Genomic DNA, 71,432 nt, shown 5'->3' on the forward strand with positions numbered 1-71,432 from the left:
AGTAAGAAGTCAAGCCACAGATTAGAAAAAGATATTTATGACACATTTATCTCTGAAAGGACTCATGTTGAAAATATACAAAGAATCCTTATGAATTACTAAGAAAAAGACAACCCAATTTAAAAAAGGAAAAAGATGGGCATAATTTCACAAAAGAGTATATCCAAATAGCCAAGACATGTATGAAAACATTGCTACATATTAATGGATAAGAAGGGGGGAAAAAACCAATAAGACACCATGACACACCCACCAGGATGGCCACCGGCAACAAGAGATGGTGAGGACGTGGAGCTCCCAGAACTCTAGGTTGTTGCTGGAGATACAGTAAAATTGTACGACCACTTCAGAAAACAATATGGCAGCATCCACTCAAGCCAAACTGGCCTTTATGCTATGACCCAGAAACCCCCCTCCTAGGCCTAGACCCTTCAAAAAATATACAAGAAAATACATAGTAGCTTTGTTCATTGTAACCAAAACCGGAAACTCAAATGCCCACCAAAAGGAGAATGGATTTTAAAATCAGTGTATTCATGCTGTGAACACCGAGAGAGCAAAACAGAGAGAGAGACTGAGAGAGGACTGCTGCCCCACACAACGTCATGACTGAATCCTGAAGACGTAATGACCAAAAGCCAGACCAAGAGCATACATATTGTTTGAGCCCATGTATACAAACTCGAACAGAACAAATCTACAGTGATAGAAATCAGAATGCCAGTTGGGGGGCGCCTGGGTGGCATAGCAGTTAAGCGTCTGCCTTCGGTTCAGGGCGTGATCCCAGCGTTATGGGATCGAGCCCCACATCAGGCTCCTCTGCTATGAGCCTGCTGCTTCCTCTCCCACTCCCCCCTGCTTGTGTTCCCTCTCTTGCTGGCTGTCTCTATCTCTGTCAAATAAATAAATAAAAATCTTTAAAAAAAAAAAAAAGAATGCCAGTTGGCTTTAGGGACAGGGCCTGTATGAGGAGGGTACACAAGAGCTTTCTGGAGAACTGGAAGCATTCTGTATCTTGGTATCAGTATCATCAGGGGTAGAAATTCATCTGTAACACTCTACTGTGTTAAATTTAATATCTATGTCAAGTCTAATCTAATCTCTGTTGAATGCATGTATATTAAATCTAAAAAAAAGAAATCAATCATTTAACTAAGAGACAGCGCATGAATCTGAGAACACACACAGGGTAAGCGCCAGAGTGAGGCCCTGGCATCCCCAGGTCACAGAGAGAAGACAAGGGGCTATGGCGGGGAAGCCAGCCCCAGAGCAGAGAACGGGACAGGAGGGGTTAGAAGCCTCAGAAGGGTCATGGGAAGACCCTGAGAGTCAGGGATCAGGGGTCACTACTAAGTCCCTGGCCCCAGCTCCAAGTCCTGACTTCCTTTCAGGGAGACTTCAGCATTCCAACCATAAACCCCACCATTACTTTAGGTGACTGGCGTGGAACCAAAGCTTGTGATTTGCTCTCTGGTCAGTTGTTTTCGAATGTAAAACCCACAGATGGGGAGAGTCTGGGCGAGTAGATGACAGGAGTACAAACTGGTGTATTTTCTGGAAGACAGTTTTGTAATATAAGCAAAACCCTTAACGGCGAATGCACCCTAGCGATCTTAGGGCAATATTTAGTTATTCCCAGAGATTTGTCTAAAAAGCAAAAAAGGGGGGCGCCTGGGGGGCGCAGTTGTAAGAGGATGTGAATCTTGGTATCAGGGTTGTGAGTTCGAGCCCCACGCTGGGAGTAGAGATTACGTAAATAAATATTTTTTAAGAAAGCAAGAAAGGAAAATTTTTTAAGAAAGCAAGAAAGGAAAACAACCAAAATGTTTAACAATAGCATTAAATTATTCATCCATCCTATGATTTCTTTTTATTTTTTTACGATGTACTTTTAAATAATCTCGACACCTGACATCAGGCTTGAACTCACAACCCCAAGATCAAGGGCTGTGTGCACCACCAACTGAGCCAGCCAGGTGCCTCCTACACTTTGTTTTGTTTTGTTTTTAAATACATTATAGGCTATCATTAGAGCATTATTTATAACAGAAAAAAACTTAAGACACCTTAATATCTATGAAAGGGATAATGATTAAATTGCATAGCCACACTATGAACAATCATGCAATTAAAAAAGGGGGGGCACCTGGGTGGCTCGGTCAGTTAAGCTGCCGACTCTTGGATTTCGGCTCAGGTCATGATCTCAGGGTCCTGGGATCAGCCTGCATCAGGCTCCCTGCTCAGTGGGGAGTCTGCTTGAAGATTGTCTATCTCCCTCTCCATCTGCCCCTCCCCCCACTTGCTCGCTCACATGCTCTAAGATAAATAGACCTTTAAAAAAAAGGAAAAATGAGACAAATCCATATGTCCTGCCATGCTGACTGATAAAATGTTGATACAAAAAGTAAACTGCAGGGGCGCCTGGGTGGCACTGTGGTTAAGCTTCTGCCTTCAGCTCAGGGCGTGATCCCGGCGTTATGGGATCGAGCCCCACATCAGGCTCTTCTGCTATGAGCCTGCTTCTTCCTCTCCCACTCCCCCTGCTTGTGTTCCCTCTCTAGCTGGCTGTCTCCATCGCTGTCAAATAAATAAATAAAACCTTAAAAAAAAAAAAAAGTAAACTGCAAATAAAACGTATACTATGAACAGATGTTGTTGAAATTGACAAATATGAAGCTTATATATTTACATTTGCATTTAAAATGTCATTAAAGTGTAATTATTTTTTAATTTTCATACTCGTGAATTTTTTGGGTTTTTATAATGAGCATACTATTGATGTAGTTTTTTGAACTAATGAAATTTTTTAAATAATAATGTTGATAGAAAAAATATACTGAAACCAAGATTTACGCTGTATTTCTAAATTTAAACGAAGCAATTTACAAAAGAGAATGTAGAATATGATGCTATTTTCTGTAAAATTTAGAACCACACAAATATTAAAAGTGGATATTTTTAGATGTTGGTATTAAGGAAAAGACAAAATGGTAACAAGATAAATTGGTAAAAGTGGGCAAAATGTTTATTTTTTTAAAGATTTTTTATTTATTTGAGAGAGAGAGGGAGAATGAGCACGAGACAGAGAGAGAGAGAGCGTGTGTGCACACCAGCGGGAAGAGAGGGAGAGGGAGCTGGATGCAGGACTTGATCCCAGGACTCCAAGATCATGACCTGAGCTGAAGGCAGATGTTTGACCAACTGAGCCACTCAGGCGACCCTAGGCAAAATTTTCAAACAAAAAATAAGCTACACTCGTGACAATGTGGTGAGACAGCCACTTTCACATACACTGGGAAAGCATACACTGGGACATTTCTGGAAAACAATTTGAAATTATGTACTTAACAGAGTCTTAAAACTATTTATAATCTTAGTCCAAAAATATGACCTAGAATTCTATCCTCAGGAAATAATCTCAGAGATGCAATCCAAAGATTGTACACAGATGTTCATAACACTATTATCTGTAACAATGGAAAACTGGAAACTGTGGAGTTCCAATATGACTCTTTAAAAGATACAGAAGAAAATCAGAAGACTATGAACTAAAAAAGGTTTTTGTAAAAGATTTTATTTATTTGACAGAGAGAGATACAGCCAGAGAGGGAACACAAGCAGGCGGACAGGGGGAGGGAGAAGCAGGCTTCCCACTGAGCAGGGAGCCCGATGCGGGGCTCGATCCCAGGACCCTGGGATCATGACCTGAGCCGAAGGCAGACACTTAACGACTGAGCCACCCAGGCGCCCCTATAAACTAAAATTTTAACAATGGTTTCTTCATTGGTTGAAATAAGATTTTCATTTTATTTATTACAGGTTCTCATATTTTTTAACTTACTAGTGACCCTCTACTGTTTTTTAACTTTGGGCAGAGAAAGGCTTTTTCTAAAAGCGATAGATAAGCCAATAATCACTGTCTGTTGTATGATTTCACTCACATGAGGGACCTAGAATAGTCAACTTCATAGAAACATAAGGTAGAATGGTGGGTGCCAGAAGCTGGGGAGAGGGGGTACGGGGGAGTTAATGGGTACAGGGTTTCAGCTGGGAAGATGGCGAAGTTCTGGAAATGGATGATGTTTATGGTTGTACAACAATGTAAACGTATTTAATCCCACAGAACTGAACATTTAAAAATGGTTAAAATGGTAAATTTTGTTATATACCTTTTAACCACAATTTTTTAAAAAAAGTGCAGTCCATAAGATTTTGAATAGCTTCTACAGACTGTTCCATATCTTTCCAATAAATTCTTTTTTTAATGGTTTATAATTCTTGCAAGTAAAGGTTTCTAACTAATCATAAGGAGTGATCAGATGTACAACCTGCAGGATATACCCAGGAAGAAAGCCACCCCAATGTGCCAAAAGATAGCAATAATCTGCATTACAGAATTTATGTGGATCTTTCCTATCGGTTCCCCAATTAATGGGAACAAAGACAGCTCCAAGCTGTCCAATATATATAAAAAGTCCGACATGTATACATATATATGTAAATATATATGTATGTAAATACACATAAATATATAAAAGCAGAGATCTGAACACTGATCCTCACCCCAATTCTTGTCTCCAAGGCTCTCCCCAGTATGTACATCTTTCCCAATGTCTCTAGTGTGGGGCCGTGGTTGACCCCGATCTAGATACTGGAATGGCCACAACCCCTGATCTGAATCTGCCACCCCTGTTTCCTGAGGGTACTGGATCCTTCAGCCCTTCCTAGGGTCTCCTCTGCAGCCCTTCCTACCCACTTCCCTCCGGAGGCAACAGCCCACTCTAACTGCAGCATGATACGCGAGGCTCAGAGAAGAGAGGCAAGATGCCAGACCGCTGTGATACTCTGTTCTTTGTGCGTACAGAGAGGCCTACAGAAGGGTTCTGGACATCCGAGGGGTTAGCATTCTGTTTTATCTTTTCTCCAAAGGCTAAAAAAAGTCCCCAAACAGTAACACTTTTTCCCTTTGCTGAGATAAAATTTGAATTACGTGCTTCACCTATTCCATTCGATCTCACAATACCTGTTGAGCCTTGTTACGTGCCAGGCGCTAGCACAAGAGCTCGGCATTCAATGCCGAGCAAGACGGCAAGCCTGCCCCTGAAGAACTCAGATCTAGCGGAGAAGGCTGACAAGAACACGGGCGAGTACAACACAATCTAACTCAGTGCATTACAAGCTATGATGCAGCGAACGGTCAGGCACCACGGTGCTGGGGGAGGGGCCTGGAAAAGAGCATCACGTGCTTAGCTGGTGTCCAAACCCACCACTGAGCCCCACAACTCCCCGTGGCCTTCCTGTGTTGCATTTGCCAATATGCAAGAATCTTTATTACACATCTGAAATCACTTAGTATTTTCATTTATTCTTTACTGTATCTCAACAGTAAAATCATTTGCTTTAGCTCATTAGTTTCTCAACCCTGGTGCTGCTGACATTTAGGACTTGAGAATTCTTTGCTGTGGGCTGTCCTGTGCGTGACGGGATGGTTAGCCGTCGTGACGGGATGGTTAGCAGTATCCCTGGCTTCTATCCACTAGATGCCAGTAGTCCTTTCCCCACGTTGTGTTGATTAAACAAAAAAAAAATTTTTTTTAATGTCTCCAGACATTGCAGAAGTCCCCTAAGGGACAAAACTGCCCCCAGTTGAAAGTCACTGCTCTTCTGTTCCTCACACACGCTGAGGAACCCTAAAGGCCTCCGAATGTTGCCCCGTTGAGTTGTCAAGGTACGCTTCTCTCCTGAGCGGTCAGCAGAGCCTTTGTGGATTCCAACCCACTGTGGCCGTGCTCCCGGAAGCAGTGGGTAGTGTTCTGGGATGTGCAGGAAGGAGTGGGCAAACAGGCAGGGAGCACCACTGTCTAAACCCTCGGATGCCAGCCTAAGGAGTGTCCCCTCAATCCACCGGAACACAGGCAGCCATTGTTTCAGAGCAGGCAAGTGATCCGACTTGAAGACTCAGACTTCACAATGTTGAGGGTACTGGGTAGATTTGAGGAATAACAGTTTGGAAGACAGGAGACTAATGGGCCCTTGGAACAGGACTGGGAATAAGTGATGGGCTTCTGATCTAGGAACGTGGTGTAGAAAAAATGCTCAAGAGGCATGGAGGAAATGAACTCTACTCAGAAGCAGGTGGAGAGACAAGGGAGAAGAGCCAAAGTTGGGTGCCATGTGCTGGGCCTCAGTGGCCCGGAGACAGAACGTATGAGAAGAGCTTGGGGCCAGTCAGGCTTGAGCTGGATGGGAACCACAGACAGGGTGGAGGACAGCAAGTAGGGCCCCCCTGTGCTCCAAACTGCAGTTTCTTCCTAAGTGGAGACAAACAGCCAACACACATGCTGCTGGGCAGATTAAATGGAATATTTCATGTGAGCCCCCCACACAGCACCCGGCATTTGGTGCCCCCCCTCCCCACAGCGCCACCGACAGAAACCACACGCAGCAATTGGCGAAGATAAATGGCAAGATCAGTTCTGGGTTTTTATTAAGATATAATTTGCATACTACAAAACTCATCCCTTTAACGAGTACAGTTCACTGCTATTTAGTCTATTCACAAGGTTGTACAACCATCACCACTGCTTCCAGAACGTGTTCATCTCGCCAGAGAGGAACTCCACATCCATTAGCAGTCACTTCCCGCTCTCCCTCCCCGTCCCATGGCAACCGCTAATCTTTCTGTCACCACAGACCTCGCTAGTCTGGACTTTCATGTAAATGGAATCATATGGCATGTGGTCTTTTGTGACTGGCCTCTGTCACCTAGCATGTTTTCGTGGTTCATCCATGCTGTGGCACGTATCTGTACTTCATTCCTTATTGCCTAATAACCTCCGTTGTGGGGAAATACCTCATTTTGTTACCCATTCACTAGTTGATGGACAGTGAGATGGTTTCCACTCTTAGGCCATTATGAATAACGCTGCTATGAATATTCATGTGCAAGTCTCTGTATAGACTCATACGGAGACTTTTCAGCTCTCAAGGATATATCTAGTCATGGAAACACTCGGTCTTATGGTACCTCTAGGTTTAATTTTTTGAGGAACTGCCAGGTTGTTTTCCAAAGCAGCACCAAGTGGTGATCAGAATTCAAGGCTAGAGCACAAGCACATCAGCTTGAGTGCAAGATGGCGGCCCAGAGAAGACAGGCTAAGGAAGAAAGAAGGGAAGCCCCTGAGAACACTTCCTCCTCCATCTGTCCAGGCCTCCTGAGTTGTCACACAGAACAGGTCAGCTTCGCAAGTCAGAGGCTGTGATGAAATGTAAATGTAAAAACACTCTGACAAGGCAGAAGGTGACAAAAATTATTTTTGAACTTCACAGGAAATGGTAAGACCCAATTACAAAATTATAAAATCCAATTATAGCATGTTAGTTTTGATGCCAGCCACGTAAAAGGTGCTGCTGAAGGGAAGCAGAAGCTGGACCATGGAACCTGAGCATCTCCACGGACCCTCGGGTACAGCCATCTGTCCCTCTGTGAAAGGAGCTTAGGACAATGAACAGACATTCACACAGCCATGAGCTAAACGACAGTACTTCTGATCAACGGTTAACAGCAGAATCCACAAATACCTCCAAAGTTTTGAAAGTCAATAGTATATTCAGGATAGACCACAATGCAAAAAATACATAGGAACCTTTAAGAGATTTTGTCATTTCCGAACTTACTACAATGTTTACTTAAATCTTTTGTAATCCCAAAAGTAACACAAGTCTACAGAGAAAACTGTATAAAATGGGTCATCAAGCAATGGCATGCACGTTTACATGTTCCCCAAAGTGTCCCCACAACCCCTGTCATACCTTTGACTGAACACTAGGTGGTATCACTTATTCCTTCCTTCCAATGTGCATAAAATAGACAAGGATCAAAGTCAAAGTTCTTCTGCAGTCAGCTCCTGTTTCCTCTTGTTTTCCTCAGTGAGGGTATTTTGGAAATATTCAGATTTCCAGGCTGTTTTCAGTTTGAGGAAAGGCTAGAGCTGTTTGATGACACAAGGCAGAACACAGCCCAACAACCCAGGCGCCCATTTGGCCAGTTTCGTTAGATAAGATGAAGTCATGGGGTGCCTGGGTGGTTCACTCAGTAAAGCGTCTGACTCTTGATTTCTGCTCACGATCTCAGAGTTGTGAGATTGAACCCCACACAGGGCTCTGCACTGGGCATGGAGCCTGCTTAAGATTCTCTGTCTCCCTCACCCTCTGCCTCTCCTCTTCTTGCCTCTCTAAAAAAAACAAAAACAAGATGAAGTTCTGTCCTTGTCCTGTGACAGGTGGGATGGTAGGTGGGGCATGGAAAGCCTCACTAAGCCACCCAACCCTGTTGGACTCATGTTGTTCCCTACTAATGCCCACCCCCAAGACTAGTCCCCAAAAGACGGACGGCCAAGTTCTGCTAGCCACAGCTGAAGAAGAGAACCTAGGGCCATCCCTCTGATCCTTTGTTCCTCCTCTTGGGGATTTAAAAATTAACTTCTTGATGCAAAGAAAAGAAGCCTTCAAGTTTACTGATGTCGGTCTTTTTAAAAACTGATTATGGGTCTTTATCTTAGTTGTGTCAGTTCTGGGTCTAATGAACTGGCATCTTATCAAAGTAGAAGGGCCAATCCATGGACTCTGCTCCCCAAACAACCCCTTAATGATTAAAACAATCTTGCAGTCTTCCCCCAGAAAGCAAAAACAACACCCAGCCCTTTGTATCTCCTGAGAAAAATGCTCTGGCTTCACTTCAATTGCCAGGGTGAGCAAAAAGTTCATCAGTGGAAGGCAAAGGAAGCTGAAGTCCCCTCCTGACTTCTGAACTGGTCTTGCTGGCAAGTCCAGCTGGCACATCCGGATAGCAAGGCCAGCATCCTGTCACTGAAACACACAGCTGAAATGGATGAACACAGAACTCCAGCCAGAGCAGATGGCTGTGGGTAAATGTTAATTAATATTAAATGACACCAGATGATCATGAGTAACTAATTTAAGAAACAGGGTAAATAAGGAAAAAAAAAATCACAAAGTAACTAACAAGACCAACTTTCTTCTCTGGGGGTTCTACATATTTTTATAGATTTATTTTCCTTCGGTCAAAAGCCTTTAAGTCTTTATGGTAAGTAAAGGATTTCTATGGCAATGGGAGAGGTCCTGGCTCCTGCTTGGAACAGACCTGACCTAGAGAGAATGACAAGAGCCTCCGGCTTACTCCTCTCCCGTCTTCCCCTCATTGTCTTCAACCCCCTCCAGGGGCTCTCTGGCCTGATTATCGTCCAGACTTCTCCCTGCCTCCAGAAGCTCCTCCCCAACCAAAGCCACAGATCCACTCTACCCAATCTCAAGGACTCCCTCAGCTCCACTGAGGGCCCTAAATTCTACTCCAAAAAGTACAGCCGCTGGTGAAACACCTGCCCATCACAGTAAACTCAACACCTGCCAAACTGACCTCATCTTCCCCCAGAAACTAGCTCCCGCTTTCCTACGTGTGTAGGAATTCAGTATTCAGCTCAGCCATCTCTGATTCTCCTCAATTGCTCTTCCCTTGTCTTAGTCCGTTCAGGCGGCTATAACAAAACCACCACCGACTGGATGGCTTAAACAACAGATCCGTGACCAAGTCCATCAGGGGGTCAGCTGATTCGGTGACTGCTGAGGGCCCACTTCCTGGCTCACAGACCACGTCTCCTGGTTCTGTCCTCCTGTGGTGGAGGCATGAGGAAGCTCTGAGTCCCTTTCCAGGCACTGATCCCATTCATGAGCACTCCACCCTCGTGACCCAATCACCTCCCACAGGCCCCACGTCCAACATCATCCAACTGGGGATTAGGCTTCATTGTATGAATGTGAAGCGACACACACAGTTCAGTCCACAGCATTCCCCCGCCCCCACCCCCGACTCCAAGTTGACTCCTTCTTCCTCTACGTACTGTACCTGCATCCGGTCAGGCCCACCACCAGCCACCCAAGCTGACCTTTACAACCTCAGAGACAGCAAGCGCCTCCTCACAGGTCTCCCTGCCTTTGGTCTTTTTTATTGGTTAACATGACAGCCAGCATTCTAAACTGCGGCTGTCCGACTCCAAAGTTGCTCCCTCCCCACTTCAAAAAAAAAAAAAAAGGAAAAACCCATACAGCCCCCCAATGCCTATCATTCAAAGTCCAAACTCCTTAACCTCTCAATTCAGGCTTTTCTAAACCTAACAGTCCAACATCAGCAGACTGTCTCCTGCAATTAAGTGTGGGACATCCTGTCCCTGTTCAGTTAACACAGGCGTACCTCGTCTCACTGCACTGTGCGGATACTGCATTTCTTAGACTGAAGGTTTGTGGCAACCCCATGTCGAGCAAATCTGTCGGCCCCATTTTCCCAGTGGCATTTGCTCACTTCCTGTCTGTCACGTTTTGGTAATTCTCACAGTATTTCAAACGTTTTCATATTTGTTATGGTGATCTGTGATAATAATCAGAACTCACTGAAAGCTCAGATGATAGCATTTTTAGCAATAAAGTATTTTTTAATTAAGGTATGTACTTTGTAGACATAATACTATTGCAGACAATAGACTACAGTACAGCATAAACGTAATTTTTATAGGCACTGGGAAAAAATCCGTTTGACTTGCTTTATTGCAATACCCGCTTTATTGCAGTGGTCTGGAACTGAATCCACGATATTTCCAAGGTACACCTCTACCATTTCTGCTCTGGTTTCAATTCTGTCCCCCCAGAAATGCTCTCCTCTTAGTTCCACACATCTAAATCCTACCTCTTTCATGAACCGGTTCAGACTATACCTAAATTCCTATAGCGACTGTTCACAAATTATTTAGCAGTGACGGTGCATAACATCTTGTCGAGTACTGACGTGAATTTTAACTCGTAGTAAGGAACTCACAGATTGCTGAAGGGAAAACAGGTTGACGGTCTCTTCAAAAGCTAAACATAAAATCACCACTTTTACCAGACTCCTAGGTATCTATGCAAAAGAAAAACCCACTCATACCACAGACTTGCCCAAGGACGCTCAAAGCAACATTATGAAACTCAAGCCTTCTTCATCTGATGAGTGGTTCTAAGTGGAATACCCATACAAAGGAATACCACTCAGGGATAAGGAACAAACTACCAACACATGCTATGGCATGGATAAACCTTCAAAACATTATGCTAAAGGTGAGACATAGAAGACCACATATTACATCATTTCATTATATGAAATACCCTGAAAAGGTAAATTTATGAAAACAAAGTAGATTAGTGGTAGCCTGGGGCTGGGATCTTTCTGGATGATAAAAAATATTCTAAAATTGATAGATGATGATTGTTGCACTACTTTATAAATTAAATCATTTGATTTGAGTCAATTTTATTTGTAAAATGTACTTCAATGAAGCTGTTAAAAATTCCAAGAAATTATAGTAGGCACTCAAATACTAGGTGACTATTTAATCTCTTACCTGTTTGTATCTTTCTCACCACCTTCTCGCTTGCAACTAGACCCTAAACATCTTGAGGGCACAGACCTAGTTTCCCACTCGTTTTTTATGCTAATTTTTAACACAAACTGCCCCTGACCCAAAGCTACACATACACGGTGTTCGTCACTACTGGTGGACTTGGGTTCTGCCAAGTCAGGCTACAGAGCGAGGCCACCAAAAGCATCACTGGAGAGACGGTGTATGTGGATGCAGAGGCGGAGTGTGTTCGAATCACAGCTCCTCCGCTTCATAACTGTGAACTCAGGGCAAGTGGACTGCCCTCTCTCTAAGCCTGCATCCGGTCTAAAATGGGAAAACAGCGACAGCTACCTCACAGTTACACGGGGATGCAATCAGATGGTCTGGATAAAAGGTTTAGCCCAGTCCTTAGAACATGCAAGAGCTCACTGAATGTTGGCTTAAAACACTCATACACGAACCGATGCAAATGCACATGCCAGAGGAATCTCTTTCAAACAGGAAACAACGTTCCACAGCAGAGGGGACAACTACAGATGGCTCCACCCTCTTGTCATCCAACAGGTTAAGAGAGGCCCTGGGACAGCAACTCTCCCTCCCAAGCCCAGTGAAATTTATATGTGACCAGAAATACTACTACTCACTTAACCGAAAGAACTACACATTGCCCACAACTTTCAACATTTAGTTTGTCTGACCCTCCATCTGCCGACTCCCATCCCTCAAGGTGGGATTTCACTCCTAGCCCCCTTGGTGTTTAGCAGGGCAAAGTACCCAGTTCTAATCAATGAACTCTGAGAGGAAGTGACAGGTCACTTGGACACCAGAACATGTGTTTGTGTACGACCCTCCACAACTGATTCCCTCTCCCACAGCAACTAGCAACGGTCCAGCGGCTGGCTCCTCTGTCAGCTACATGAGGACAACGTGGAACAGATCCCCCGGCTAACCTACAAGAGATACGGTATAAGAAATTACCTCTGTACTATGCCCAGGAGTTTTGGGGGTTGCTAGCAAAGCATAACCTAGCCTCGCCTGACGAAGTCACAAGGCTCTCAAACTGCAAAAGTATGCGTTTTAAATCCCTTACCCCTAAAAAGCCTTCTAAGCCCCTCTTTATTCCTCTGGCTTCTGTGACAAGCTACTCTCATTGCTCTCCGTCAGTCTCTATAACCCCTTCTCCATTTCCTCATGGTCTCTTCCTCTGCCTAACTCACTAGACCCTGCTGTGAATCAGGGTTTTGTCCTCACCTCGTTACTGTTCTCATTCTACGTGCTCTCCAGGGCGATCTTACCCGCTCTCCTGACCCATCTCCCACATACACACTATCACTACCTAAAGCTATCCCAAGCTGGCTAGGCTCCCCTCACACCCAGCGTCCTGGGGCCACCTCCACCTCGTGCTCTACAAGCATCATGAGCCCAACACATCCAAGAGTCCTCCCACACACCCTACTTGAGCTGACAGCATCTGACTCGACTTAGTCTTCCAGACCAGAAACCTGACATTTACGCTACACTCCCTTTTCTCCTCTCCCTCACCCCCTGCTCATTCAAACCACCAGTTCAGTCAATTTCGCCCCCCTTTTAAATGTTTGTTGCTTTTGTTTGGAGGAAAGGGGCGTTTTTATTTGTTTAATGTTCAGTACGGTGAATACTAAAAAAACAAATTGTTTCAGGTTTGGTGTCAGGCACACAATGACCTGAGGGGTACAGCCGAGTCCAGACCAAGAACCAAGAAAGCCATGATTTCGCAGCACATGTTATGAACTATGCCAGCGGCATCCTGCAGATCACCTCATCTCTTCAGCCACTTCTTTAAGTAAAGGACTCGAAACACTGCCAAAGAAGCTTTTGTTCTTTATTAAATTCTCTTAAGCATTACCAATATTATAATTCAAGTTTAAGACAGGGCAAATCTTCTGAAGTTTTTATGGGTTCTCTTCTTATAAATAAATTTATAAAGAAAACATCCACTAATTCATCTCTACTTTCTCTAAACTCCTCAATTCTCTAAAATTGAAAAGAACAATTCTGGTGTACTAAAACCAGAGCCGAGGCTTTCAATACGTTCAATTACAATACTTTTAATTTAACTCTGAATGGTTGGTGTCTCTTGATAATTTTAACTGTTACACAGCAGTATGTGCTTATCACCCCTGGTCTTCTTCAGCCTCAAAACACCTTTAGAATTTATTCTCCACAGAGAAGAAAACTATTACAAACTAACCTCAAATGTCTGATCATGTAGTTAGAAGCCTTTTACGCTCAACCCAGGCAGTGCTATCACTGCACATTTTAGATGACCGCCCTAGGCACTTCAAACACCAGAACACCTTTCTTCTTTCTACAAACTATCCTGCAGAAAGAGCGGTCAAGAAACTTGTTCTAAAATCCAAAAATGCACAGCAATTTATGCTTTGTTTCTACTTCTTTCCTCAGGATGGAAAATTTGGTCAGTCCTTAACTTGGCCTGATCACGGCTCTGACAGCAATGCCCAACCTTCTCCTGCTCAAACAGAAAGCCTGGTATCAGACATGAGGATGATACTTCTAAATACTTCCTATTATTCTGGAAACACTAGCACCTTCCTTTCAGTGAGCTCCAAAACACTGTGGGTTAAGTCACCATTTTAAATCATTTCAACTCAACCACCAAAAATTACATGGCAAGTATTCTTAGCCGACCTGAAAACAAGGAGGGGGAGGTGGGTGCCAACATGGTTTATGTAACTTGCCCAAAACTGTAAGTCTAAAACCTGACTGTTGGAATAGCTGCCAACAACCTAAAATTGCTTACTCTCAAAAACAGTACCAAATCAGCGGACCTTCTTTTTTATACCAAGGTTTTCTCTTTTTTCCAGACAAAGCACAGCACTTTTTCTCTCCAAACATACCAGTCAGGGTATTACTAATTAACCTGACTGGGTGGTTTTAGTCTCAGACCAGACGGTCTAGCTGGCTGCTAGGAAAAAGGTTTCATAGCTTAAAAATATATTATATGAAGTGTTAGTTCAAGATGTGTGTGAAAACGATTTTTAAGTTGCTGCAAGAGCAGAATGTTAAGGCAACATCAGAAAACAGAGGTGTTGTAAAACACGAAGCCCTACTCTCCACCTGGTAAATAGAGCTAAATGATAAGATGTTACTCAATCCCCAATACAAAACGTCCCAAAATAATCTATTGAACTTGACTTCGCAATTTCATCTTTTATATTTTGATGGCAGTGAGAGAGACCCTGGGGCTGTAGCTCCCTTGCAAAAAATTTCAATATCTGATTTACTCATGAGGCTTAAAATAAGGAAGGGAAATATAAAATAAGTTGTCCTTTGCTTGGCAACCATCCTTTTTAATTACCTATTTTATACGGTATCCAGGCTACACCTGGGTATGGATGGCTAACTGGGACATAGAAAACACCAAGGATCACTTTTGGAAGACACACAAGACAATAAACTCCTCAATCAGTACATCAACAGCATCGGGGTAAGCGAGAAAAGGACTTTACCAAGAAACTGACATTTACACTTTTTGACAGAACTGAAATACACAGAATTACAGAGCGAATTCACTGAAACAACAAAGAAAATCTGTCCTTGTAAAGGCTATCTTGTTTACCCCCAAAAAAGTGTTTCAATTTTGACACTTACACCACACACTGGTTAAGAAAATAAAGCGCGGTGTTTAGCAACGGGGCAATCCTAACTACCTTGAGAGGCACCGGGCTCACCCTCACCGGCAACCACTGAGGTCAGCAGGGCCAGGCACGAGGAGAGCCTCCTATTTCTCTGCACAAGCCGCCGCCGTCTCCTTATTGAAGCCCCGGATGGAGAGATCATAGACCACCTCCTCCACTTTCTTCACATCATACTTCAAGCCGTCATAGCGCTTCCTCAGGGAGTCGTTTTTCAGGTTGAGAAGGCGGAAGCCGGAATCCAACTCATTGATGAAGGTGGAGATGTGGAGGGGCCGGGAGTAGTCTCCAGCAGTCACACTGTTGACAGACAGCCTCGACTACAGGAGGGAAGACAAACGCAGATATGTCACAACAGGACTCTTTAGCACACCTTCCTCCCAGTCACAACTAAAAGCCCTCAAAGCCACACAACTTTTTCACACTGTCTTTCGTACACTTTAACAATTGTTTAATACTACAAAGTTACTTCATGTCTTAAGAAATCATTCCCTCTCTGTTGGGAGTTCTCTGTCTACATGTTTTCATCAACATGAACAAAGGCTACAGTAAACACCTTCATAGCAGTCTTTTGTTCTTTAGAATTCTCTTCATAGGACAATTTCTCCAGAGAGACATTAAGAGAATATAGGTAAAAATAATATATAGTTATACAGTTAAATTGTTCTCCAAAGCAAGTATATGTATTAACACAGTTACTAGGAATATATACATCTTGCCAATAGTTCGAAAGGAAGAGGTATTACTATCTTTTAAAAATCACACATTGGTAAGTATGCACAGCTAGCCTTTCTCTGACGACTAGCAAAACCTAACACACACAGTGCACGATGATGAACTGGCGGTCGAAAGGGGGCTTAGAAAAGACTTCCTCAAGTTTTGTACCCATTTTAAAAACTGACAGTGAAGTGGGAAGATCAAAAAAGCAAACAGCAGAGGCGCCTGGCTGGCTCAGTCGGTGGAGCATGTGACTCTTGGTCTTAGGGTCGTGAGCTCAAGCCCCATGGCAGGCATGGAGCCTACTTAAAAATAATTAAAAAAAAAAAAAAGCAAATGGTAAATCACTAAGCTTCTTACCAATTCACTGGCAAGAATTAGAACTCCTGAGAGATAATCTTCTACATCCAGATGAAATCCTTTCTCCCGATCGGGCTCAACTAAAAATATACCAAAGTAAAAATAAGGTCATGATGTGAACAGAACCTGAACATAAAAACATAAGATACTACATATACAAATATATATGCACACATATAATTTCTCTCAACAAAAGGAAAAGAAAGAAAATCTTTTACAATTGTGTTTTTAACGGGTTCATACTTTTGGCAACTAGGCCTCATTGCGGATTTCTGAGCTCTTTAGCCTGCAATTTTTCCTTTCATTCTTCTCTCAAAAAGTAACACCAACAAGAATGTTACCTAGCTTTATGAGAGAATATTTTTGTTTTCAGACAATGCATGCCACAGCATCTAAAGGAGAAGCCGTGCTACTACAAGCGGCTTTCACATGGTCCACACATGCACACAAATACACACACATGCACACAAAGTGAAAAGACCGAAAGATCTAGCAAAATAATAACAAGCAGGCGTGTAAACAGGTGTTCACTGTACTTTTCTTTTAACTTTCTGTGGCCCGGATTTTTTAAAAACCAAATTTTACAAACTAAAAGAAACACTCGAGAACAAAAAGCAAGCCACCACATATTTTTACTTTTATGTTTCCAAGTCATTAGTTTCCCATTTAGTTCTCATTTAACAAATAGAAAGTAAAAGCAACAGCTCCCCCCAACAAAAATTAAGCTACCATGCCTGACTCTGCAGACCAACGCTAATGAAGACACTTACTGCCAAGAATTTCTGTAACCGCTTCTCGAGTCACTAGTGTTTCTGATTCCAAGTACACAACAAATGCTGCCAAGAAGACCAAACGCTGCAACACAAACCTCCAGTGCTCGTGAAATCTGCGTGGACAGAAGCTCATTTAGGTTGCGGGATTAGGGGCCTTGAAAAAGATAAGTTTAGTACAATCGCAAACATTTTAGAAACAGAACGCTTTTTCAAACCAAATCTATGTGAAACCCCAAAATATAAAACGTGTAAGAACAGTATGACACTTAAATGTATCAGACGGAGTCAGTATAAGCTTCACAAGTTCAAATTTATAACAATTACTTATGATAAGTTTAATAAACGAGAAACATGAGCCAACTTTAATGAATGTAAAAATATTTACAGTTTAAGATTAGGGATGACAAGAACAACTGTATTTTAGAAGTTTAATCAGTAAGAACAATGATGCTGCTCTGAGAAAAATTAAAACTGGCCAGTACGGATTGATGAGAACTGTAACTGCACGTGAGCCTCAACACCTAAGTTACTCTCACATTCCGATTTGAGTGTAGCGTATCAAGAAAAGCCTGATTCACACATATAAGAAATGACTACCAATTGCAATCACTAAACCAACACACTTAAACTTTCAAGATAATGCAGTTAAACTGAGCTAGAAGCCCAAAAAAAGGAACAGGAAATTTTACAACCCCAAACATTAATGCTAGGCTTCTGAATTTCAAATATCAATACAAGTCAAACAAAACCCCCTAAGGGCCAAATCACCCACAGGTCAACCTCTGTGTGACCTCCAAACTACATGATCTCTCAAGATCCTGTCAATTCTATTGCTCAACGTCTCTATACACCCGTTATTACCCTACAGCAGGCGTCAGCAAACTTTTCCTGTAAAGGGTCCGATAGTAATAGTACAGGCTTTGTGAACCACATCCAGTCTCCATCACATATTCTTTTTGGTTCAGGGATTGGTTTTTTGTTTGTTTGTTTTTTTAACAACCCTTTAAAATATAAGCAGTTCTTAGCTTCCAGAGGCAGCGGGTCCCAGGTAGCTTGCCAACCCCTGCCTTAAATTATCCTGTAAAGTTACATTATCCACTTCCCACACACATGTTGTTTTTTGCCCACGTGTCTTAACGGAACACCTTTTACGTTAGGAAACATGTTTTTCACTAGGAAAACAAACACAAGATCTTAGGTTCTTCTTCACCATATTTCATCAATACCCAAATGCAGCTTTTTCCAGTTTAACATCTGTGAAATTTGGATGCATTTTACAATCTATAAATTTCACAATTATGATTGGCAAATTTTCTTCCCTAGTGGTACATAAAAGAATGGTGACTCTTAAAATTAATGGTGCTATAGATTCAACAAGACACAGCATAAAATATTAACTAAACATGCTACTTGGCAGTAAAATTTAAACTCTGAGGTAACACTCAATTCATTTATATACTGCCACCTAATCCCACAACTTTAACAGCACAGATACAGTTCACCCAATTTCACAGTAACTTAAATATATTCTTTACTTGATCTTCATACAACAAATCTTTTCATTTTCATTCCTTTTTCATTGCATAAATGATACATGTTTCTTAGGAAAATTCTCAAGAGGGAGGAAAAAAATAAAATCACCAAATCTGTCACCATTAAAATACCACCACTATTAATAGTTTGACTCTTTTTCATTGATTCTTTTACATAGAAGTTTTTACCTAGTTCTAAGCAATCATTCAGTACCTACAATTTTTCTCCTGCCTTCACTTTTACTTAACATTATAAAATAATGCTATTTTTCTTACAAACCTGTAATACTGTTCAGCAGGGAACTTGGTCTTCAAAGATGTTAGATGTGTTTTTACTGTACCAAAATGTTCTCGAGCTTTCAAACACCTCTTTGGAACTGATCACAAAAAGATAATCAAAAATAATAATAAAGAAAGATTTATCAAATTTCAAATACAGTTCTTCCTTAATAATCTATGCAGTCTATCTGAAAATAAATCAACTTTAAAAAAAAAAATCTTATGACCAAATGCAGGGTATGCATCTCTACTTTTTAACCTGGCTCTCAAAATTTCATCTCTAGTGTCCTACTGATTTACCAACACTGAAAAATAGACAAAAATTTGCTGAAAGGGAATACTTTAGCAGACAAGTCAGTAAGCTGTCCTAAATAATGTCATCCTTAAAGGGCCATGTACCAGCTGCTATTCCTAGTCAGTCCTTAAAAGACACCTAAAATTGACCATAGCTCCCATATTTGGTCAAAAAGAAACTTTATCAAGTATTCTCAATCTGACTGACCAACTCCATATCACTGAGAAAAATGACTTGCCTCTGACACTTGTACATTACAATATATCACTCTCTGACTGAAAATATATTTCAACTCTTTCAGTCGTGCTGGCTACATCTCACAATGAAGGTTCCATATTTAAACTTATATCTGATCTCCATTGAAGAGGCTGACTGTAAACACGTTAGGAACATTTTACACTGGCCATTTATCTACAAATGCATATTAAACCATATTCAATGAATGAAAGATTGGGTTTAAAAGCAAGAGAGCCGAATAAAAGTTAGATACACAACAGAGCTACAAAGCAATTACAATTACCACATTATATTATCACGTTACTACATGAAAGTGGAAGATCAACCATAACACACAGAATTCTGTAAACATATAAAATGCTCAACTCACCTACTTCTCCAATTTTTACTCACCACAGAACATGAGGGACATTGTTCTTAATAAAATGACACAGATGTGAAATATTTTCTAAATGGAAATTAACTCTTTAAATAACTCTTTTAAATGACTGATAAATTGGATNAAAAAAAAAAATAAAAAGCAAGAGAGCCGAATAAAAGTTAGATACACAACAGAGCTACAAAGCAATTACAATTACCACATTATATTATCACGTTACTACATGAAAGTGGAAGATCAACCATAACACACAGAATTCTGTAAACATATAAAATGCTCAACTCACCTACTTCTCCAATTTTTACTCACCACAGAACATGAGGGACATTGTTCTTAATAAAATGACACAGATGTGAAATATTTTCTAAATGGAAATTAACTCTTTAAATAACTCTTTTAAATGACTGATAAATTGGATTTAAAAAATCCTTCGAAATCAAAAGAACTTACTGTCCTGAAAACCAGCACCCTGATGGACCCCTTGCAGTAGAGTTAAGATCTCTCGAGCTGTTTGTTCTAAACTCTGTACAACTTTTCGGATTTCCTAGAGAGATTAAAAATCAAAGTAATAGATAAACTCAACATAATTATTATCAGAACCTCAAAGCAAATATACCTGATAGCATAGATTAAATATCTATGACACCTTCACACACATTCAAAACTCTGACAATCTTTACAAGGATGAACCGATGCAGAAAATATCCAGGTTTGAATCCTGACTTTACCACTTCTTTCCTCTCTGAGAGCTTCAGGTGGTTACTAAAATAGGCTGAGATTCCTCATGAAGCCTTCAAAAGATAATCGCCACCCAACCCAAATATCCCACTGAAACACTATAAATATTAAAAGAGAGAAAGTATCTCAATGTAATTTGTAAAAAGAACGCAATGCAATACAAAGACTGGGTATTATTCAATCATCTCACAAATGTTCACTGAGCATACTTATGTGCAAAGCATTGTGTAAACACTGGGTACCCAACTAGACAGTCCTTTCCATCTCACAGTCTAGAGCATAACGGCGGGAGGGAGGCGTTTAAAAAATACGGATCGCACAAATTTTTTTAATGCGAATGCGCTACTAAAAACACGACAGAGAAAGGATCATACGGACTGTGAAATCAAGGATATGAATACAAGATAATCAGGAAAAGAAAGGAAGATGCGAATTCCAGGAAAAGCAGACAGCACATGTAGAAGTCCTAAGACAAGAAACTATCTGCGAACTAGGGAAATGAAAGGGAAGTAAACTGAACATAATACACAACGGAAGATGGCGCAAAATGAGGTGGGGTAAGGGGAGGAGACACCTGTGGGCCACAGTAGAGTCTGAATTATTATTCTATGTGGAATAAGAACCCATAGAAGCTTTAAAGAGAAGAGGCCACATGTGCTTTTAAGCCAACAACAACAAACACGTGAAACGCGAGTTGTCTAGAGTTCCAGGCGCTAACTGATCTTTCGACAGACACAAGCGCCGACAAGGAGGAAGACTGACACTCAAACCAGTTTGGCGATACTGAGGAGCCAAGACTCGAACACAGAGAATCAGGACAAGGTAGCAGAATCTCAGGTGGGGGAAGAACACGCCCTAAGCTGAAACAAGTGGGGTAGCAACCCACCCCCGGAGGCTTCCCCACCGCTCGAGACAGAGCAACAAGGAGGGCCGAGAGATGTGGCCCAGCAAGCAAGGAAAGGGGAGGGGAAGAGAGGGGGCTCGCCTCTCGGATGTCCTGCTCGGCAGCCAAAAAGCCCTGCAGCTCCACGAAGATCTCGCTCACAGACATGGCGCCGACTGCACAACAATCAGCCAGTGCGGCGAGTGTGGCCGCCGAAAAGCTTTACAGAGACCACCAGCGCAGTCAGTCGCAACACCAGCCACCGCCGCCGCGTCCACCGGGCCCTACGCTACGGACGTCGCGGGGGTCCTCCGAGGTCCGCGGCGCGCCGGGTACCGGGCTGTCCTCCGTGCTGCCTGATGTGCCGCGTGCCGTGTCCGGCACCGAGGCGTGCACCCAGGGGGCGGAGCGGAAAGGAGTGGGCGGGTCTTCCATCTGGGGACTTTTCGGACAGGCCTCGCCGGAAACAGCCCTCGAGGCAGGGAGGAGGGTCCCTCGCGGCACGTGGGCCTGAGGGGGCGGGGCGGGCTCGGAGATGGTGCGAGCGAACGGAGCTCGAATCTTATGTATTTGTTTTATGCTGAGCGGGATGCGGGGGGAAAACGCTTCAATGCTGAAGCGTATGCATAAAAACCCAGGTGCAGAAAAATGTAGAGAGATTCGTGAGGAAACAAGAAAAACAGTGCATTCTTATTTGCAAAAAGTACAGGGGAAATAAAAGTGTGGGGGACCGTGATTGCAGGGGATGGGCTGCGAGCGAAATTTTTTAACGTCCTCTCTGTATGACAGTATAACTTATTTAAATTACATTAATTTTTTAAGCGTGTGTGGTGGGTAGTTTCTCTTCCACTAAACTAACACCTCCTTATTCCAATTCCCCTTGAGGCAAGCTCCGTAATGATTTCTTGTCCTTGCAGACATATTATCCCATACATCGACCCTACAAATAAAAATGTATATGTGTGCGTTGTGTCAACCTGAAAATAGACACGAGAGCCAAATGAGTTTGAGATCAAAGAACTGCAATTCAGTGTGCACGGACTCCAGCAATAGCCAAAAAAGTGTACCGTCTGCAGGGTGAAAGCAAGGGTTTATTTTTGGGGATTTTTGGCGGTTTTTTGGTTTTTGTGGGTTTTTTGGAGGGGGGGAACCACATGACTTTGATTTTTTTTTTTAAAGTGTTAATTTATACTAACAGGCTAAGCGCTAGGCCGCTTTTGGTTACACGCTGATGTCTATTTCTATTGTTCTTGACAAACAATGTTATTCTTGGTTTGCATTATTAACTATTGCGTCTAAAGAAAGTCCGCAACCAAGAGTCTTAGATTGAGAAGCTCATGCTTCCGTTGACTTTAGGAAGAGCTGGTTGTGAAACAACGGCTTCTGGACCAGTCCGGGTTGTTTGTTTTTGTTTTTGCTTTATTTATTTATTTTAGAGAGAGCAGGAGCGAGCAGGGGGAGGGGTGAAAGGAGACGAAGAGAAATCCTAAAGCAGAGTCTGGGGATCCCAAAACCCTGAGACCATGCCCCCAGGGGAAATCAAGAGTCAGTCGCTCAACCGACTTAGCCACCCAGAAACACCTGGACTGGTCCTTTTTTTCCCAATTCAAGGGTTCATTAGCCATTTGTCATAGAAAGGAAAATGGAGCTTTTCTCAAAATGGAGGCTCTCATGTCTAGAAATTGTATACAATTCCACAGTAAGGCTGCTGCTCTCCAAATGAATTAAAATTATTACTTATTTCAACTAGATGAAATTTGTTTGCTTTGTGTGAGAGGTTATTCTAAAACTTTACATGAAGGACATTGTATCTTCATTATACTTCTGTGAAGTGGATATTACTGTTACCTTATAAAGTGTCTGCCAAATCACTTTTTTCGAAAAATCTTAAGCGGTTGTAAGTAGCCCCTAAGAGTGTCTTTTCTCATTTGTCATGTTAGAATTAATAACACATATTTCTAAAAGTTTGGAGAATTATAAATGTGTGCAAAAGCCTACTTTCTGTCCCTATGTATTTGAGTCTTTTAGTTACCTCCTAGAAGGGGTATGGTATTTTCTCTTTATAACCGGCTTATTACACTTACGATAATTTCAAAGTTTATCAGTTCATCTCTATTGTACCACGTGTCAGAATCTCATTCCTTTTTAAGGCTGAATACTATTCTGCTTTAGGTATATACCACGTTTTGTTTATCCATTCACCCTTCAGTGGGAATTGGGGTTATTTCCTCCTTTTGGCTATTGTGAATGATGCTGCTATGAACATAACTGTGCAAATATTTCTTCAAGTTTCTGCTTTCAATGCTTTTAGGTATATGATGTTAACCTTAAAAATAAAGCTGCCAGTTATTTGACCAGCAAAGGATGGGTTTGTTCGGAAATGACAGAGAATTGCACCCCAGGACAAACAAGTTGTGGCAAAACTATAGGCAAGTGTGCAGGATAAAGGAGAAGAATGCTCTTGTAGAGGAAAGTGAGAAGTTGGGAGGGGAGGAAAACCTTTCTTCCTTCTGCTGGAGTAGTAAAAGTAATGTCCATAGGCAAGGTCAGTCTCTTCTTGTTGGACTTGCAATTGATTACAGTAGTAGGGCAGGAGAACTCTCCCTGCCAAACCTCCCAGCCCCATTTTAGTGAGGTTTCCCTTTGTGAATTTTCACAATAACCTGAAGGGGGGTAATTTTTTACATTTTATTTACCTATTTTAGAGAGAGCATGCAAGTACCAGTGAGGGAAGGGGCAGAGAGGGAAGGAGATAGAGAGAATCCCAAGCCGACCCCACTCTGAGTGCAGGGCCCAACGTGGGGCTCAGTCTCACCGCCCATGAGATCATGACCTGAGCCAAAACCAAGAGTCAGATGTTTAACTCACTGAGCCACCCAGATGCCCCTATAAGCGCATTTTTTAATTGAAGTATAGTTGGCATATAGTATTATATTAGCTTCAGGTGTACAATTAAGTCAACAATAAGTCTAATTACCATCCGTCACCATACATAGTTGTTACAATATTATCAACTATATTCCTTATGATGGATTTTACATCCCCATAACTTATTTATTTTATAACTGGAAGTTTGTTACCTCTTAATCCCCTTCACGTATTTCACCCATCCCCCCACAGCTCAAATTGAAACATCATAAGATTATAACTATTAAGATAGCGCTTTATAGATTTACATTATAGAAATATTAATTCTATTTGAAAATCATCTCCATCTTGATTATTTCTACATAGTGAAACCAGAGTATGCTCCTAAGGGGGTTGAATTACCCTTCACCTCACCCTACTGAGAACTTTTCTCAGTGCCTGTCAAACACTCAATAGATCTGTGATGAATGAATCAACATTACCAAATTGCCCCTCAGTACAGTTGTAACAATCACTTTCTGTTTCAATGTGTAAATGTGTTTTGGGGTGGAGAGGAGAGGGATAGAGAGGATCAGGCAGGCTTCACACCCAGCGTGGACCTCGATGCAGTGCTCGATCTCACAGCCCTGAGATCGTGACCCGAGCTGAAATCAAGAGTCAGACGCTTAACCGACTGAGCCACCCAGGCCCCCTAAAATGTAGACATGGGTCATGCTATTTATTTGTGGAATGAACATGTCATTATTCATTAACCCAGTCAGTCTCTTATCAAAGGCTGTTTTGTTTGGTTCCAGTTCTTTCTGTTATAAATAGCATTATGATAAACATCTTTATAAGCCCTTATCAAGATTTAAAACAATTTTTAATAGGTCCTATTTTTAAAGTTCTTGATATATTTTGCCAAATCACTATCCAGAGAGATTAAACTAATTTCCACTCCCCTGCCCACCAGAGCCTGAAGGAGCCAACTTGGCTGCACTTCCCAATGTGAATTTTAACACTGCAAACATTATAGGCTAGTTTCAGGGGGAAATTATACCTCCTCTGATAGCATGGAAAACTATGTAAGGGGTGATGCACTCCTGCAAGGTTCTCTGAAGGGCAAAAAGGGGTGGAAACCCAATACTGGTTGGGTGTCGTTGCCACCGTCTAAGAGCCAGGGAAAGGGATTAGGGAATCAGAGAAAGAGGGAGACTAGGAGACGGGCCTCAGACTCTGTCTCATTTGTACCCACGGGATTTTAGAAGCGATGACGGAGTGACAACATGGAGAAGTCGGTGTCATTGAAAGAATTTAACGCTTACATTTCCCAAGAGGACAGGGCACGCCAGGCCCTGAAGAGGACCACATGGGGAAGCACCAGGTTTAGTCAGGAGGCAGAAGCAGGACTGAGGGAAAGCCTGAACCAGAGCCTTTTGGGGGGTTTCTGCAGGAAAGGCAAGGCAGGGCAGAGGAACTAGCTTAGGACTGGCCGGCTTGATTAATCTTCATGGGCGTTAGGCTGGTACCTGGCCGCGGCATGATTCAGGGTCAGGCTAAAATCTTGACTTGGCATATGGGCTGGATAAGGAAGTGGCATAAGAAGGATGTGCTCCAAAGTGAAATAAGTCAAGCAGAGAAAGACAATTATCATATGATTTCTCTCATCTATGGAACATAAGAACTAGGAAGATCCGTAGGGGAAGAAAGGGATAAAGAAAGGAGGGGTAATCAGAAGGGGGAATGAAGCATGAGACACTATGGACTATGAGAAACAAACTGAGGGCTTCAGAGAGGAGGGGGGTGGGGGAATGGGATAGGCTGGTGATGGGTAGTAAGGAGGGCACATATTGCATGGTGCACTGGGTGTTATACGCAACTAATGAATCATCGAACTTTACATCGGAAACCGGGGATGTACTGTATGGTGACTAACATAATATAATTTAAAAAATTTAAAAAAAAAGAAAGAAAGAAAGATGTGCTCCAGGCAGAGCTTTTTGCAATCATCTAAAAATTGGTTAGTTCTGGGAGAGACTGTCTCTCTCCAGCCAGCAAGCTTTTTCAGATGTCTAAACATCAGGGACACTTGGGTGGCTTAGTCAGTTAATCATCTGACTTTGGCTCAGGTCATGATCCCGTGACAGGGGACCCAGGATACCACGACTCACACCCCATACTTAAAGGGCAAGAAAAGATCCTGGGATGGAGAAGGGGATTGGTGAGTCAGCTCTGGGACTTTCACAGGGAGCCTGGACCTTCTGGCCACCCCCACAACCCACTTTTCCTACCCCCAATCCCCAGGTGTCCACCCAGTTTCACTCAGGTCATCACCACACAAGGTCTGAATTTGGTGTGCATGACGTTGAATCTGGCACAGGTCAGGATGTGGCAGAAGTGACAGCCATTCACAAGGACAGAGCAAGAAAATTTCCCTCACGGCTTCAGGTCATGTGGTCCTAAACAGTGTGCAAACTTACTTCAGAGTTTGTTGGGTGACACTTTCGAGGCCGCACTATTGAGGCTAGTGACACAGTTGAGTTTCTCCCCCTCCTTCCCCTGGGATTGTCCCTTTCAGCCATTCCCACAGCCCTGTAATGAAGCAAAGGGCAGCAGGGCTGGGCTGTAGAGACTGACTCCAACAGCTGGGCCCACCATCCGGGTGGACCTGTTGGGTGACCCCCCCCCCCAGGCAGAGCGGTGGGAAAGGAGGAGGACAAAGGAAGGCAATGGGAGGCAAGGCTGAGCAGGCACCTCCCAGTACTCCCTCCCGGTGCCCGTCTGTGTCCCTTTTCCTGCAGCCCTCAGCATCTCCCCACAAACCCTCTCCTCCTAAGGCCCAGCTCCCTGGCCACTCAGCACAAGCTTCCTCGCCCTGCTGCTTGCCCAGCTCTGCCACCCGCCCCACCTCATATCCTGACCACCAGCCCTCACCATGCTGGGCTCCGGCCCATAGGTGGGGACGGTGGCATCATGGGAATGACATGCCACCATTCCATTCCAACGGAGGGGTGGCATGGGAAGTCAGTGGGGGAAAAAGGAAGGGAAAGACACACAGTGGGCACACACTCGGTAGTCCATGCAGGGGTGTGTGGAAGTGCCTGGAGGCCTTTTGGTTGTTACAATGACTACGGGGGCCACTGGCATTGAGAGCTGGGGGTTGGGTGCCAAGGCAGAGTACACAGGACAGTAGAGGTCAGTGAAGACCGCCCGCCCAAAGTGTCAGTAACCCCCTCCCATTACCCCCATCCCTCAGCCCCTTCTACAAACAAACAACAACAACAACAACAACCAAAAAAAACACAGAAAGAAGGAAGGGAGGGTGGGAAGAAGGGAAGGAAGGAAGGAAATAAGAAGCAGGAAGAGGAAAAGGAAGGAAGGAAGGAAGGACAAACACGTGTGGCCCTAGCCTGTCCCCTGCGCATGAGGCAGGCCAGCTGCTAGTCCGATCATGAGTAGTGTCCCTGCTGCACGAGAGGATGCAGACCCCCCGCCAGGAGACCTAAACAATCCTGTCACCAAAACTCTTCTTTTGGGGGCGCCTGGGTGGCACAGCGGTTAAACGTCTGCCTTCGGCTCAGGGCGTGATCCCGGCGTTGTGGGATCTAGCCCCACATCAGGCTCCTCCGCTATGAGCCTGCTTCCCTCTCCCACTCCCCCTGCTTGTGTTCCCTCTCTCGCTGGCTGTCTCTATCTCTGTCAAGTAAATAAATTAAATCTTTAAAAAAAAAAAACTCTTCTTTTGGTTGAGAAAACAGGATTTCCCCCAGACACAGGGCTGGGGGCTGCTGAAAAGTTTCCTCCTGGGCTCCCTGAACAGGATGCCACATCAACTCCTGGGACCACCCACCCAGGTCCCAGAGTGACTCTTGGGCCCCGGGGCAGTGGAGGCACAGCAGAGTGAGATGTTACCCTGCAGGGCCAGACTGAACACCACCAGCAGGCACCGTGAACTGAGAGTGACTGACAAAGCCTTGGAAGGGAAAGAAACAAAAGCAGGTCTGGGCTGGGCTGCAGTGAGAATCTGGGCCTGAGACTCTGTCCCTAGTTAAGAGCTGACGTCTATGGTCAGGGGTGGGGGGGTGCTGCTATCCTGTGAACACCCAGAAGCTTCTCCAGCACCTGCCAAGACAGGCCCACGCCCTGTGCTTTCCTCAGAAAACCATTTCAGGCTGTACCCATCATGTGACCTCTATTCGTTTCCTGGGGCTGCCGTTACACAAGGGCCACAAACTGGGTGGCTTAAAACAACAGAAATCTGTTCTCTCACAGTTTTAGAGACTTTAGAAATCCAAATTTGAGACATTGGCAGGACCGTTGTCTCTCTGAAGGCTATGGAAAGAGTCCTCTTTTACCTCTTCCTAGCTTCTGCTGGTTGCCAACAATCCCTGGTCTTCCTTAGCTTGCAACTACCTCACTCCAGCCTCTGCCTCTGTCACCAAGTGGCATTCTGTGTGTGTGTGCGCGCGTGTGTGCGTGCATCCAAATTTCTCTTTGTATAAAGACACTAGTTATTGGATTAGGGCCCATCCTACTCCAACATGATCTCATCTTAACTTGATTACGCCTCAAAGGCTCTGTTTTCATCACATGTACCAGGGGTATAGACTTAAATCTATCTTGCAGGGGAGGGCAAACACGATTCAACCCAGTACAGTGATCAAGCTCCAAATCTCTACTCCTGTTACTCAAAGTGTGATCCATGGGGCATGTGGATCGCTCCCAGGGTTTTGTTACAAAGCAGATTCTGGTTCGTAGGTCTGGGAGGGGGCCCCGGATTCTGTGTTTCTACTGTACAGACTTACTGTCCACCATTCCCACATATATACCTGGACACCAGCTAAACTCAGCCCTCGCTGATGCCAGAACACAACCACCAGGATCTCCCCGACCAGCTCTGTTTAGGCTACTGCGATAGCCCCCTGTCCCTGCTTTCTCTGTGTTAAAAAACAAAATACAAGGATGCCTGGGTGGCTCAGTCAGTAGAGCACGCAACCCTTGATCTTGGGGTTGTAAGTTCCAGCCCCACGTTGGGTGTAGGTTACTTAAAAATAAAAATTTAAAAACAGGGGCGCCTGGGTGGCACAGCGGTTGAGCGTCTGCCTTCAGCTCAGGGTGTGATCCCGGCGTTATGGGATCGAGCCCCACATCAGGCTCCTCTGCTATGAGCCTGCTTCTTCCTCTCCCACTCCCCCTGCTTGCGTTCCCTCTCTCGCTGACTGTCTCTATCTCTGTCAAATAAATAAATAAAACCTTTAAAAAAAAAAAGAAGTTTAAAAAAAATTTAAAAACAAGCAAACCAAATACAACCTAGTAAATTTGAAGATCTAATTGGCTTTATTAAATGGTGCGTGAATGTGATGAATACGGCGCCGACTGAGCCANATTTAAAAAAAATTTAAAAACAAGCAAACCAAATACAACCAAGTAAATTTGAAGATCTAATTGGCTTTATTAAATGGTGCGTGAATGTGATGAATACGGCGCCGACTGAGCCACCCAGGCTCCCCTGCAGTTTTCTTTTTAACATCTGCAGTCCACCCTCCACCCTTACTAGAGTAGTAGTATTACCGACAAAGTGAGTCCACTCCTTGGTGAGCTATAGACAGAAACTGTACTAGGTGGTTGCCTCACAAGGTCACTTTCTTTGTACAAAGAGATTGCAGGAATGACTTCCAAAGCCTTGACTCCCTGAACAAAGAGAAGCAGGCCCCTTTTATTAGGCCTTGACATGAATATTGAGGGGAAATTTACCATTATAATGAAGCTGAGCACTTTCTGAATCATCTGTGCAGGCACCATCCTCAAATGCTTCTTTTTCTGTTCCAGCAGTTGGTTAGCTCCTTTCCAAAATGTAAGACCGACAGGCAGAAGCTTCTAGAGTTTCTTGAGTTCAGGAGGTCGGTTCTAAGTTCAGAGGGCTTAGGCCAGTGACGGTATTTTAAAGGTATAAACAGCCACAGCTTTGCTAAAAATCCTCAAATCAGGGGTGCCTGGGTGGCTCAGTGGGTTAGGCATCTGCCTTCATTTTTTTTTTTAAGATTTTATTTATTTATTTGACAGAGAGAGACAGCCAGTGAGAGAGGGAATACAAGCAGGCGGAGTATGAGAGGAAGAAACAGGCTCCCAGTGGAGGAGCCTGATGTGGGGCTNTAAATTAAAGGTATAAACAGCCACAGCTTTGCTAAAAATCCTCAAATCAGGGGTGCCTGGGTGGCTCAGTGGGTTAGGCATCTGCCTTCATTTTTTTTTTTAAGATTTTATTTATTTATTTGACAGAGAGAGACAGCCAGTGAGAGAGGGAATACAAGCAGGCGGAGTATGAGAGGAAGAAACAGGCTCCCAGCGGAGGAGCCTGATGTGGGGCTCCATCCCAGAACACTGGGATCACGCCCTGAGCCAAAGGCAGAGGCTTAACGACTGCACCACCCAGGTGCCCCTAAGCATCTGCCTTCAGCTCAGGTCATGATCCCAGGGTCCTGGGGTCAGGTTCCCTGCTCAGCGGAGAGCTTTCTTCTCCCTCTCCCTCTGCTCCTCCCCCTACTTGTGCTCTCTCTCAATTAAATAAAATCTAAAAACACACACACATACACACACACACACACACACAAACCCTCACATCGCCTTGTGTTTACAAAAAACCCAAACTTTAAACGTTGACAGTCAGAGCCCTGCAGCTCCCCTCACTCCTCACCCTTTGACCCTCACTGGCTGAGCTCCAACTACACTGGCTGGTTCTTTCTTTCCAGTTCTAAGGACAGTGCACATGGGGTCCCCCCTACCTGCACAGTGAGCTTCCAGGTCTTCACACATGGCTCCTTAGAGCCTTGAGGTTTCTACTCAAATGCCACCCACTCTGGGGGGCCCTTCTTGGTCACCCAGCATGCCTCTACCCCACGGGGCTCTTACGTCTCTTATTGCACCAAGCCCACTCCAAACATTATTTTCTACCTTCACCCCCAATCTCTAAGTTCCCTAGGGCAGCAACACGAGGACACAGTAAGGCCTCAAAAAATGAGTATGTGAAAGAAAGAAAATAAAAAAGAATTAAAGCATGATTGGCAAGGAGGGATAGGGTGGCTGGGTGATGGACATCGGGGAGGGTATATGTTGTGGTGAATGCTGTGTGTTGTGTAAGACTAATGAATCACAGACCTGTGCCCCTGAAACAAATAATACATTATATGTTAATAATTAAAAAATAATAATAGAAAGAATTATTGGCAAGACCTCAAGGGCACGGATGTTGTTTGGGGCTTTATTTTTATTTTTATTTTTTTATAATACTTTTTATTATGTTATCCTAGTCACCATACAGTACATCCCTAGTTTTTGATGTAATGTTCCATGATTCATTACTTGCATTTTTAAACCGCTCTTTGAAATTGGCTGGCCGCAATGTAAGCATGAGCAAGTTACAGTTCGCGCGTTTAGACAGGTGGCGGGAATGAGAGCGAGGCCAAGCGGCGCCCAGCCAGCAGGGGGCAGCCGAGTTCCCTCCGGCCCCTCCCAGGCTCCGCCCCTCCCCCACCATAAGTCCCGCCCCCGCGCCTCACCGCGCACCTCTCCCGCCTCCACTTCCGCTTTGGGTGAGCTCAGAGCTCGCTGTTTCCGGCGGCGCCGCGTGGAGCTCTGCGGCTTGGAAGCCGTCGCCATGGCGGTCTTTGCTGGCCCGGCCAAGCCGTTCCTGTCGCTGAACCCGCAGGAAGAGGCCAAGTTTCAGAAGGAGGTGGCGCAGGCTCGCCGGCGCGCAAACCAGGTGAGCAGCCACCGCGGATCGGACTGAGAGAGGAGGGGGCACACGGGTCCGCGTCTGGTTCCCTGCCCTGGCGCGTCTCGTCCTCCTCCCACCTGTGCTCCCTCCAGCCTCTCCCAGGGTGGGCCGCAGACCTCACGAGCTTGAAGGCCAGCGTCTCCCCGAGACCGACAGGGTTATGCTGATTGGGAGATGGGGTTTGGCCGTGTAGGCAGGCCTTAGGGTCGTCTTACGGAAATACGGGCGAGGTAATTGGGGTGATGCAAGAGGAGGGCTAGCTGTTGGGAATGGACTCTCAAACCCCAAATCCTCCTGAGGTTAGAGCTGCCGCTCCTCCGTTTTGCCCCCGAATTTGGGAGGTTTGTTTGCCTGGTTGGTGATTTTGAAGTTCTTAAAAGACAAAGTTTGCCGAGTTCCGTTTACTGACTATGGCCCCTGGCATCAACTTATATTTGCCTTGTTTTTTATCGTAAAATACACGTTTGGAAAAGTTAAAAGTGCTTGTTATGGAAGGTAAGGGAACGATGACCGAAGTGCTGAAAGGTTGGTGGACATTGTGAAGGACAGTGTCTCGAAATTGTTCGGTTAGGCGGGTGTGAGGCAACGGTGATCCGCAAGCAAAGTTGAAGGGTGCGTTTATGTGGAGTTTGGCCAGAAGATTTAAAATGATGTGTTCACAAGGATTTACTTGCCTGTGCGTTGATTCAGCACGTAGGTATCGAGCGTTTACAGGGTTCCGGGTGCCGCAGTACCGGCTGACACCATCCACCACTTGACTGTTGTCCTCCTGAGAAGGTGGACGTTTAACACCTAATTTTTCAGTTACTGTTCTGTAAATGGAAATATAAGGCAGGCTTTCGATCTTTTTGTCTTGGACTGGGAAATTGGGGTTTTACAAGTTGTGTTGCAATGTGATTTTTTTTTTTCTTAATTAAAATTTGTATTTGCCTGGTCTATATGTCTTCAGCGACAGGAGAAAGAAAAACTGACTCCTGGAGTAATCTATGTGGGCCACTTACCTCCAGCACTTTATGAAACCCAGATTCGGGCATATTTCTCCCAGTTTGGCGCTGTTACAAGATTCAGGCTGTCCAGAAGTAAAAGGGTAAGATTAAATTAGATTTTGTTTCTTACAAGTATGTAAGTTTTGACAGCTTACAGAGTGTTCATATATTATTGTTTGTCACAGTTCATTTCAGAAAGGGTAAGATTTAGAACCTGAAACTGAAAAGAGCAAAATCAGTGTTACTATAAATGTTTGTTTTACTATTAAAATTGCCCCAAATCTTCAAGTTAAATTGATAATCCTGATAAATGAGTCGTACTTATTCTGTGGTTATTAAGCCAGGTATACATGAACTTCTGTTTGAGGAGCAAGTATGAACATTTTATATTAGCCTCTGGCACAGACATCGCTTTAATAGCAAAGGTTTGTATAGTGAGTAGTTAAGAATAAGGAGATTGAGGGGCGTCTGGGTGGCAGGCGTCTGAGCGCCTGCCTTCGGCTCAGGGCGTGATCCCAGCGTTAGGGATCGAGCCCCACATCAGGCTCCTCTGCTATGAGCCTGCTTCTTCCTCTCCCACTCCCCCTGCTTGTGTTCTCTCTCGCTGGCTGTCTCTATCTCTGTCGAATAAATAAATAAAATCTTTAAAAAAAAAAAAAAAGAATAAGGAGATTGAAGCCAGGCCACCTAGGTTTGAGCGCTGGCTATACAGGTCACTAGTTGTGTGACCTTGGACAAATTATGTAATTTCCTTATGTTTCAGTTTTCTAGTTTGTAAAATATGAATAAAATGCCATCCACCTCCTAGGAGAATATAATCAAACATTAAACAAGGAGGGGGCGCCTGGGTGGCACAGCGGTTGAGCGTCTGCCTTTGGCTCGGGGCGTGATCCCGGCGTTATGGGATCGAGCCCCACGTCAGGCTCCTCTGCTATGAGCCTGCTTCTTCCTCTCCCACTACCCCTGCTTGTGTTCCCTCTCTAGCTGGCTGTCTCTATCTCTGTCGAATAAATAAATAAAATCTTAAAAAAAAAAACAACATTAAACAAGGAGAATAAAATCAAACAAATGCAGAGTTCTTAGAACAATATCTGATACAGTAAACCCTTTATAAATGTTATTGTTATATTGCACCTGCCTCCTAATAAAGAAAAAGTTTGTATGGTTTGTTTCTGAAATAGAGGAATGGCCACTTTATTTTCTTCCCTGCACACATCCACTTTTGGTTGTAACCATAGACCTCTCACTGTTGGAATCTGTTTTTTCTTGATAGAGTTTTTCCACATTTTGTCAAAGTTAAATTTTATATTTGATTTGGTGTGTGAGGGGATATGGTATTCATCCATCATCTGCTGGTTGTGGTAAAATCACAGATACTAAGTTATGTTGTCAATGCAACATGTTTGCATTAAGGAGGATTTTAAATTTAAAATGCCCTAGTATCTCTTCCATCCTAACCAAAATAACATTTTGCCTGTATTCCTCCCCTTGTTTTTCCATTTCCCTATTTATAATGGTTGCTTATTATGTGGGTGAGATATTTTAAACATCCCAAAGTCTGCTAGAGTGTTTAGTGGCTATTTGGTAATCCACCATTCACTTTTATCAAATATCAACTTGGTCTCATACTTGTTTCAGATCTTTGTTCTTTAAGAAATCAATTATAGGTAGACTTGAGGTCCCATTTGTCCTTTCCCAATCCCCTTCATTTTTTCCCCTTGTCCAGGGAATTACTGTTCATGAATCCAGTGCTCTTCATTACTCTGTGTTTTAAATTTTTACCACGTGTTCATGTTTGAATGAATATACATTGTATATTTAAGTCTATAACTTATCATTCTTTAACTCAATTTTTTCATTAATCCTTTTATAATTTTATCCATGAAACTCCACTGTACTTGTCGTCGTGGCTGTGTTCCTTTGCTTGTTTATCCATCTTATTAAATATTAGGGTTTTGGTTTCGTGGGGGTTTTTTGGTTTTGTTTGTTTTTACAATTATAGATGAAACTGGTAGGGACATTGTGCGGGTGTAGGCATATTTTTCTAGAACAGCATTTTCCAGACTTCGGACCCACCATAAGAAATAAGTTTTACAGCACAAGCCTGCACACAAATACCTGTATGTAAACATGATTGAAATAAGTCATATGAGGCAATACTTAACTTTTCTATTCTTTGGTTTTTGCTTTTCTGACCCACTAAATTGATTCTGTTACCTTTTTAAAGGTCGCATTCTGAGTTTGGAAACTACTGCTTTACAGAATATCCTCAGAGTCACTGAGTATAGAATGCTCATGGTTTTCATATCTGCCTTTCTCTGTGACATTTAATATCATTGTGTGTGTTGGCCATTAGAACTCCATCTTCTGTGAACTGCCTGTTCACATGTTTTGCCCTTTTTTTACTGTTGTCTTTTCTGAAAACTTTTTTCTGCATTTTCTGGGACATTATTTTGCAAATGTTTTCTTAGATTGCAATATAGTCATTGTTCTCCTCACTTTTATATTTTGAAAATGTTCAAGCCTGCAGGCAGGTAGAAAGGATAGTGTGATGAACATCCCTGTCCGCCACCTGGATTCACCTGTTATTAACATCCTGACACATTAGCTTCATCTCTTACCTGTCCTCTAGAACATACACTTTTTTGTTTTGCTGAGCCTTTTGAAGAAAGTGACAGTCATAACACTAAATACTTGAACATAATTTTAGGAATAGGACATCTTTCTACGTAACTACAATATAATGTACTGTCCATCTGCATACATCGCCAGTAGTCCCAAATGTCTTCAGTTATTTTTTTCCCTACCCGTCCTGGAATCCAGTCAAGGTTCGTGCACTGTATTTGGTTCTAGCTCTTTAGCATATTTTGAACAATCTTCTTGCCCATTTTTGCCTAATTGTTTTGCTTTTCTTGACATTGGCTTTTCTGGAGTTTAGGTCAGTGTCTTATAGAAAGGTTGCTTCTTAAGGAGGTGCACTAAAATTTACTATTTCCAGCATTGTTGTTGCATAATAAAGGTGCCGTTTTCCCCACTCACACCAATTTTGACTGCTTGCTCAGTACTTCCAACATTCTAGGATTTCTAGGTAACATAGGTCAGAGTGTTTGGCGTTGTTTTTTGTTTTTTGTTTGTTTTTAATCTCTACACCCAACGTGAAGCTCAGACTTAGAACCCCTGAGATCAAGAGTCACACGCTCTATCAGCTGAGCCAGCCAGGCGCTCCTGGCTTTTTTGGTTTTGGGTTTTTTGTTTGTTTGTTTGTTTGTTTTAAGTCACGTGATGTGTATTTTCAAATCCCTTTTCAGAAGGTTGATATCAGTTGATAATGTGGTACAGTAAGTTGAATATCACAGCATGTCTCTTCCACGCCACCATCTTTCCCCTCCCTATTAAGAGCTAGGATTATGAAGAATTTTCGGACATACACATTTTTACCAAAATCCTCTCGTTGCAGATAACTAAACAATGGACATGTCCAAGTTGCTGATTAGTGACACCACTGCTGCTAGAAATGAGCCTCCTGGTCGTTGAGTGTCTTCCTATTTCCATAATTGTTCACCAGTTTTGATCCATATCCAAAGATATGCTTAATGCAAAATTATGAAATATTCCTGTTATTACTAATAAGGGCGGAAAGATTTGTTTTTTTCTACCCTCCTAGGTTCTCTGGCTGGGACCCTGTAAATCTGTCCTGCTTTTAGGCAAATGGAGGAGGCCAAAGGGCTTTTTTGTTATCTACTGCTTCCCAGTTGCTTTCAGCTCAAAGTAATCCTTATGCCAACGTAGAGTATTTGGGGATGGCATATTCTGCCACCCTACAGGAACATTGGCATGCTTAACAGACTGTGTGGAGCGCTTACGAATTATTTCTTCATAACAACCCTGTGAGAGTGGTTATTTTGTCCCCATTTAATAGAATGAAAAGCTGAGATTTAATGTTACTTACCTAATTGTCACAGCTGGGAGCCAAACCTGGGCATTTGGATGCTAGAACCCATGCTCTTGTTACTAAGACAGGTGCAAAAATCCACTTTCTGTTGTGCTGAGGGCAGGAACCTAGGCCATGCATTTCAGAAGGTGTTGGCAGCGTCCCTTTACGGTCAGTTGTGAAGATGATCCGTCATTAGTAAACGTGAAAATGAGCACATTATTGATTAGCTTGGCAACACTGAGGAGCTAGTTTCTCCCCAGTTCTTAGGTATAAAGTGAGAATTAGATTACCTGCATTCTTTGCAAAACCTCACACTATCCTCTGGGCGTTGTTAATACGTGAATAAAGTGACTATCCGTGAAATTGGTAATGAGGAAAGGACTGTGGGCCTTACCAGATTTCCTTCATGTGGGAAATTCCAGCTGCATCAGTAGTGTATTTATCACGTGATCAGAGTTCTAGGAATGCTTCAAAATCAGTGGCGTGTCCGACTATTGTGGATCTTTTCTTTCTAATACATTTCATTTTCAAGTAATCTCTACACCCAGTGTGGAGCTCAAACTCATAATCCCAAGGTCAAGAGTTGCATGCTTTAGAGCCAGCCAGGCACCCCGGATCTTATCTTTTCCCATAACAGCCCCTGCACTATGCAGTGAAGTTAGAATCAAAGATATCATAATGTTATTCGACATATAAATTAATGGCATTTTAGGACTTCCAAGACCTGTTAGAATTGGATCATTTTACTTTTTGTGGTGGGTTTTCCATTTCAGACTGGAAATAGTAAAGGCTATGCCTTTGTGGAGTTTGCATCTGAAGATGTTGCCAAGATAGTTGCTGACACAATGAACAACTACCTTTTTGGTGAAAGACTCTTAAAGTGTAAGTATTTTCTCTTACCCGTGGGATTGCGTCGATGCCTGCTGCTGCTGGATGGCTGTGCTGTGAAAGACACGTTACTTAGCTACTTGGATGTCCCACTTCATCTCTGGGATGATTCTCTTAAGTATTTAAGTGCAAGGATATGAGTGCATTTTCTAGACAGATCCTAGTTGGAATTTTAAAATCGTCCAGGGTAAGAGCTGTTCTTATGCTAAGGTGGAATTGGGACAAGTTACATTGGAAGAGCAGCTGACCCATCCCTAACGGGATACCGATGGCTTCCTGAGGTACCACTGAGGTTGAAACCTGAAGATTAGATAGGAGTGAGCCAGGGAAAGGGAGTTACCACCCCTGGCTTGATGGGACAGCAAGTGCAAAGTGAGAGGTGACTAACCGTACCTACTTGCCTATGAAGGAATGTGAGGAGAATAGCAAGAGATGAGAGGAGGTCAGGTTACTGAAAGCCTTAAAAATCTGGGAGTTTAGAATATATCCTGAGGGCAGTGGGAAGCCACAAATAGATTTTAGTTAGGATAACATGAAAGGCAAGAAATCACGTTTGAGAGTCCGTCTAAATGACATTGACTGCAACTCTTCCACGAAAGAAGCCACATAAGGAGTAGATTAGTTCATCCTGCAGAAAGTGGAGCTGCCCACTGTGTATTCCCAGAGCACCCCTGGTCTGGAGCTCGGTGCCTCTGGAGGCAGAGTTAACTTTTGGCTTCTCTGTGTTGATGGTGGAGTGTGTGACCACACCTGGTGTCCAAACCACACACATCTGTTCCCGTAGCTGGTGAGCTGCCCAAGTAGCAGCATCTCTCTCGGGTCCCGTTGCTGTGACAGGGAATCCCAGTGGCCTCATTGAGGTCCTGGGTTCATTTCACACCTTAAAAGCCTGGTTCTTGCCAAGAGGAAATGGGGAAATAGATGTCCTAAAATGTGTTAGGGGACCCCATGGGTAGGAACAGTGCTGTGCTGTATCTGACTTTGAAAGATCACAGGAAAGGTTCTGAACTCTGATAAGAGTTCAGATGGAAGATTAGCCACATTGTCTTTTTGTTTTTGAATGGAAGTAGTATATTTAGGAGGTGAGCCTAGGAAAATACTGGTAGGGAGTAGAGAAGTGAGAGAAGGAAGTCATTTATTGAGGATGTGTTAGCAAGCACATTACTTCTCAGGCAGCTGGGCTCCATCCTGCCAGGTAACACGGGGAGACAGAATTATTCCAACTGACAGGCAAGGGAACTAGGGTATTTATCAACTCCCCACGCGTCATTGGTTGAATGTTGATGCCAGCGGTTTTGGCCTGCCCTGCATATGGTCCCAGTGTTCTTCCATAGCCTGGAAAGCGCCCTTAAGCAGAGAGCTGGAGGTAAGTGGTAAGCTGGCCGAGTCCTGGAGAGGTAGATGCGGTGGAAAGATTCCTTGTGCTACATCAGGTCTCACAGCCTGAGGTCCTGGTAGCTCCAGGAAGCCCAGAGACCTGATGCCACCAAGACATTCCTTTATATGACTCATCTTGTTCACTTACGTATTTCTAGCTCTTGGAACAGTTCTTGGCATTTAATAAACAGATGTCTAATAATAATTGTTGGCTTTATGCTTTTCCTTTAGGTTTCTACTTTATTGTTTCGGTCTTCATGTAAATGGGAGGCATCATCTTGATTATGATGTGGGGGGAATGACACTGGTGAAAACATTGAAATCTTTTCCCACTTGGTTGAAAACTTCTTTCTTTTAAATATAGGTCATTTTATACCACCCGAAAAAGTACACGAAGAACTTTTTAGAGAGTGGCATGTTCCATTTAAAAAGCCATCATATCCAGCAGTGAAACGGTATAATCAGAATCGGACACTTCTTCAAAAGCTACAGATGGAGGAGCGATTTAAAAAGAAGGAAAAATTACTCAGAAAGAAATTAGCTAAAAAAGGAATTGATTATGATTTTCCTTCACTGGTAAATATTCCTTCACAGAATGTTTTTTGTATTTTTTCTTGGAGGTGGGATTTGTACCTCATTATTTATAATGTGTTTATGGTTTTATACATAAAGCGTCTAGCCCAGTGTTATCATGTGCTAGGCTTTGCCTAAATTTTTGAAACACTGCATTGTAGGGTTTTTTTTCCCCTAAAGATTTTATTTACTTATTTATTTGAGGGTGTGCACAAGTTGGGGGGTGGGGGGGAGAAGCAGATGCCCCCCACTGAGCAGGTAGCCCTACGCAGGGCTGAGCCTCAGGACCCCAAGATCATGTCCTGAGCTGAAGGCAGACACTTAACCAACTGAGCTACCCAGGCGCCCCTGCACTGTAGTCCTTTCTAAAAGTTTGTTAGAGCAGATCCTATTATCTCCATTATACAGAAGAGGAAACTCTTGAAAGGGATTAGCTCGGGGTGCATGGGTGGCTCAGTTGGTTATCCAGCAACTAGAAGACTGAGTTACCCTCCCTGGGCCCAGTTCCTGGCCGTTAACTCTTTGCTCAAATCCCATACGTACTCTTTCGCAATAGGTGTTAAAAGAGCAGGTTCCGTACTTGTGGGAACCTTGTGGGAGCTGGGACAGTGACACTGGAAAACAGGCATTCGAGAAATGCCTCTCCGGTAGCCCATTTGCTGCTTTGTGCGAAAGCAGCCCTGCTTCATAATCTAATCCTGAGCTTGGTCAGGATGGGACCTGCTTTTTCACGGTCTTCTCGTTCATATTTCTGACTCAGCTTGCTTTGTGGCCAGCTCCAGGTTTTGGCCCCACTTCAACCTCTCCAGCCTGTGCCCATTCGTTAGTTAGGCCCCCTCTTCCAGTTGTGCCCTTAAGATCGTGGGTTTTGCTTTTTTAAATTGAAATGCTGTGTCATTTGGGGACGATTTACTGATAATATGTGTAAAGTTCTAATGGTAAGTTAAAAATGTAAATAATGTGAGACTGCCAGTTCATTTCTTTATGTTTATTTAAGATTTTACATAAAAAGGAAAAAAGAAATGCATCAAACACTGGGCTTCAGAAATCTACAAATAGCCAGGTAAAATTTTATTTGTCGTATTACATGCCATATAATATGGAAAGATAAATGGGGAAATATATTCAGGACTACTGTTGGTGATAAATATGCAGATTGATGAAGTCCCTTAAAATTTATTGAAGGTCTTATCAAAGAAGAAGAAGAAGAAAAAGGTTTCACATACTCCTGCCACTCCTGAGAAGACTGTGGATAGCCAGGTAAAATTGTCTTCAGTATCCTGGAAATGAGGTATTCTAGAAATAATTTGAAAGAGGAAAAGCAGGGGCACCTGGCTGATTTCGTTGGTGGAGCGCGCTACTCTTAATCTCAGGGTCGTGAGTTTGAGCCCAACATTGGATGTAGAGATTACTTCTAAAATAAATAAGTAAATAATTTTTTTAAAAGATTTTATTTGAGAGAGAACACAAGTTATGGGGAGAGGCAGAGGGAGAGTAAAAAGCAGACCGCCCATGAGCAGGGAGCCCTATGTTGGGCTCAATCCCAGGACCCTGGGATTACGACCTGAGCCAAAGGCAGATGCTTAACTGACTGAGCCACCCAGGCGCCCCAATAAATACTTTAAAAAAAAAAAAAAAGGAAAAGCAGTTCACGCTGCTGTCACTTTACTAAAATTTCACATTTCACCTTGTGATTGTTTTGGTAAATCCTCACTGGTGATTTAGCAGACACAGTGAGGTTAGCAGAAGTTAGTGTGAGTTTATTGCATCGTTTACCTTTCAGCACGGTGACTGAGTCAGTAGGGAGAAATGAAGTCACTGTCTTTATAAACGTAAGTCTAGTTGTCTACCTGATAGTCTACAGTGGAGCATATTATGTGCAGCTGTTCTCACCAAAAGGGGTAAGCAAGCCTAAAATATCACGGCAGCTTGTAAAAATTCGGGGCAGGAGGGATGGGGGGTGGGGAGGTGAACTCATTCCTAATACCTTCCTATATTTCTGCCTTACAACCTTTTATTCGTTGAATCCAGGGCCCCACGCCAGTTTGTACGCCAACGTTTTTGGAGAAACGAAAATCTGAAGTGGCTAAAATGAACGTTGATGATAAAGATAATGAAATAGTTTTCAAACAGCCCGTACCAGGTGTAAAAGAAGAAACACAAGAGACTCAAACATCTACACGTTCAAGAAAAAAAAGACGAAGAAAAAGCAATCAGTGATTCTGAATGTATTCTATTTCTTCTGAAAAATGTGATTTTAGTGTGAGGGCGAATTCTTTGTATTTAACTAGATGCAATGGAATGCAACCATTGTCAAGGTTCTTGGAGGGAAAACTGTCAGTTCAAGTCAGTACGGAAGGCAGTCAGTAGCTGGCTTACCTGCCCTTGCTGAACTGCGAGGTGCCCAGCTTGCAGGAGCCGGGCTTACGCTGCCTCTTTGTCCTGGTCTCTAGTTTTCTTTGCAGATTTCATAGCTGTCTTTAGTAACTCTGCCTGGATAGAAAAGTCACCATTTACTGCAGCTTTTGTTGTTACCATCAAATTAAATAAAATCTTGCTTGACCATCTGCGTGGTTCTGTTAGGCATGCACCTTTAACCCATAGGGCACTTCAGTGTCGTGTGCTTGAAACGAAGTTAATTACAGGGAGGGAGAGAAGTATGTGTATGTGATCACTTTTACCACGTTACGTTAGTTTGGGTGGGTTAGCAAGATTTAATAACCGTCATTTTGTGTCTGTATCATGGATGTGGAATTGTATTTCAAGAATCAGTGACCAGCAAATAAATTTTTTCTACAGTTCAGTTGTATTCAGGTGGGACTTCGATGTCTTTTTTTTTTTTTTTAAGTTTTACTTAAATTCCAGTGTAGTTAACATCCTAGCTTCAGGTGTACAATACAGTGATCGAACACTTCATACATCACCCAGTGCTTCTCACAGGTACCCTCCTTGACCTCCATCTCCTTTTCCCCCATCCCCTCCCCCCCTCACCTTTGATAACCATTGGTTGGTTCTCTCGTTAAGAATCTGTTTCTTGGTTTGCCTCTTTTTTTTTTTCCTCTTTGGTCATTTGTTTTGTTTCTTAAATTCCACATGAGTAAAATCATGTGGTGTTTGTCTTTCTTTCGTTTTGCTTAGCATAATGCTCTATTTCCATGCTGCAAATGGCAAGATTTTGTTCTTATGGCTCTAATATTCCATCGTGAGGACTTGGGTGTCTTAAAATAGTAGGTTTTTGCCTTCTCAACTATTTTAAAGTTTCTAATACCCTTGAAATGTGTTTCTGTGTAGCTAATCCAGATTTATTTAAAATGCCCATTGCCACCGAGCATTTTTTCCTCCGGTATTTGTTAAATCTTTAATAACGAAGTACTGGGCTAGGTGTACTAATGCAAGACATAGACGAGAATTTGTGCCAAGTGTGTACATAGAGCAGATTTTACCTCCAGAGTAGACTATGTCCAGTATAGGGCGCCTGGGTGCTCAGCCGGTTAAGCGTCTGCCTTCAGCTCAGGTCATGATCCCACGGTCCTGGGATCAAGTCCTGTGTTGGGCTCCCTGCTCGCGGGGAGCCTCCTTCTCCCTGCCCCTCTGCCTGCCGCTCCCCCTGCTTGTGCGCGCACGCTCTCTGGCAAAAAAGTAAAATCGTGTGTGTGTGTATACGTGTTCAGAATGTATTTGTTGAGTGAATAACAGCTTTCCCTTTTTGAACCATTTATCAACTCTGGATCTGGGTGTCCCTCTAGTTCCCGTTCTGGGAAACACGGGGGAGCATGTCATTGCAGCTGCACGTTTATCTCCAAAGGGCACATGCACTGAAACTCACGTGTATACGTAGCAAGATGAGTTGAATATTTCCCTCTTGCCAGCCTGCAACCAATCCACTCCATTGAGGCTTGGTGCCATTCGTCATCACTTAGTATGTAAATTATTTTTAAAATGTGCCCTGGAGTTGGGGGGGAGGGGAGTGATTCCATCTTTAGCATGTCATGGCCATGGGTATTTTTTGTAAGAAATAGAGCTGAAATTCTGTGGTTATATCTTCCTGTGAATTAGGGTCTTCAAGAAAATTCATCAATGTGTGATTTTGCTTTTCAGATTATAATTTATAGTGAGAAAATCAGACTGGAACTGAGTGGAAAATCTCTGCCAGTAAAATACAAAATTTTGTGGTGATATGGCACAAATGAGGTAAAAAGAGGGTACAATTCAAAACTATAATCAGTATGACCATGACTGTAAACATGCATTTTTTTTTAAAGATTTATTCATTTGACACAGAGACAGCCAACGAGAGAGGGAACACAAGCAGGGGGAGTGGGAGAGGAAGAAGCAGGCTCCCAGCAGTGGAGCCGGATGTGGGGCTCGATCCCAGGACTCCGGGACCACACCCCAAGCCGAAGCCAGACGCTTAATGACTGAGCCACCCAGGCGCCCCTAAAAATGCTTTTTTTTAAATGATAAACATTTGAGTATGTGGAAGCAAATTATGCGTTGCTGTTATATATAATCAGCAAATAGCTAAAGGAACAAAGGAAGGAATCCACAGACAAGGTTCAGAGTCAGACATTTCAGACCCTATATTTGCCATAGATAGGGTGGCAAGTGAGCAAACCAGTGTGAAATGAGGTTTTCTGTTGCCAGCACTATTTGGAATATAGCTGCAACCAAGTCCAAGGCAACTGGTCACTGTGACTGGAAACTGGAGCCTTGGCTGATGAGTGGCGTGAGCTGGAAATCCAGATCGGCTGTGCTCAGAGGAATTCCGAAGTCTCCCTGTCCTGCCACAAAGGCCGTCTCTTGTTCTAGGACTGACCCAGGTTAGGTGACCCAGAGCAGCTGCCCCCATGCAGTGACTGTGATGCAAGTGGCTGCTATCATTTAACCCTGATGGGGGGTGTGTGTGTGTGTGTGTGTGTGTGTGCGCGCGCACGTGTGTTTGTGTGAGTTTTGTAGATACATTTTTTTTCACAACATGGGCAGAAATAATCCCATTGGCCCAAACTGAACTATGTCATGGGGCATCCTGTGGACCAAAGGGTGGCTCACTGTCCTGCGGGCTACGTCTGACACGGCCTGTTGTGATTTTACATTTTTAAATGTTAGAAAAAATCAAAATTCATAGCAAATGGAAAGGGACAGTCCAAAGAAATTCGGAAGAAAGGAACCCACCGTGGGAATTCCAAAGGGCTGTCACTGGCGCTTCTCTCGCTGACAGAACGGCCAAGAGGAGTCGGAAACCCGAAGTTAGGAAGGCCCAACGAGAACCAGGCGTGGAAGCAGAAGAGGCTAAGTGTGCATCTGAAAAGACAGCAGTGGCTGTCATGAAGCTGGCACCTAAGCAAAGGATTGGGAAGCCTGTGAAGGTGTCTGCTCCCTGAGCTGGTGGCAAGCGCTCAGTTGGCGAGTCGGATTTTTAAGTAAATGTCTATTTAAAGAATACAGTATGTGTTGACGTTAGAGACTAAGCATTCATTACAGTATCCCCAGCTCACAGGAAAGCAACGGCCAGAAGAGTTAGAATATTTTGGATGGAGTATCTCAGGATATAATTTCTTGTCCAAAAAACTAAGCATGAGGTAGTCACTGAAGTTCCCAGGTGGCTTACTCGTTAGCCGAGCAAGGAAAGCCCTTTACCAGTGATGAGGTCATTAAATTGTGTTTGCAGCGGCTGAAGAAACATGTCCAGATAAAATAAGCTTTTTATTTATTTATTTTTAGAGAGAGAGCGCATGAGTGGGGGTGGGGGCGCGGGCAGAGGGAGGGAGAGAGAGAGAATCTTTTTTTTTTTTTTAAAGATTTTATTTATTTATTCGACAGAGATAGAGACAGCCAGCGAGAAAGGGAACACAAGCAGGGGGAGTGGGAGAGGAAGAAGCAGGCTCACAGCAGAGGAGCCTGATGTGGGGCTCGATCCCACAACGCCGGGATCACGCCCTGAGCCGAAGGCAGACGCTTAACCGCTGTGCCACCCAGGCGCCCCAGAGAGAGAGAATCTTAAGCAGGCTCCACACTCAGCATGGAGCTTGATCAGCTCCATCTCACAACCCTGAGATCATGACCTGAGCTGACATCAAGAGTCAGACACTCAACCGACTGAGCCACCCGGGCACCCCCTAAAACAAGCTTTTAAAAACTATTGGCCTTTGGGGTGCCTGGGTGGCTCAATCCATAGAGCATGCGACTCTTGATCTTGGGGTTATGAGTTCAAGCCCCACGTTGGATGTAGAGTTTGCTTAAAATAAATACATAGGGGTGCCTGGGTGACACAGCGGTTAGGCGTCTGCTCAGGGCATAATCCCGGCATTATGGGATTGAGCCCCACGTCAGGCTCCTCTGCTGTGAGCCTGCTTCTTCCTCTCCCACTCCCCTGCTTGTGTTCCCTCTCTCGCTGGCTGTCTCTATCTCTGTCGAATAAATAAATAAAATCTTTAAAAAAAATAAATACATAAATACCTGCATACACACACTATTGGCCTTTCAGTGAGAACAGTTGCATGAAGAGTTAAGGAAGCAACATCATACAGTCAATTTAAAAATAAGGCAATTGATGTTGAACGTTTTTCCTTAGCTCCTGATGACTCAGTGGATGTTACTGACAACTGCTCAGTTGATTATTCAGGAAGTCGATGCCAAGTCTGAAGTGCTAGAGTGACCAACCCATCCCCAGTTTGTCCAGAACATTTCTGGTTTTAACACTGGAGGTCCCATGTTGCAGGAACCTCCCTGGTTCATCCTAGAAATGTCATCCCAGAAACGACTGAAGAATTAGACCCTATGAGTCGTCAGTGTGGAGCAACTATAAGCAAAAATATTTTCAAAGTCGAGAAAAAAAAAAGTAATCCAATACAACCCGAAGTGGAATCTTCCAAGATGTGCCATGCCCAATGGTGGTAAAACTACGTGTGCAACAGAAAAAGGCTTCATTGGACAAATGGACAGTTTGCGAAACTGTAAGGTGTTTAAAGCCTATCCACTGCATTATCCAGCAGCAGGTACTTCTCAGAAAATATGTGAACTTATCACGTGTTGTTGAACCGACAGTGTCCCTGACGTACTTCACTTATTCTTGTGGACTTACCCATCATCAGTTCCACGTATTTTTGACATAGAAGCTACATATCCTGACTTGCCCTACCACACAGCAGTTGGACGGCTTAGCAGTGATAAAGTTCTATTGAGACTTTTTGGTTCAGGGCCAAGGTTGCAAATTTCTGAATGAAAAGAACCTGCCTCAACCATCACTGAACACAGAATAGCTTTGGAAATTAGGTTTGGCTGCAGACGTGATGAATTTAAGTCAATGAATTAAGCTCAGAATTATAATTCAAAGCACCACCTGTATTTGAAACTTACATGGCACTTATGTCATTTTGATGATTCACATTTGAATGCAAGAAAGCCCCACTACTTGCTGTGCTGTCAAAGTTGACACAGAAGTGCTAGTTCCGTACCCATACAAATTTGCAGATCAAACAACAAACGACAGTTCCAGCAGTGTCTTTCAGACCTCGAAACAACTGCAAAGGAGCTGTCCATATTTCAAAATCCATTTAACTGTGGGATCGCAAAACCACCACCTGGCTCAACTGCAGGTGATTAACTGCAATGTAATGATCACTAAAAGGCAAGTGACAAGATGAGAAGCTAACAGAATTCTGCAAATGCCTTCCAAGTGAGGAATATACTCAAAATCATATTTGGGGATGGATAGCAGCACTTGACAGTGCCTATCTCTGTGCAAAGACGTTTCAAAAAATGAAATACCAGGATACCTGGCTGGCTTGGTCCATAGAGCATGCAATTCTTTTTTTTTTTTTAAGATTTTATTTATTTATTCGTCAGAGATAGAGACAGCCAGAGAGAGAGGGAACACAAGCAGGGGGAGTGGGAGAGGAAGAAGCAGGCTCAAAGCTAAGGAGCCTGATGTGGGGCTCGATCCCATAACGCCGGGATCACACCCTGAGCCGAAGGCAGACGCTTAACCGCTGTGCCACCCAGGCGCCCCAAGAGCATGCAATTCCTGATCTTGGAGTCGTGAGTTCGAGCCCCATGTTGGGTGTAGAGAGTACTTAAAAATGAACTTTTTTTGAAAAATGAAATGGATAAAATCTCATTCCAGATCAACATTAACAAATGAACATTTGCAAATAAATGATTTTGATGATAGGAAACACTAATTTCACACTTTCCATAAAAATTCAAAATGGATCACGAACCTAAACGTACAACATAAAACTAAATTTTTGGGAGAAAACATAGGACAAAAACTCTATGACCTGGTATTAGGCACGGTGTTCTTAGACATAACACCAGAAGCATGATCCATAAAAGAAAAAAAATTGATAAATTGGGCTTGAACAAAATGTGGAATTTACTCTTTAGTTAAATTACTGTTAAGAGAATGAGAGGGCGCCTGGGTGGCTCAGTCGGTTAAGCCCCTTCAGCTCGGGTCATGATCCTGGGGTCCTGGGATTGAGTCCCTGTGTCTGGCTCCCTGTTCAGTAGGGAGCCTGCTTCTCCTTTTCCCTCTGCCTCTCAATAAATAAATAAAATCTTAAAAAGAGAGAGAGAAAGAGAATGAGAAGACAAGGTACAGACTGGGTAAAAATATTTTCAAAGAACTTTTTATCCAGAATAGACCTGTCAAAACAATTAGCTCAAATTGTCCTAGGCAACCCAACTTCTGCCTTCTGACCATAAAATGGAAACTACAATATAGACTATTTTCAACATAATGTGAGGTATGTGATAATACTTAACATTTACTCAGCATTTCCATGTGTCAGATATCATGGTAAGCCTTTTAAATATATTAATCTATTTAATCAGAAAAAGCCTATGAAGTGGATATTTCTTTTCAGTCTAGAAGGAGGGGAAACTAAAGCCCTGAGAGCTTACGTGACTTGTCCAAAGATTGTATGTGGTGAGCGGATTAATAATGCTGACTCAAGCCCTTCAAGTTCCCCTCCCACAGGCTGAACACGAATGCCAGATTGTTAGTGGCTGTGGAAAAAGGGAGAGGTGCAAAAGTCCTGCACCGACAAGGCCTGCTGACTTTTTGAAATGAAGGCGGAAAAGGGGCACCGGGGCAGGCACGGGAGGAGGCAAATCGGGGGTCTGTTCTTGCGTGACCGGCTTTAAACTGAAAGCAACCTAACGCTAGGTGGCGATAGATCTCAGACACTTCAAATCTACAGTCCACGCCTCTCGCGTAAAGAATGCAAGATTATTAAAGGGATNTCGGGGGTCTGTTCTTGCGTGACCGGCTTTAAACTGAAAGCAACCTAACGCTAGGTGGCGATAGATCTCAGACACTTCAAATCTACAGTCCACGCCTCTCACGTAAAGAATGCAAGATTATTAAAGGGATTTTTTTTTTTAAGAGTTTATTTATTTATTTGCGAGAGAGAGCAGAGCGAGAAAGAAAGCACGACCGGCGGCGGAGGGGAGACAGAGGTAGAGGGGGAAGCCGACTTCCACTGAGCAGGGAGCCCCATGCGGGGGTGGGGGGCTCCGTATCAGCACCCTGGGATCATGACCTGAGCCTACGGCGGATGCTTAACCCACTGAGCCCCGCAAGTGCCCTAGCACTTTTTTTTAAAGACCTCCCTGAGAAGCATCCTTTCACTGCACACACACCACCACCAATTTCTGGATAATTCAAGAACACAAACTGCCACTATCAAATGATTCTTAAGCAAGTGGGTGTTCATAATGTCCTTCGGGCAACCGGTTGTTGTTGAAAAATATATTTGCCAGAAGATTTCACATCAGCACAACATCCTGCGTGATCCATGAAAGTTCTTAGCTTATGAAATTGCATGAAGTTATGAATAAGCAGAGCTTAGGGTAATTTGTGAGCAAATAGTTTTACAATTTGCTGTTCCACAGTACATACGAGAATCAGATGGTTCTATTTAAAAAGGAAATTTCATGCAACAGAGCTTTGCTTTACTCTTAAACACAATCTTTAGCCCATGGCGTGTGAAGTATTTCCTATTTTCTACTCTCTGTGCTCATTTAGGTTTTAGTTTTATTTATTTATTTATTTGTTTATTTGAGAGAGAGAGAATCTCAAGCAGACTCCACGCTGACTGGGATCTCACAACCCGGAGGTCATGAGCTGAGCTGAAATCAAGAGTCGTACGCGTAACTGACTGAGCCACCAGGTTTTACTTTTTGTTCATGAGGCCTGAATTACAAGCATGAAATAAGCACGGGACTTAGAATATGGGGCATTTTCCTATTCCTTTTTTTTTTTTAAGATTTTATTTATTTATTTGAGAGACAGAGAGCAAGAGAGAGACCACAAGTGGGGTGAGGGGCAGAGGGAGAAGCAGGCTCCCCGAAAAGCAGGGAGCCCCATGTGGGACCTGATCCCAGGACTCCAGGATCATGACCTGAGCTGAAGGCAGATGCTTAACCGCCTGAGCCACCCAAGTGCCCCTCATTTTCCTATTTCAATGAGTAAATCTCAGCGTTTGGAAATATTTTTCAAATTATATCTAGGTGATATATTTCTGGACTTTTTCCTCTTAAAAACAAACAAAACCAAAAACCCAGAACTGTTTGGGGAGTCAGGGCCATTGGATCCGGAAGTCCCATTGATCCCATCTGAGAATGCTTCCCGTACCTACCTACCAACTGCCCCTGTCCCAGGAGCCAACCTGTTTTATAAAGAAATTACTTACCAAGTACCTCTGTGGCCCACTCTGCTTCTTTCTATTCGTGTTAACAGAAAGAAGCACATGAATTTGCAGCAGTATTAGGGAAGTTACTTTTCTGTGTTGATAAGTGGCCAATTTTAGAATCGCCTTTGTTATAAATAAATCCTGTCAACTCTACATGCCCAGGAAAAGAAATTGAGACATTTGATACTTGCCAAACATAGTTTCCGTAGCAAATGTGCCATGAGTAATGCTGCTGTTGTCCGGCGGCTCCATTCACAGGTTCTTCTGTGATTTGAGTATTCCAAAGGAAAGTGCTGTAAGGTTGGTTTTGGGGGATACAGGACCTTTGCAAGAAGAACCAAGGAAACACCCCGATGGTCAATCTAAAGGAGAAACCATTCAGATGTTTTTGGCACTGACACAGGATGACCACTGGCAATTTGTTTCTTCTGCGGGAATGTGTCAATTTCTTCTATTTCAGCTTTAACACTTAGCTAGATGATGAATACTGCGGCGTTTTTTCCTAATTAGCTTTTAAAATACATATATATCCCTTCCAATGGATGCCTGGTATAATAAAAAGTGCAAGCAAGTAGTTGAGTAAAGGCAAGTCGTGTATCCGTTTCTTACCTTGCAAATTTGTACTTAGCCAGTTATCTGATTTGATGTCAAGGCAGAAGCAGCTAGGGGCGCCTGGGCAGCTCAGTAGGTGAAGCATCGACGCCTTCAGCTCGGGTCCTGATCTCAGGGTCCTGGGATGGGGTCCTGCAGGGGCTCCCTACTCAGTGGGGAGTCTGCTTCTTCCTCTGCCCCTCCCCCTGCTCGTGCTCTCTCTTGCTCTCTCAAATAAACAAAATCTTAAAAAAAAAAAAAAGGTAGAAGCAGCCATATAAAGGCATAAATTCCTCACCTGGCTCATTCTTTGTGATCGTCTGGTGACTTTTTCCTTTTATTTTTTTCAATGTAATTGATTACCTGAAGAGGTAATATATAAAAAGGTACAAAACTCAAAAGATCCCAAAAGTCCTCTCCGTCCTTGCCTGCTCAGCGCTCTCTGGGCTCCAGCCTATGGGTCATGTGCTCCGCTGGAGAGGGGCTCCCCCACCCCAGCCCTGCAGCTGCTGATCTCCCCAGCTTCTCAATCCCAGGAGGACCGCCTGATCACTTGAATAAAGAGGACCTGCTTGTTTTTCTGCATCATGTTTCAACTCCTTTTCTAATTTTATTTTTACTTATTTGTTTTTTGTTTTGAAGAGAGCTCTATGCGGGGCTTGAACTCACAACATCGAGATCAAGAGTACTACTCCTTTTCTAATCTATTGTGTCTCCCCACTGTACTCCAAGTACCCACATTTCTAAGGGCAGGAGCTTTGTCTTGTTCGTAATTATATCTCCAGTGACTGAGACAATGCTGGTACACCCTATTTGTTTCATTAATTCATCCGTTAAAACATGGATGTTAGCACCTGGTATGTGTCAGGCGCTGGCATTAGCAGTGAACAAAAATCCCTGCCCTCACGCAGCTTACATTCTAGTATTGCAAGACAAGCAATTCTCAAAGAAGTCAAAGAAATGGCAGTGCTAAGTACTGTAGAGAAAAATCAAACAAGAAAAGGGGACAGGGATTTCTAGGGGTGGAAGAAGGGCTGCCATTTCAACTGGGTGGTCAGGAAGGCCTCACTTTGAACGTGACATCTGAGCAGAGACTGCTTAGGGAGGGGAGGGAGTGAGCCCTACAGATCTTTTTTTTATTACTATTTTTTTAAGATTTTTATTTATTTATTTGACAGAGAGAGGAAGAGAGAGAGCACAGCAGGGGGAGGAGCAGGCAGAGGGAGAAGCAGGCTCCCTGCTGAGCAGGGAGGACAACTTGGGGCTTGGTCCCAGGACCCTGGGATCATGACCTGAGCCGAAGGCAGATGCTTAACTGACTGAACCACCCAGGCACCCCGAGCCCTACAGATCTTTAAAAAAAAAAAGCTTTTCAGGCAGAGGTAACAGCAAGTATAAAGGCCCAGAGGTGGGAGCAAGCATGTTTATTCCAGAATGCTTAGGATCAATGTAGCTGGAGCAGAGTTGGCAGAGGGAGGTGGCAGGAGATGAAGGCTTTAGCAAAGAGTTTGGAAAGTAAAGAGATGCCAGAGGGGGCGGGACCAGGGAGGCTGTTGAAAGCCATTGTCTGGGGGCGCCTGGGTGGCTCAGTCGTTAAGCGTCTGCCTTCGGCTCAGGGCGTGATCCTGGCGTTCTGGGATGGAGCCCCACATCGGGCTCCCTGCTCCGCTGGGAGCCTGCTTCTTCCTCTCCCACTCCCCCTGCTTGTGTTCCCTCTCTCGCTGGCTGTGTCTCTGTCAAATAAATAAATAAAAATCTTAAAAAAAAAAAAAAAGAAAAGAAAAGAAAAAGAAAGCTGTAGTCTGACTGGGGTGAGATGGGGAGCACCGGTGGATTTACATTTAAAAGGATTTCTGGCTGCAGTGCTGAGAACAAACTGTGAAAACGCACAGGAGGAAGTCAATGCTATTACAGTAATCCCTTGGGCCATCCGTGGGGGTTAGACCAGGGTGAGAGCAGCGCAGAAATGCCCACATTCTGGATATGTTTTCAAGGTGGCCAACAAGATCTGCTGATAATTTTGATATGGGTGCAAGAGAAATAGAAAGGAGTCCAGTTTGGCAGCGGGAAGAACAGAGAGGCATTAACTGAGATGAAGAAGACGGTGGGAAGATGTTTGAAGGAAGGGTGGAGCTCAGGAGTTACACCTGAGACATGCTGAGTTAGAGGTGCCTATGAGATATCCAGGTGGAGAACCAAGTCTGAAGTCCAGAGGAAAGTTCTGAACTGGAGAGAGAAATGCAGGCTACAGCCCTGAGGCTAAATGGGCTTTCGCAGGAGTAAGTGCACTGTAACATTCCAGTGTTTAGTGATCAGGGCAGCAAGCAGGAACCAGCAAAAGAAGCAGAAATAGAGAGGTGGAAGGAAGCCAGGGCAAAGGGGTTCCCAATGTCAGGGGGAAAGAGTATTATCAGGGAGAGACTGGCCGTCTGGGTCCCATGCTGTTGGACAGGTCCGGTAAGATGCGGCCTGGGATGGACCATTGGCTTCAGCAGTGTGGCAGTGACCTTGCAAAAGGATATCGAAGCTCATTTCCAGCCCTGAGATTCTATAATTATCCTTTTAGTTTATGCAAGTTATTATATTTGGAATTAAACAAATAGCATGAAGGAAGAGTCCAGGCAGGCTAAAGCGGTCCCCTCATCAGAGGTAACTCGACACTTCCCATATGACAGAGCCAAGGGTAGGAAGAGTGAAGCCCTCCAGCTGTTCTCGATGCTTATTTGTCCTGGGACAGGAACTCTGCTTAAAGAGTCTGGCTTTCAGATTGGAGTCAAGATTCAAACCCAGTTTAGCCAAGTTCCGTCTTTCTCTTCGATACACCTTTGCTTCTTTTTAGAGCAAGATGTTTCCAGCAGTAAAACTTCTGGAAATTACAAATCAGTTCCCTCTTCATCTTTTGCTCTGCTTTACGAAAATGTGATACTAACGTATAGGATGTGCTTTTTCTTTTCCTCCTCGTACTTTTCGTGCTGCTGATTGGTCTGAAGGCACCATTCCTCTAATTAATAATTTCTAAATTTGAGACATTCATTGAAAAGGTTAAGAAAGAGGATCTGAACAGAGAGAACAAGGCAACAAGGACCCGGGCTCACAGATGACCATAAATTTGTTTTGAATTTTAGCCTATCAAACTTCTCCTGTGATGCTTAGCATCCAGATTTATGTAACATATCTGATTCCTCCTATTCGAGTCCTTGGCCTGACCTTAACCATGCATCCTTGATCCGTCCTTGGCCCTATTATTCTTCCTTGGGGAGTTCTATCTACGTGCCATGAACTGGACCACAGACATTATCAATGGTATATCAGAGTTTAATCAGAGTGTTCTCTTCCTTTTTTTTTTTTAAGATATTATTTTTTTATTTGCGAGAAACAGCATGAGCAGAAGGGAGAGGCAAAGGGACTGGGAGAAGCGGGCTCCCCGCTGAGCAGGGAGCCCAACACAAAGCTCCATCCCCGGACCCTGGGATCATGACCTGAGGTGAAGTCACAGGCTTAACCGACTGAGCCATCCAGGCGCCCCAGCATGTTCTTTCTTAACAGTACATAAAATGGTGGAGTGTCTTACAGTCCGAAGGTGTCTCAGATTCAATACTCGACGATACCAGCCACATGAAACCATCCACGCCAGGCTGCATGCTGCAGTGGGGGCCCTTCTGAGTGCCCACGGCTCCTGCTCTGGTATCTCCTGTCTTGGCTCTCAGCTCGCAATCTTTTCCAAACAATATTAGCTACTTATTATGTTCTTAGTTCCTGTGTTTGTACCATGGAAATATTTCTTAGTAGCTCATCTTTCTTATTTGGAAATGGTGTTCTGTAAACTAAAGGCGTTGACTTTTATTTCCTTTCTCGCTTGGTTAATTTGTTTCCTTCTCAGGCAATGCAGTTGACGGGCAGTACACAAAGCCAGGGCCCTGGTGGTGGGGGGGATGGGAGACCAGGGTAGGAAGTCAGGGATCTGGGTCCTCCTCTGGCCGTGCAGGAATTTGCTGGTGGCCGTGGTCCAGCCCCTTCCTCCTCTCTGAACCTGGGCATTTGGATCAGAGAAAGAAGGAACTGAATTAGCCGATCTCTGAGGTCCTTTTTTTTTTTTTTTAATATTTTATTTATTTATTTGAGAGAGAGAGAGAGAGAAAGCACGAGCAGGGGGAGGGGCAGAGGGAGAGAGAGAAGCAGACTCCCCGCTGAGCAGGGAGCCTGATGCGGGGCTCTATCCTAGGACCCTGGGATCATGACCTGAGCCGAAGGCAGACACTTAACTGACTGAGCCACCCAGGCGCCCCTCTGAGATCCTTCTTGTCCTAACTTCAGGAGTTAGGCATTTGAGTCTGCCAGAAATTCACACTGGAAAAGAAGTTCTCACCTGTGCCCACTTGCCCTGGTGAGGGAGGGCTCTGAGACCACTCAAGCCTGAGCAACTCGTGCCTCCTCTCTGGTGAGGAGAAGAACCTCAGCCCCAGTGACCACACCGTCCGCCCCCAGGGTCTCCCCAGTCTCAGATCAGTGTCTAACAATGCAGGGAGCTATTCTGAGGTCCAAATACCAGGAGCACAAACTGCGAGAAGCTGAGGGCCATGCCTCACCGTGATGACAGTTTACTTGTCTGTCACGCTGGGTCTTGTTCAGCTTCGTGCCCACCCTCACTCCTCTTTCACACGCAGCAATCCCCAGAGCACCACAGGGACCCAGGAAGTGCCCAGTGACTGAATAGTCCGTATGTGGGTGACTAGCACCAGGGTAAGGACAAGAAATGCCCAATCGGCTCACTGGGAAGGCCTAGAGCAAAGGAGGAGATTATCTGATGCCGCCGTGGACAGTGGGGAAGACCTAAGATTCACAACACCAAAGGCCAATGTGGTGAGGAGTTATTAAGACACAGAAACAGGACTGTGGCAGATGCGTGCTGTTTCCCCCAGCATCCTTGTGTATCAAAACTCCCCCAATTTTCCTTGAGTTAACCACCTCTCCCCACTGTCAAACCCATGTGATTTGAACGGAGGAACTCCAGCCTAAGATCTTGCGGGGACCCCAGGACCCGGGCCCCAGGAGCAGGCATGCTGGAGAATTTGAGCGCCCTCCCTAAGACACTTGCTTCAGCCATTGAGAACAGGCACTTTTTCCACAGGGCCTCTGAATTCCCAGCGTGCCATCCTAGAGCTGCTGGTGGCCCCTCGGTCACCACAGGGAGCTCCAGCCTGAGAATATAGCCAACCCAAAAGAAAGCTGAGCCAAGAGATGGACACCTATCTGAATCCCTTGACCCAGCCAAGCTCCACATCCCCCTGGACTTTTCAGTAAGCTGGGCCAATAAATGCCTTCCTCCACCCCCAAATTGAGCTAATAGAAGCAACCGATTTTTTAAAAAGAGTTTATTTATTTGACAGAGAGAGAGCACAAGCAGGGGGAGCTGAGAGAAAGAGGGAGAAGCAGGTGCTCCATCGAGTAAGGAGCCTGACACAGGACTCGATCCCAGGACCCTGCGATCATGACCTGAGTTGAAGGCAGACGCTTAGCCACCTGAGTCACCCAGGCACCCCCAGATTTTTTTTAAGTTGCAGATGTGAAACAGTTGCAGGTTTAAGAGAGTGAAGTCTTACTGCAGAGATGAGCCTGCGAGCAGTGCTGAGACAGAGCCAGTTCCAAAGCCATCCCCGGTCCTGCCTGGCTGACGGGGCCCAGGGTGCAGGGGCCTCGGTGGGCTGAAGAACATTCCTCTCATCCCGATGAACTCAGGAAATAGAAACCTCACTGTGTGTGTCCTCCTGTCAGCAGGTGTTGCTGCCTTCAAACAGCGCTCCCCAAAGTCTGAGCAAGCTGACAGGCTTTCAGAAGCCAAGGGGGGTGGTTGACACCTGTTTTGCTAGTAAGACGCAAGGAAGCCCATGCATCCTCTCGCCACCCCTAGTGTGGTGTGGGGGGGTGGCTCTCCATTTACATTGTAAACATGTCTTGCATAATTGAGCTCCTCTTTTCCTGGTTAAACATTACCCAACAGCTGCCCGCTGGATGGAAAATAGGGCCAACAAATCACTGAGCAGCTATGTGTCAGTGAAGAATTTCCCACTACCAGCAGGGATGGTGACCTTCGTTTTCACAGCCTGGGGGTGGGAGGCCATAAAAGTCACTTGTGCGGGGTGTGTGGGGCTGCAATGAATTGTTGCTCCCAGACGCTGCATGTGTCAGGAAGCGAGGGCTTTCTCGGATGGAACCGTAACTCCCGTTCATTCAGCTGGGGGACGCTCCGAGCGGCCAACACAGGTCCAGTGGCGCCGTTTTTGTTTTCTCCTTCCAAAAACCATGTTTTCAGAGAGGATTGAAATGTATTTTCTGCTTTCCAGTGCACTGAAGCTTCCCATGTGTTCCTGAGAAACACAACAGGCTTTCACGTCACTTTATTTACGGCAACTGCTGTTTCACGTCATTTTATTTACGGCCACCGTTGCTGGGTCGACGCTCTTTAGACGTTCCAGGAGCCGGGAACCGCTTTCAACCTCTTTACCTCCTGTGTGAGTTGTTACACGTCCGTGTGTGAAAATGTAAAAGTATCAGACACACGGCAAACTTCGTGTCAGGCAGGCTGCACCGCTGGATTAAGGTCGCAAAGCTTGAATATAGTGTGAGAGCGCTCCCTGAGTCGGCTGGACCCCAGGTCTTATCCGCCACCTCCAATCATATACATGAAAGAGTGGCAAATTTTGAGTTTAAGTAAGGAACAAACTTTAAACTGATTTTCCCCTTGTCGCTATTCTAAAAACACTTGTTCTTGTTCTTTTTCTTTTTTTTAGATTTATTTATTTTTTTGAGAGAGAGCGTGGGCTCGCATGCGAGCAGGGGTGGGGGCAGAGGGAGAGGGAGAGAAGCGGACTCCCCACTGATCGTAGAACCCCTGAGATCATGACCTGAGGCGAAATCAAGAGTTGGAACCTTAACCAACTGAGCCACCCAGGCACCCGGACTGCTCCTCATTGTTTAAAAATCAGCATTAGGGCACCTGGCTGGCTCATTCAGTAGAGGATGTGACTGTTGATTACAGGGTTGTGAGTTCAAGCCCCACGTTGAATGTGGAGCTTACTAAAAATATACAAGAAAATAAAAATCAAGAAAGTTTAAAAAATCAGCTTTATTGAGATATAATTTACATACAATAACATTTATTTTATTTAAAAATAATTTAAGGGTTCGGTTGACAGAATCTGGACAAATGCATACACTTGTACGACCAGCACCACAATTGAGAATACAGAATATTTCCGTCACTCCAAAAGTTCCCTCATGCTCCCATGCTGCCAATCTCCTCCCTCTTCTGCTGGCTCCTGGCAACCACTGATCTCATTTCTGACCCCACAGTTCGCCTGTGCTTTAATTTTATATGAATGGAGGGGCACCTGGTTGGCTCAGTCTGTTAAGCGACCAACTCTTGGTTTCAGCTCAGGTTATGATCTCATGGGTCCTGAGATCGAGCCCCATGTTGGGCTCTGCACTCGGCAGGGAGTCTGCTTGAGATTCTCTCCCTCCGACCTTCCCCCTAATCGTGAGCTCTCTCTCTAAAATGAAGAAATAAATCTTTTAAAAAAATCTTTAATTTTCTATGACTAGAATCATGCAGCATGCACTCATTTTTGTCTGCTTCCTTCACAGAACCTAATGCACTCCAAGGTCAACCAATAGGTTGTCCTTTTTATTCTGCGTAGTGTCCTGCTCTGTGAATGAAGACTGTCCCTTTACTAGCTGATGGGCATTTGGATTTGTTTCCAGTTCATTGTTAATAAAGGTGCTCTAGAAACAGACCCATAAATACAGGGAACAAACTGATGGTTGCCGGGGGGTGGGGGTGGTACAGGGATGGGCAAAACGGGTGAAGGGGAATGGGAGGCACACACTTCCAGTTATGGAATGAATATGTTACGGGGATAAAAGGCACAGTATAGGAATACAATCAGTGGTATTATAAGAGCATTGTAAGGGGGCACCTGGGTGGCTCAGTCAGTTAAGCGTCTGACTTCGGCTCAGGTCATGATCTCAGGGTCCTGGGATCAAGCCCCGGATTGGGCTCCGTGCTCAGCAGGGAGTCTGCTTGAGATTCTCTCTCTCTGCCTCTCCCCCCCATTCATACTCTTCTCTCTCTATCTCTCAAATAAATAAAAAAAATCTTTAAAATAAATAATAGCATTGTATGGTGACAGGTGATAGCTACACTTGTAAGCACAGCATAGTCTTAGACCTATTGAATCACTATATGTTATACACCTGAAACTAATGTAACATTCTGTGTCAACTATGATATTTTTTAAAAGTCTTAAATAAAAAATAAAGCTGCTCTAAACATTCATGTGCAAGGCTTTGAATGAACGTGTTTTCATTTCACTTGGGTAAATACTCAAGTGGGATCTCCGGGCATATGATAAATGTATTTTAACTTTATAGGAACCTGCGGAACTATTTCCGACAGCATTGTATGAGATTCTCAGTTGCTCCACATCCTCGCCAAGACTAGTCAGTCTTTTTAATTTTAGTCACTCTGGTGGGTGTTTAGAGATATCCCATTGTAGTTTTAATTTCTGCCCCTTGTTTTCACAGAGAACCAGAGGCTGGAGGGTGAGAGCTTAGGGCACTGCACTCGTGGGCTGACCTGGAGGCCACAGCTAGGGGAAGGAACTCCGTGGACTCCCATCAAAACACGTGGACAAAAGCCCACACTTGGGAGAACAAACTCCACACCTGGATTTGTTTCAAAGCTTAGTTTACTAAGAAAACCCATTACCCACCTGTCTGTTACCAAGAAGACTGATCTAAACGTGCAGCTCCTCTGATTTTGAAAGGACAGGGCTGATTAGCTCTATTCACTGGGCCAGAGTCTTGATGTCAGCTTCCCTGAACCCTCTGGGCATATCCTCAGGACCCCGGTCAAAGAACGGGTGTATGAACAGTGTGTCCGGTATATTCCAAGTGCTGGTGATCAGGTCCCAGCCCTCACAGAGCTTACTGTCTGGCAGAGAAGACAGATGCCAAACAAGCAATTATAAAAGTAATACGTGTGATGAAAGCCAAGTTCAGTATGAGTACATAACAGGTGGACTTAAGCCAACACCGAGGATCAGAAAGGCGCTCGGGCATTCCGGGAGGGGAAGAACATGTGCTAAGCTCTGAGGAGGACAAGCGGGGGAGTCTGATGGAACAAGTGAGCCTAATGAGGAACATAGAGGCCCCCGCTCACTGCAGTAGGGCAGGGCCTGGAGCCTGACCCATTGCATTTTGCCACATTGCCTGGGCTGTCCCAATACCTACCAAAGTTTGAGAACCGTGGCCTTGGAAGAATAATGCACAGGGCCACCTCTCCCACAGCATGGCCAACACAGCCCCGCACCGATGGAACGTGACTCCTAACGAATCTTGTCTTGAGTCTCCACATTGTGTGACCCTCTACCATTCTTTCATCATCCTGCAGACTGGGGTGGGGGGGTGTTTTCATTACTACATGCCTTTGCTTTTTTGAAGATTTTATTTGTCAGAGAGAGAGAAAGCACGCACACAAGCAGGGGGAGCAGCAGGCAGAGGAGAGACGGACTCCACGCTGAGTAAGGAGCCCGATGTGGGGCTCGATCCTAGGACCCTGGGATCATGACCTGAGCCGAAGGCAGACACCCAACCAACTGAACCACTGAGGCATCCCTATGTGCCTTTATTTTTAAAATCAGACTTATTCGGATAAAATTTACCTCCAGCCAAGTTTACTGATTTTAAATAAAACATTCAACGAATTTTGACAAATGTATACAATTGTAAAATCATCATCACCCAAAAGGTTCTTTTGTGCCCTTTGTAATCCATCCCCCCACCCCTTCCTGATCAACCACTAATCGGTTTCCTGAAACAATAGTTTTGCCTTTTTTATAATTTCATATAAATGGAATCATACATATGTAGTCCTCTGCATCTAGCTTCTTTCATTTGTAACATGCTTTTGAGATTCATCTATTTTGATGTGTCTAGAAGTAGTTCATGCTTTTTAATTGCTAATGAGTATTCCCTTGTATATGGATTACCATAGTTTGCTCACTAGTTGATGCATGTTTGGGTTCTTGCCAGTGTTTGTGTGTTACGGATAAAACTTTTACGAAAAACAAGTACAAATCTTTGTATGAACACGTTTCCATTTGTCCTTAGTAAATATCCAGAAGTGGGACTGCTGGGTCATGTGGTAATTGCATGTTTATAAGAAGCTGCCAAGGGGCACCTGGCTGGCTCAGTCCATAGAGCATGTGACTCTTGATCGCAGAGTCCTGAGTTTCAGCCCCATATTGGATGTAGAGATTACTTACAAATAAAAAGAAATTGGCGAACTCTTTCCCGGAACGGCCATTTTGTATTTGCAGCCAAATTGTACGAAGGTTCCAGTCCCTCCACAGCCATGTCAATACTTGGTGCATTAGCCTTTTTAATTTTACCCACTTCAAATTGTTTCTTTTCTTTTTTTTTAATCACTCTTGGGACGCCTGAGTGGCTCAGTCAGTTAAGCCTCTGCCTTCAGCTCAGGTCATGATCTCAGGGACCTGGGATTGAGCCCCACATCGGGACTCCCTGCTTCTCCCGCTGTCTGCTGCTCCCCCTGCTTGTACTCTCTCTTTCTCTCTTTCTGTCAAATAAATAAATAAAATCTTTTTAAAAAATCACTCTTCCTGCAGCAAGGGAAAGGAGTTGAAAGGGATAAAAAGCCAGTTGGGTGGCTTTTGTAGTAGTCCAGCTGGGAGGCTTTGAGAGTGTTAGCAAACCTCTGGCCTCCTTTCCCGTCAGGAGACAGAGGGGCTGCAGGAAGGGGGTAGTAAAGAAGAATTTACCTTTGAATGTATTGAGCGCACAGTGCACAGAGGACACGTGGACTTGCTCAGGGTTGAGCAGTGAGGGAGTCGCAGAGCTGGAAGGAAAGGCGTGTCCTGCCGAAGGCGTGCTCCTGACCCTGCTTTGAGGGTAGACACTCAAACACCCGTAGAGGGGGTCGTGGGCAAGGCAAAGAGAGAATTCTTGTCTCCTTGGCTGAGAGATGAAGCAAATCCTCACACGGACGGAGTAAGTAGTAGTTAATTATCTTTTGAAATAATTCTGTTACAACGTCACTCAACTAATTCAATATTAACTTACAAATTGGCTGATCTTGTGTCTCTTGGGTGCACAGAGACTCCCCCCAAGTTGCTCAAAGTTTAGTGCGTGAAGGGAGCTGAACATTGTATTGAACCCTGCCTTCCACAGGAGTCTGTTTCTTTGACGCTCTCTTGACCCCAACTATTTATCTGTAGCCTCCTCCTGAGGGGTCCCAGGCCTATGAAAGGGCAGCCCCACGGCCAACGTCAGGGCGACTCTGTCGACAAGGTGAATTCACTGGGCTCCCCGTGCAAGGGCTGATGAACATAGTTTCCATCTTCACGGATTCCGGCAGCACCGCTGCTAGGGCCCCTAGCCCTGAGTGACTCCATCCTCAGCGGTCTCCCAGAAGCCACGCAAGCCCGTGTTTTCACCCCCACTCTCGGGGCGGACTGAGATGGGGGTGGCCGCATAAAGTACCCTGGGAAGATCGAGTGGTCATAAAAGCCTGCCAATCAACTGTGTGCCTCCTAGCTCACCAGATGTGTCAAGAGGCCAATCAGCTCCAAGTGTTCCCAAAGACAAAAATGGTCATTTACTGGGAGAACAGAAAGTGGAGCTCTGGCTAAAACCACTTTGCCTTCAACAGCAACTTTTTAATCCCTTTGTCTGGTGCATCAAATCAGTTCCCAGAACACAGGGGTTATTAATAACTGTGGGACCTTTTCCCAGTCTCCAGATCAATTGGCAGAAGCCTCTGGTTACTTCCTTCTGGATGCTTCTATTATTTAAAGGTGGGAATTGGCCTCTCCTTGAAACTGGTACAATTTTTTTTTTACCTGTCTTATGAGTTGCACAGCACCGTCCCCAGACCCCCCACCCAACAAACCAAACCCACCAGGAGGACTCGTGCCCCCTTGCACCTTCCTGAGCAAGCTCAGGGTGGCTGGCATCTTCGCTTCCAGGAGATGCTCCTGCTGGCTCAGTGGACTCCAGGGTGTCCCTCTCCTCTTGGCTGGCTCCTCACTGCCCGGTGTGCTCCTGAGTCTTGACAGGGAGCCAGGGAGCCAGACCGATTTAGGATGAGGTTTCTTTGAGCTGCTTTCTCTCCTTGTGGTTGGTGAAGGCACCAGAGTCAGCTGCTGGGCAGGGGCTAAACAAGGCCCAGGTCTTAATGTGGGGATGGGGGGGGGGGTGAGACATTTCTGCAGCGGGAGTTCTAATCACAGCAGCTCCTACGGCGGTGGGGGGCGGGGTGGGGACAGCAGTGTTACAAATGCAGGACTTCCTCCAGAGCTTGCCTTCTGCTCTCCTTCCCCCGTTCCCTGGGCCTTCGCCGCGCCCGTGGCGTTACCAGGATCTCCCCTCAGGAAGCTGCCCCTCTGACTCTCCTCCTCCGAGCTTCACCCCACCCGCCAGCCTGCGGGTTGTATCGCCCTGGCATCCTAAACCCACCATGGCGCCGGGGGATGGACAGGCCTGGGGTCCCCCTGGCCCCCAAGCCCGTGAGGTCACCCATGAAGAAACAAAAACGAGCACGCCTGCCTTGTGAGAATCAGAGATGGCGAGAGCAAAGCACCTGGGCCACGGCAGGTGCACGCCACGTGACCACCGAGCGCTGCCTTCGTTTCCCCGCGATGCTCGCCCTCCTCTCCGGCCTGTCTCCGTGAATGGCCCCGGCGTCTCAGTCCCTCGGGCCGAATGACAAAGCGGTACTCGTGTGTAGGTCTTTCACCGGTCTGTTGTGGTTTTTGCTGTGGTGGTAAGAGAGACTTAACACAAAATCGACCATCTTCAGCAGCCATCTTTAAGGGTGGAATTCGGTGGCATTAAGTGCGCTCACATGGCTGTGTAGCCATCGCCAGAACTTTTCCATCCTCCCCAAATTAACTGTGTTAAACAACACCTCCCCATTCCTCCCTCCCCTCGGTCCCTGGCAGCAGCCGCCTTCTGAGTCTATGAAGCTGACTACTCTAGGCGCCTCTTAGAAGTGGGATCGGACAGTATCGTCCTCTTGGGTCTGGCCTAAAGTCCCTCAAATCTCACTTATGTCGTAACACATGTCAGAATTTCCTTCTGGATAATATTAAGGCTGACTAATATTCCATTATATTTATAGACCACGTTTAAACAATCCGCTCATTGGGCTATTTTCCAAAAGGGTTTTTGGAGGGGAAATTAAGGCATAAACACACATCACAGAAGAGTGTAGAGCGTAGAGGAAACCATGTCTCCTCCTGGCCCCTCAGTCCCCAGCCCTCTGATTTTCCTTCAGCAATGACCTTCCACTTCACCGTCCTGTCTGCGCCCACTGCCCAGACTCTGCTTTCTGGAAGCTGTCCTGCACACACCTCCAGACGGGTGTCCCTCACCACGCATGGCCTCCCAGGATGCCCACCAGCTGGTCCCAGCTGACCCATACAGCGTAAGTCCCTGACACCGTGGCTGCTTTCTCTCCCAGATGCCTAAGAGAACTTCTCCTCACCAGAGTCGGTACCAATGACTCCTTTCCTAGAAAGATGTCTGGACTGTTCTCGCCATCCCAACAGGAATTCCTCTCTTCCTCCTTGTGCTTCTATGACACTGACCCAGCTCTGCAGCACCAGTCTCTCCCAAAGTAAGTCAACTCCTGTCAGGAAAGGAGCTCATTTATCCTTGAGTGCGCTTGGGTGACTTCTCCACACAGGCCTGGGTGCCGAGACTGGCCTGAGGGGGTATCCCTCAGCTTCTCACAGCGTCTGTCTCCTCAGAGCCCCGGGGATAATGGTTCTTCCTCACAGGCTTGTTGAGGTAAACCCAGTTGGTGTTTAATCAGTGCGGGAGCCCTCTGTGGCAGCAGGACTGGCTGTTAGGTGCCAGGCTGTGTGATGCTCACCCACTAGGACAACTGGACCCTGGTGTCCTTAATGCTCAAGGGTCTCCCTTTCAATGCCACTGAAGGGAGGGAAGTGGGTGGCTTTGGATGAGGAGGGTCAGTTCTTGTATCAGGGGAGTGGGGGAGGCATGAGTGCATCCTGGGTACTGCCCAGAGGCTTCCACAGAGGTGAAGGGCCCCTGGACCTGGGTTGAGGGACAAGGTCACATGCTGAGGTCTGCCCAGAAGCTGCAGCCCACCAACGCCCACCTTTGCTTTCACCCTTCTCTCTCCCAACTACCTCCAACTCTTTCTGTGGGGCCGTGGGAGGCAATGCCAGAGGATGGGGCAAGAATGCACATCGCCCCTGGTCCTGCCCCAGGGCCAGAACATTCAGATCAACATGGCCTCCCCTCTACATGGATGAGTTCTTCTGGTGCTTTCATACGTGATGGGGCAACCAGAGAGGCCTCAGCTCAAAAAAGGAAATCTGCTCCTTTACCATTCATCCATTAGTAACAACGTTTGTGGAACACCAAGTGTCAGGCACGGTCCTCTGGGGCATCGCCTGCTGTTGTGCAGACTTGGAACCCCTCCCATTGTCATCCTCCCCTTTGTCTGGTGCCTCCTATTCCTGAGTCTGGCTGCTCAGACTCGCTCAACCGCCCTCCTCCCCCGGGGTCCAGATGCCAGCTTTCTCTACATAATGATGCTAATTCTCTTCTTTCCCTTGCTTTTTGCCTTCCTAAATTTTGCGGACATGTCTGATCATTCGTCACTTTCTCTCCCCATTTCTTCATCTTCCGGATTTGTGCCTATTTCGATCCTGTCATTAACTTTTCGTGGTGTTTCCGACAGGAAGCAGAGATAAGTTCTGGTGTTGCAGCTCCCATACCTAACTAGAATTGCCTTCCAATTTCATCTTCACTTGGAATGTTTTCACAATGATTTATGGAGCTTGGATAATGTTCAGTTATAAAATAGTATTTGTTTTCAGAAATTTGGAAAATTATGGAAGTATTCAGAAGAACATAAAGATCACTCATAATCCCAGAAATGCAGAAATAACCACTCTCAACATTTTGCTGCATGTATATATATTCTTTAAAGGAAAAAAATGTCGCCTCTTTCTGCTTTCTTGAATTTGGTGCTGACACTTGGGGGCTGCTGGCCCCTGAAGAAGGCCTTTATCACTGGGAGGCACTTGTCAAGCCTTGCTTGGACACCCCAGAGATTCACTGTTACGCTGACTTGTGCCTCTCCTTATCCCTCCCGGCCCATTTCCCTTGGTCTGCACTGCCCACTTCCACCCACGGTTCAAACCTCCAGTTTCCAGAAGAGGGTGATGAGGGAACATGGAGGGCCCCTCCCAACCCCGTCATCCCCAGGGAGTGTTCTGCCAGGAGAGAGCACTAGAAAAGCACCTCACAGCATTCCACAGTCGCCTGCCTGCTGCCCCTGGCTGTTGTCTGGTCCTAGGTGATCCCTGATGGGGGGATTTCGGGATCCTTTGGGAGTCACTGGTTGGGGCAGAAGGTGGGTAGTCCTGTAAATGCGTAGCTCTTTAATCGACCAAACCAAAATGACCCACGACCACCTGAGTCTTAGCACGCTGAAGTTCTGGATTCGTAGGCCAAACATGGAAAATGTTTACACCAAAGGCCAAAGAAACACAAATCAGAAAAGCGATGAAATGCATGCCCCCACCCTTGCTCAATAAATTGCAGATACTTTCAAAAAGAAAATCGCCAGTAAGACAGGGAGTCGTATATTGCTGTTGGGTGTGTACACTGACAAACTGCTTTGGGAAAGTAGTTTTCCAATAGTATTAAGAAACTGAAAATGTTTATACTTTTTGATGTAGTCATTTTACTTATGGGATTTGAATGTAAGGAAAGAATTCTAAGTGTCATAAAGCCTTCTGCACCAAAGTATCAGTTGCAGCATTATTAGTGATGTCAGAAATGGTAACACTATAATCTAAATGCCCAACAGTAAGGGCATAGTTTCATGAATACTATTTGTGAAAAGTTTATTACGATATGACCAAGTGATTGTTTTTTTTAAAGATTTTATTTATTTATTTGACAGAGACAGAGACAGCCAGCGAGAGAGGGAACACAAGCAGGGGGAGTGGGAGAGGAAGAAGCAGGCTCATAGTGGAGGAGCCTGATGTGGGGCTCGATCCTGCAATGGGGGGATCACACCCTGAGCCGAAGGCAGACGCCCAACCGCTGTGCCACCCAGGTGCCCCTGACCAAGTGATTGTTATTGAAACAAGTGAAAACAGATAAACCCAATATTTAATATATAGTTGGCTGATGGCTGTCAAGACNCCTCTCACAGGAGGCAAAGGCACTTCTGAAGTGAATTATTTCTGTGGAGCTATTGTTTTTTTTTTTGTTTTTTGTTTTTTAAAGTTTTTTTTTTTTTTTTTTTTTTAGTAATCTCTACACCCAGTGTGAGGCTTGAACATATGACCGTGAGATCAAAAGTCACATGCTCTTCTGACTGAGCCAGCCAGGAGCCCTAATACTAGTTATCTTTGAATGATGGGGGACAGAAAAGATTTTGTTTTTTTCTCTCTATTTTTCTGTATTTTACAAATTATCTATTATCCAGTATTACTTTATAATTGGAAAAACAACAGTAAAACTACTTTTTAAGGAAAGGAAAAGCCAGTTATACTTTAGTTAAGGGCTACTGTATATTTAGATCAGAGATTTATTTTTTAAAATATTTTTAAAAATATTTTATTTATTTATTTGAGACAGAGAGAGTGAGTGAAAGAGAGAGCAGGAGCAGGGTGAAGGGGCAGAGGCAGAGGGAGAAGCAGGCTCCCTGCTGAGCAGGGAGCCTGATGCAAGGTTCCATCCCAGGACCCTGAGATCATGACCTGAGCTAAAGGTAGATGCTTTTTTTTTTTTTGAAGATTTTATTTATTTATTTATTTATTTATTTATTTATTTATTTATTCATTTATTTGTTTGAGAGAGAGCAAAAGCAAGAGAGGTCACAGAGGGAGAGGGAGATGAAGACTCATCACTGAGCAGAGAGCCTAATACAAGGACTTGATCCCAGGACCCTGGGATCAGGGCCTCAGCCAAAGGCATATGCTTAACCAACTGAGCTACCCAAGCTTCCCAGACCTTCTGTTTTAGGTTTTGTTTTGTTTTGTTTTTTTTTTAATGATCAGCCTAAAATAATACACCAGCCAAAGATACACACTTTGGGCTGGCAAATTTTGCTTCCCTATAATCCCACCACTGAAACTTGTCAGAGAAGTTTCATAGCCCAGAAGCTGAGTTGGTGGACTGTTTCATTTTATTGAAATAGTTTCTTAGTCCCGACAATAGGTGGTTCACTAAATTTATTTCAGGAAGTGGTGATGCAAGTGTAATCCCAAAGTTAGGCCCATGGTTCAAATAAGTATTAAATAAAAGGCCTTTCTATGAAAATAAGAGAAAAACAATGGTTAATGACTGGAGCAAATTATAAATCCATTTTCTGAGTTCTGAAGGTAACCAGTCAAGAAGATTTTTAGGGGTGCCTGGGTGGCACAGTCAGTTAACTGTCCCACTCTTGGTTTCAACTCGGGTCATGATCTCGGGTCTTGAGATTGAGCCCTGCTTTGGGCTCCACGCTCATTGCAGAGTCTGCTTGGGACTCTCTCTCCCTTTCCCCCTACACTCTTTTCTCTCTCTGTCTCTCTCAAATAAATCTTAAAAAAAAAAATTTAGATGTCTGGCTTGAGCTCTTTATGGGGTGAAGGTAGGAAGTGGCAATCTGTTAGATTTTCCTGGTTTGCAGTTGCAGCAACTGGCATGAAGATTATCCATACAAGAGCTGTTGTGGTGAGGTAACCCACAAGAGAGTGTAAAGTACATGGCCCTCACAAGATCCAGGAAGTTCACTTCCAAAGTTAGCCAAAGAAAGATTTACCCACAAATGGGGTGCATCCCACATTCTGACCTGTCAAATTAGTGACCTCATCCAGTTTTTCTTTTCTTTTTTTTTTTAAGATTTTATTTATTTATTTGAAAGAGAGAAAGAGAGCACAAGTGGGGGTGAGGAGGGGCAGAGGGAGAGGGAGAAGCAGACCCCCAGCTGAGGAGGGAGCCTGATGCAGGGCTCAATCCCAGGACCCTGAGATCATGACCTGAGTTAAAGGCAGATGCTTAACTGACTGAGCCACCCAGGTGCCCCCCCATTCGATTTTTCTTATATGCACATTAATAGCTTTAGCTAAGCCTTGGGTCTCTCGGACCCAAACTGATACCTAAGAGGAATGTGCTGTGTGGTTAGGTATTGTGTGATTTTTTTTTTTTTTACAGAGTATCTGTTGCAAAGAAATTTTCTTGAGGTGGGTTACCTAGCATCAATCTAACCCATTCCATGACCAACTTATCCTAACAGGGGAGACTTTGGGTTAGGGGGCAAGCACCCTAACAGATCTTAAATGCCTGACCTGTGTCCACCAATTTTGTGGCTTTGGCTTGCAGGATGTCCCTTAGCAACAGCCTTTACCTCATGTGCACATTAACTCACAGCATAGTTGGACTAAACAGACACCGGTCTGGTGAGAACTGTGAACTCACCAGTCTGTCTTGCCGGCTCTAAGAGCAGGCTAATTGGACCTATGCCTGCATTCTGCCCTATCATCCTGCTTTTTATGACAAACAACACAACAGACAGAGACAAAGAAAAACAGTGACTCTCTTTGGGAGGAAAAGGAGCCATAAAGTGCAAAAAAATGCAGCCCTCACAGGATCCAGAAAGTTCACTCCCAAACAGCCTAAGAAAGATTTAGTTGCAAATGGGCTGTGACCCACATTTCTGCCCAGCCATATCTAGCCATAAATGGGGTATAACCCACATTTACAAAGAAGGTTGAAATGACAACGGCCCCTTATGGACCAGGACCCTTATGACAAATTTCCCTGAGAGCTGGTAATGTTGGACAAAGAGTAAAGTGTGTTTAAATAGTTGACTACCAGACCCACAGCCTCTTTGGCTGTCTGCCTGATGCATGCCAGTACATGCATCCTCTGGTTGGCAGAGTCCAGAGAGAATATTCTCACTGGTCATAAAGCCATGGTCTTAAGACACAGAACAAGGTGAAAGGAAAACCTAATCAGACCTATTGTTCTCCATGCTTTACAACAAATGACACAAAAGACAGAGACAAAAGAAAGCAACGACCATCTCTGGGAGGAAAAGGATCAATACAAAACAAGAATACCCAGGGAACTAGTCTACAAATATTTTTTTCTTGCAATTCTATATTTAGAAAGAGAGACAAAAAGGACTCTCATCATTTTCATTTCCATCAGACCCCACAGACAGAGATCTAGGAGGCTGATGTGGTAAGAAATCTTATCACCCACCAGCTTTTATCAGGTGTCCCAGTATCTCTCAGCTGCAGCACCTCAAAGTGAACAGTGTCCAGCCAGGTAAGTTCATCCCGTGGACTATACCAACTGTTGGGGAGGAAAAATTTTCCTTTACCCTTCAAGATTCTTGCTAGTCTAAGAATTATATTGATGTGAGAAAGATTAACAGAAGAAAGTAAAATTTAATCACGTATGTACAGGGAATCCACATAAACATAGGATATTCCAAAAACAGTCAGGCAAAATGAAGTGCATATGTCATTTTGGACTACGGAGATGAGATAGGGGTCCAGGGCCTCAAAGGGAAGGGAGGTAATTTACAGGAAGAAAGAAAAGAGTGTTTGGTAAACAAGTGTTTGCTGGCCATCCAGAAACAATGGCACAAAGAGAGAACTTTGATCAAACAGGCATTTCTGTATCCTCCCTATCCACCACCACTAGTTCATATTATGTAGGAATCTATGATGATAGTTCTTTTCTGGAGCAAGTCCTCTATCTAAATTCTTTCAGGCATTTAAGAGGAAGGTTGAATGTTTTTCCTGGGCCTTCTGGGTTTTGTTTTGTTTCACTAGTTTTTAACGATTTATTTATTTATTTATTTGAGAGAGAGAGAGCACAAGCGGGAGGGATAAAGGGAGAGGGAGAGAGAATCTGAAGTAGACTCCATGCTGAGAACTGAGCCTGATGGAAAGCTCAATCTCATAATTATGAGATCACGATCTGAGCTGAAACCAAGAGTTGGATATTCAATGAACTGTGCTACCCAGGTGCCCCGGGCCTTCTGTGTTTTTTTGTTTTTTGTTTTTTAAATTATTATTCTTATTTTTTAAAGATTTTATCCATTCATTTGACAGAGAGAGAGAGAGCACAAGCAGGAGGAGTGGGAGAGGGAGGAGCAGGCTCCCCGCCAAGCAAGGAGCCCGATTCAGGGCCTGATTCCAGGACCCTGAGATCATGAACGGAGCTGAAGGCAGACGCCCAACTGACTGAGACACCCAGGAGCCCCATGTTTTTGTTTTTTCAAAAATAATCAGCCTAAAGTAATCCACATGTCAAAGACACACATTTTAGGGTGGAAAATTTTGCTCCCCTACATCCCTTGGTCTA

At 44.4% G+C, this 71,432-nt stretch overlaps 2 protein-coding genes across 3 annotated transcripts; one reads left to right on the forward strand and one right to left on the reverse strand.

Annotated features, from left to right (window-relative positions):
• Positions 1-6,464: 6,464 nt before the first annotated feature.
• TSN (translin) lies at positions 6,465-21,714 on the reverse strand. 2 transcript variants are annotated; one of them, XM_002921767.4, is made up of 6 exons: positions 21,438-21,702; positions 20,165-20,258; positions 18,805-18,901; positions 16,990-17,105; positions 16,220-16,299; positions 6,465-15,462 (listed from the first exon to the last, which is right to left on the reverse strand). In XM_002921767.4, exons 1-6 carry the CDS (start codon positions 21,501-21,503, stop codon positions 15,229-15,231), a joined length of 687 nt encoding a protein of 228 aa, XP_002921813.1. In that variant the 5' UTR covers positions 21,504-21,702; the 3' UTR covers positions 6,465-15,228. The 2 variants fall into 2 exon arrangements, with proteins under 2 accessions (XP_002921813.1, XP_011226449.1); XM_011228147.3 differs by lacking the exon at positions 16,220-16,299 and having other exon boundaries at positions 15,389-15,462; positions 21,438-21,714.
• Positions 21,715-31,757: 10,043 nt separating this feature from the next.
• NIFK (nucleolar protein interacting with the FHA domain of MKI67) lies at positions 31,758-42,523 on the forward strand. Its single transcript, XM_002921768.4, has 7 exons — positions 31,758-31,941; positions 32,906-33,043; positions 37,650-37,758; positions 39,506-39,717; positions 40,712-40,777; positions 40,900-40,974; positions 41,746-42,523. Exons 1-7 carry the CDS (start codon positions 31,837-31,839, stop codon positions 41,932-41,934), a joined length of 894 nt encoding a protein of 297 aa, XP_002921814.1. The 5' UTR covers positions 31,758-31,836; the 3' UTR covers positions 41,935-42,523.
• Positions 42,524-71,432: the final 28,909 nt, after the last annotated feature.

Source organism: Ailuropoda melanoleuca, chromosome 2 (genome assembly GCF_002007445.2).
Source record: "Ailuropoda melanoleuca isolate Jingjing chromosome 2, ASM200744v2, whole genome shotgun sequence".
In the NCBI taxonomy this organism is placed as follows: Eukaryota; Metazoa; Chordata; class Mammalia; order Carnivora; family Ursidae; genus Ailuropoda; species Ailuropoda melanoleuca.

Bases quoted from the DNA above. Each gene is read 5' to 3' on its own strand.
- TSN (XM_002921767.4), bottom strand. From the start codon at position 21,503: ATGTCTGTGAGCGAGATCTTCGTGGAGCTGCAGGGCTTTTTGGCTGCC. The intron at 18,902-20,164 runs GTAAGTTCTTTT...TTTTGTGATCAG, and splicing joins GGGTGCTGGTTTTCAGGACA to TTCCAAAGAGGTGTTTGAAA. The intron at 16,300-16,989 runs GTAAGTGTCTTC...GTATATTTTTAG, and splicing joins GGTTACAGAAATTCTTGGCA to TTGAGCCCGATCGGGAGAAA.
- NIFK (XM_002921768.4), top strand. From the start codon at position 31,837: ATGGCGGTCTTTGCTGGCCCGGCCAAGCCGTTCCTGTCGCTGAACCCG. The intron at 31,942-32,905 runs GTGAGCAGCCAC...ATATGTCTTCAG, and splicing joins CTCGCCGGCGCGCAAACCAG to CGACAGGAGAAAGAAAAACT. The intron at 33,044-37,649 runs GTAAGATTAAAT...TTTCCATTTCAG, and splicing joins GGCTGTCCAGAAGTAAAAGG to ACTGGAAATAGTAAAGGCTA.